The sequence below is a fragment of the Nicotiana attenuata genome, unplaced genomic scaffold, assembly GCF_001879085.1.
Source record: "Nicotiana attenuata strain UT unplaced genomic scaffold, NIATTr2, whole genome shotgun sequence".
NCBI lineage: Eukaryota > Viridiplantae > Streptophyta > Magnoliopsida > Solanales > Solanaceae > Nicotiana > Nicotiana attenuata.
In genome coordinates this window covers 6,292-74,023 of record NW_017672087.1, presented here as the reverse complement: position 1 = coordinate 74,023, position 67,732 = coordinate 6,292, and the positions used below count along the sequence as shown (strand labels likewise).

The 67,732-nt window shown below is 40.3% G+C and overlaps 1 protein-coding gene and 1 long non-coding RNA gene across 2 annotated transcripts; one reads left to right on the top strand and one right to left on the bottom strand.

Moving 5' to 3' along the window:
* Window positions 1–24,881: 24,881 nt before the first annotated feature.
* Window positions 24,882–28,406, bottom strand: LOC109211729 (50S ribosomal protein L18-like). The gene is made up of 2 exons (XM_019375299.1): window positions 28,276–28,406; window positions 24,882–25,461 (listed from the first exon to the last, which is right to left on the bottom strand). Exon 2 carries the CDS (start codon window positions 25,457–25,459, stop codon window positions 25,103–25,105), a length of 357 nt encoding a protein of 118 aa, XP_019230844.1. The 5' UTR covers window positions 25,460–25,461; window positions 28,276–28,406; the 3' UTR covers window positions 24,882–25,102.
* On the top strand, window positions 25,468–26,527 carry LOC109211730. Its single transcript, XR_002065761.1, has 2 exons — window positions 25,468–25,600; window positions 26,058–26,527. It is a non-coding gene; the product is annotated as an uncharacterized LOC109211730 (long non-coding RNA).
* Window positions 28,407–67,732: the final 39,326 nt, after the last annotated feature.

The window sequence follows — 67,732 nt, the reverse complement described above, 5'->3', positions numbered from 1 at the left end:
TAACAAGTTTTGAAACAATACTAGAAAAATCCCCAAAAAAAAAAAGTTTCAACCTCTGAAAATTTCCCAAAACCTTCCAGCTTTACAATTTTCCCAAAAAATCCATCTCTACAAATCTGAGTCTCAAATTTGAATTTCAAAAATCAAAGAAGTTCAAATCTGAAGTCTAGTTCTGGAAACCTTCTTCTAGATCTGAATTTCTGCCCAAAAAAATCCAAAAACAAATGAAAAAAATACAGTAAAAATCCAAAACATTGTTCCATTACACTGTTTGAAATTAACTTTGAGTTCTATGCATTGTCTCTCATCTCTTCTAGTTGCTGAAGGTTTCAAAGAATTCCTAGTTCAATTTTGAGTAAATTTGAGGTCAAACAAGTGTATTTTGAGTTGTTTTGTTGCCGTTGATTCCTGTTACTCCCTCCTGGATGTTGTGATGTTGATTTGGCCCTGAAATTGGTTTGGTTTGCTGCTGATTTAAGCTGCTGATTGTTGTCTAATATTGTGTGACTTACTCCTTTTTTCTCTGTTCATTCAAATCCAGGTACATGTCTCAAAGTCCTCTTGATGTAGCCTTTGGAATAAAATAAAGCTTTGCCTCCTGATACATTTTTCATTTGATTGTTGTATGTTTATAGCTGAATAGGTATTAGTGATATATGTTTCATCTAGTGTAAGTTAGGCTTGCTTTGGACTTATATTCATATGAACATTGTTGTGTATTAATCAGGACTGGTTGGGATTTGTTTTGTAATTAAATTGGACGGACTAGGACTGCTTGTAGACTGTTAAGTTTGTCATGAGTTGATTCCATGTGTAGAGCGTTAGACTGTTGAACTTATGGTCTGTTATTAGCCTTGATAATTCCATGTGTAGTTAATCTTTAGGCACTCGAACTGTTAAGAATAATTAGCATAATGTCAGCTACAGCGTGCTAAGTCAAATCTGCTATCATATTGGAGTCAATTTCAAAATGGCACGTTTCACAATATATGCATTTGAGATACATCCTAGTAAAATCATTGTTCATTTGTAGGCATCAACGCAAGTGTAAATGCTTATAGTCTCAGTACACTGGTTACATGTTCACCCTAGGATAAACGTGAATGTTAAATAAACGAACTGAAAGTCTATTGAACAATTAGAGATGATTGTAGCACTATCAACATTAAGTCTAGGCCCTGGCCTCTAATCAATACTAAATTAGATTAAACTCTGTCCTTGGGCCGGCGTAACACTGTGTTCCTAATGGGCTGTGAAAGTTCACGGTTGGACATTGATGAAGCCCAGCTACTGGACAACTTCACATTGTAGGCCTGGGCCAAATTTCTCAAAGCCCAAAAGCGCTGGAAGCTAAAAATCTATTAAAATTACATTAGGAATCTGGGGGATTAATTTGCAATATAAATTTAGGTTTTCGAGTTAGGTAGCGGGTTCAAATTAAGAGGGTCCACCCTTTTGTTTGAATTCGGACTTGAACTCGAGGCCCGAATTTATAAATGCAAATTAATTAGGCCCTTTTAGAGACAAAAGAAAAATAGAAAATCTTAGTTTGCTTTAGGTTGGCCTTTAAATAACTAAACGAGGTGCGCCCTGCCAAACAAAACACACAAATTGCGGAGCCCTCGATAAATGGTTATATTAAAATACTTAGAATCCGGGATGGGCCGTTTAGCGAATTTCACGGCTTTCCCCGAAGATAATAAGACGTTAGTCACTTTAGGCACGTTTTTTAATAATTTTACCTTCTTAAATACGGGTGTGCATTTCATGCAACCCAAATCCAAATCCCAAAACGTTGAATAAGAATGTGTCGAGGATCCGGGTGCATTTCATGTGACGCGATCCGAAAACACGTTTTTAAACGACTGTTCACTTTCTTAAAAATTAACTAAAAAGCGGTAAATAATCTTAAAATTGCACTATAGGTTGGAGCATGCAAAAAGTTAGATTTTTAGCCATTTATAATAATTTAAGCGACCGTGCTAGAACCACGGGATCCGGGGGTGCCTAACACCTTCCCTCGGGTCAACAGAATTCCTTATTCAGAATTTCTGGTTCGCAGACTCCAATTGGGAAGTCGAAATTTTCCTCGATTTGGGATTTAAATTAAATCGGTGACTTGGGACACCAAAAGCCAATCCTATCCCAAGTGGCGACTCTAAATCAAATAAATTATCTCATTTCGAATAATGTCACTTAAAATGGAAAAACTCCCTTATACATTATCCTCCGGGGTAGATGTGCAAAAAAGGAGGTGTGACAATGGTTTTTAATTCCGTGAGCTGGGAGTTTTTCACATAAAACTCCATTGTGCCATTTACTTACTGCTGTGTGTGTGCGTTATATGAGAACTAATAGAAAACTTAATTCTCTATATAATTTGGTGGATTCTTAGTTTCTATAAAATAAAAATAAAACGACTGAAATTATATGTCATTTGGGTGAAAAGAGATAAAAGGAGTTACAAAGTGAATGTTGATAAATATATGTATGATACTTTCTAATGTTTCCCCTCTCCAGTGGATCCTACATTCAAATAATTCAGTAGTGTATCACATAATCACAGATCTTAAAGGAATTATTTACTAATTGCTTTTTATAATTTTTGGAATACTAACGGATTTGATGGGGCCAACAGTTTTCTTTTAATTGCAACTTCTTTTTTTGGATTGTGTTGTTTAACAAGTGCAATATTAATCTTCAATCTTTCTGTCAGTGAGGGTTTAATTTACGGTCAAACCTTTCTATAACAGTTTTGTTTATTTCGAATATTTTTGGAAGCTATAGCGAAGTGTTGTTATAGAGAACATATATTATAACATAACATAAATATCGGTTTTGAAAAAGCTTGGCTTTTATAATGAAGTATTGTTATATAGGGATACTGTTATAGAGAGATCCGACCATATATCTTTTTAACTCTAAAATGAAAGTCATTGACCGTCTAGCATACTTCAAAGGTTCATTCAAAAATTAAGAGCGGCAAAGGCTTTTAAGAAGAGTATTTTCCTCTTGTATCGAGCCCTAGGTGATCCAAATTTGGATTTGAATGCATAAAGATTTTAACAAAACTGCATGAAGTAAAAAGTATTAATCCTTCCATCCCAATTTATGTGAAGATGGTCGGATTTCGAGAGTAAAACGAATAATTCTTTGACTGTAATTTTTTTCATACACCTATTTAAACAATATAAATTAATAATTACTGTGACTTATATCACTTTTTATGCACCCAGATATATAAATTTTATTTCATAAAACTAAAAAATTTAATATTCAAATGTAAGGTCAAATTTAAGAAATTTATATTTCGAAAAGCAAAAAATGTTACGGACAAGGAAGTACATAATGTAAAAGTTTAACAAAAGCGCTCTCGCTTGTCAATTCCCTACATTGTTTAGGTGACCAACTGATCCTTTAATAATTGATTGTACAGCCAATAGACCGTTAAGGACAGCAATGAGTCACCGGCCCATCTTTATGGATCTTTTTTTTTTCTTTTCTTGCAATTTGACTAGATTCTCATTATCAAAGAAGGGATTTTTTCTTATCTATACCATATATGAAACCTTATTATAAAAAATGTGCATAATTTCTAAATTACCCGCCCAGTCCACATTATTTCTACAGTTTTTGTACCAATCATTAAAAGCTAATTAATAGCAGTTGTATCTTCCTATTTATGCGAGCTAAATTTTAGGAGAAGAATATTCTGAACAGATTTGGCGTGAATATTCTGAACAGATTTAGGAGAAGAATATTGAAACGGAAAGGAGATTGCTGTTTTTCATCTTCATCTGTTCTTCCATATATTTTCCACCATTGATAGCCATTAAAAAGCTTGAAAGCTTTGAATTCAAATTTGGGTTCTCAAAAATCATTATTTGTTTGGATTGGGTGTTGTTGTAAATAATTCGGAATATGTTTAGGAGTTTATATCTCAATTTTGAGGGGTTTTGGTGAAGATTAGACTTGGTTTTGACTGAATTTCAGATTGAAACTCGAAGAAGAAGAAGAAGAAGAAGAAGACATATTTCCAGAAATTGTAGATAAATTGTAGTTAAATTGTAGAATTGTAGATAAATTGTAGATAAAATGTAGATAATTGTAGATAAATTGTAGATTGGGAAGACTAGAACTTCTACAAATCTTCTACAATTATGTCAAAAATGCCAATTATGCTACTATTGAAATGGGAATTGGAATATTAAAATTCAATGTATTCATTTTGTAGATATCTTGTAGATAAATTGTAGATTATTTGTATTCTGATTGTAGATGCATTATTTTCTGTTTTCACAAATCCAAAACGACTAAAGCTTCTACAAAATCTTCTGCGAAAAACAGTCTACACTTTATCTACAATTTTTCTAATTTTTCTACAATTTATCTACAATTTCTGGAAATATGTCTTCTTCTTCTTCTTCTTCTTCGAGTTTCAATCGACTGTGTTAACCAGTAACCTTCAGCCACTGCCCAAAAAAAAACAAAAAAAAGAGGTCAATGAAAATAACGATACATTGATGTTTTGTACGTGTAAATAGAGAATTGGTAAATAAGAACTAATCTGAAGATACGGTCGCTAAGTTAAGATTTTTGGGGAAGTAAATGAGAACTAATCTGAAGATTATTGATGCTACTGTCCATCTCCAAAACGGGGGGGGGGGGGTTGTGAGAGACGGGTAAAGATAAATGTGGGAAGATACGGTCCTAAATTAGCGCCTAATATAAATGCACCCTTAATTATATCCCTAATTTGAAATATGGTATATAAATGGTAATTTGGTATGCTGAAATGTAATTAACACAAACCTTAAACATTGAGGGTAATAATGTTTCATATATGGTATAGGAAGGTAAAAAGGCAATTTACTCGCTTTGGGATCTGAGTCGCATCGGAGTATTATTTTATGGATAAAATACTCTCAGAGCTGTATAGGCCAAAATTTGCCTTAAGGAAATTTGGCATAAAGCGGCACTAAGGAAAGGATCGGTCGAGGTTGACCAGGAAGCAGTGAGATTCGTGGTCGGGCTGTCAACAACAACCGAGGTCGAGCACCAAGAACAGAGCAATAACGGCTAGTTTTTATAATAGGATAATAATTGATATTCTCTGGACTTGTACTATTAAGGCTTGTTAGGGATGTGACTCATATAAATAGAAAAAGAAATAATAGTGTAGGGGAGATAATATTAACTTGACAAGAACACTTTTTGAGAAGAAGATTTTCTCTCTCTAGCAAAGATACAAACTTTACCTTTTCATCAAGATTCTTGCTCACATTATTCCTACTTTTTCATCATATCCGAGAATAGTTTAAACATTCTAGAATTTGTCTGTCAGAAGAAAAAATCATCCACCTCATTAATAATTGGATGAATCATTCTCCTTATCTACGTAAGTGCCATTTATTGCTATTTGCTGCTTGATATTCCTCAATTATTGCTCACATCTTTTGGAATATTAAATGTGCATCATTTTTAGTTTCCCAACTTTATCTTATGTTATCCATGCTATCAAGTTCTAAATCTAGAGATATTATCATTAACTAAGGTTAACCCCTCGTTACATCAAACTTAATAGTTTAACCGAAAGTTTATATTTTTTGATCAAACAATTTGGCGCCGTATGTTGGGATATCCTAGTTATATTTTTAGTTTCCTCTAGATCTACAACTAGCACGGATTGCTAACTAAAAAAACCAACAACAAAATTCCTTTCCCTTGTACGCACAGATCTGATATGACAGGTAACGGAGAAGAAAGAACGAGGGTAATGGGCGACCTCAGAAACAACCTCTTGAACACCATCAATGAGGTTTCTGAAACAGAAGGTGAGGATATAACGCCTAATGCCTCTCCAAGGCGAGGCGAGTCACCTCATCCTCACGGCAGTATCGCAACATCTTGCGGTAAAGGAGCTTCCACGTCCATGATGGAAGAGACGCCACCATCAGTAAAAAAAACACCTCGAAGCTTAGCTAACTGCACGCTAACCAGCATCCTCCACAAGCTCGCTCAAGATACAGTTATAGAAAATGCAAGGACTTGCGTTACACCAACAACGGTCGAGCAGCATGGCCCGTTCCCTCCTCCATGATAGGTATTACTTAAAACACCGTTAATAGTGCGGGTGACGACACCCTCATGGCCATTTTGAAAAAGATGGAGGAAATGGAGAACGAGAACAAAGCGCTTCGGGACAAAATGAGAGAACACCAAGAAAAGGTCGATAAAATACCAGGTGCCCCAAAGCTCTTGCCAAAAAGAGATGCTATTCGGTTTGTCGAGCAACCATACAGTGATGAAGCCGCGCCACATGCCATACCAAATACCTTCAAAATGTCGCCCTACCTGAAAATATGTGATGGTACAATCGATCTCGAGGACCATGTAATTCACTATGTCTCCGCCGTGAAAGGAAATGACCTCGCCAAGGAACAAGTATCCTCCATTTTGTTGAAAAAATTCGGCGAGACCCTCACTAGAGGAGCATTGACTTGGTACTCGTAGTTGCCTGCGCGTTCCATTGAAACATTCGAAGAAATGGCTGACAAGTTCGTAACGGCCCATGCGGGTGCCAAAAAGGAAGAGGTAAGAGTGAACGACATATTTGCTATCAAACAATCACCAGGAGAAGGATTGAGGGAATTCCTCGCCCGATTCAACCAAGTAAGAATGACCTTACCAAACGTATCGAAAGGAATGGCCGTTGTAGCTTTCGAGAACGGGCTAAACAGAAATGGGTCAAGGGCGACAAGAAAGTTGTTAAGTTGGCTTATGAAGTATCCCCGAACTACTTGGGATGAAATACATAACGCATATTGTGCCGAGGTTAGAGCAGACGACGACGAGCTCAATGGGCCGACCCACCGATTGACCTCGGTGCAAGCCGAGTCCAGGAAAGATCGAAGAAATGATACCAGAAGGGACCTCGTAGCTCCACGACCCAATCGGGAATGACATCTACCATATGTCAGAAGCGTCATTGCACCCTCTTCGCGCTACGAAGAGGGCCTACACAGACCAAGGATAGGGACTCACCGAAACGAGGGAGGTATGCCCCCTTTGTTATTCGCTCACAATTTTTTTGTGTCACCTTCATAAATAGTCTACGCATTGGAGAAGCTCGGACCGAAGGTAAAGTGGCCACAAAAGATGAGGTCAGATTCAAGCACTAAAAAGTCAGACGCCCTTTGCGAGTTCCACCAAGAACGAGGGCACAAAACCTAGGACTACATCGCCCTACGACAGGAGGTCGTAAATATGCTTCGACAAGGACACCTCAAAGAATTACTGGGCGATCGGGGAAAGACCAACTTTGCCAGAGGACGCAAATAGAATCAGGTAGCGCTGAAACCACCCTCACCAACCTGCACAATCCAAATGATCATTGGTGGCGGTGGTGACGCTTCTATCAACAGCGTAAAGTTCACCACAACCCATAAGCTCAAACGGTCGATCACTTACGAACGATATGACGAACTCGTAGAAAGTATCATCTTCGATAAGTCAGATACCCACGATTTGGTTTTCCCTTACTATGATGCCCTTGTTATCTCTTTACGAATTTTAGATACAAATGTGAGATGCATTATGGTAGACGACGGGAGCGGCATGTGCATTATCCACCCTCGGGTACTTGCACAAATGAAACTCGAGGATAAGATAGTGTCGCGTTGCATCACACTAACGGGTTTTAACAATTCAATTGATCAAAAATCTGGAGAAATCACACTCCCGTCCTGGCCGGCGGTGTCACTCTGGAACCACATTCCTTATCATTGACCAGGACACGTCATACAATGCCATAATAGGGCGACCATAGATACACGCCATGAGATCCATCCCCTCCAACTTGTACCAAGTCATCAAATTTCCAACTCCATGGACATATTCAACATACGAGGAGAACAACGCATATCTCGAGAATGCTACCGCATTGCCCTGGATTGCACTGTCACTCAACAAATAAAGGGCAAAGCGAAGAGGCAAGAAATAAACAGGATCAAGGTTGATCTGTGATGAGAGAGAAGACATCATCAGAGACCCTGACACGGTAGAAGCCGCGGAATCGACCATAGATGACCTCGATCCTATTCAACTAGATGGCAACGACCACAACAAGAAAGCTTACATCGATTGCAAGCTTCAAGAACCAAGTAAATTCCATCAATTCTTAACTACTAACGCAGACTTGTTTGCTTTTAGCCATGCAAATATGTCAGGCATCCCGAAGGAAATCGCTACACATAAGTTGAACGTCGACCCTTTCTACCCCCCGGTGAGATAGGTCAGGTGTAAGTTCAACTCCGCGATAAACGATGCAATACGCGAGGTGGTCAAAATATTATTGGAAAATGGCTCCGCCAGGGAGTCAAAATACCTACAATGGGTCGCCAATGTGGTCATGGTAAAAAAGAAAAATGGGAAGTGGCCAATATGCGTAGACTTTACAGATTTAAATAAAGCATGCCCCAAAGATTCATTCCCTTTACCTCATATTGAACAACTGATTGACGCAACGGCCGGGCACAAAATTTTGAGTTTTTTGGACGCCTACTTAGGCTACAATCAGATCCCATGGAAGAGGAGGATCAGGAAAAAACCACTTTCATCACCCACCAGGGGACGTACTGCTACAGAGTCATGCTTTTCGGACTAAAAAACGAGGGGAAACGTACCAAAGGTTAGTAACAAAAATGTTCAAGGACCAACTCGGCAAGACGATGAATGTCTACATAGACAACATGCTGGTCAAGTCCAAAAGGAAAGAAGATCACATCGACCACTTGAGAGAAACCTTTAACATACTCAGGAAATACGGAATGAAACTGAACCCCGAAAAATGTGCATTTAATGTGGCTTCAGGAAAATTCTTGGGTTTCCTAGTATCACAGCGAGGCATAAAAGTCAACCCCGACCAAATTAAAGCCATCAAACGGATACCAGAGCACATAACCATAAAAAAAGGTTCAGAGGTTGATTGGCCGTATCACTGACCTTTCAAGGTTCATCTCGCGATCATCTGATAGGTGCCATAAATTCTTCGGCGCACTCATAAAGGACAACGACCTCCAATGGACCTCCGAGTGTGCCATAGCCCTGAAGGAGTTAAAGGTTTACTTGTTATCGCCACCATTGCTTTCAAAACAAGAACCCTGGGAGCGCCTCCTCGTCTACCTTGCTGTATCCGAAGTAGCTGTGAGCGCAGTCCTGGTCCAAGAAAATATAGGTACGTAATCTTCCATATATTACAATAGCAAAACATTAGTCGACGCCGAGACGTGGTACCCCTACCTTGAAAAATTGGCCCTGGCCTTGGTCGTAGATTCACAAAAGCTTAGACCCTACTTCCAATGCAACCCCATCTCGGTAGTCACGACTTTTCCCTTAAGAAGTATTTGCATAAACCCGAGGTATCAGGCAGGTTGGCCAAATGGGCTATAGAATTAAGCGAGCATGATATCATATATCAACCGCGAACAACGATAAAGTCACAAGTCCTTGCCAACTTCGTCACCGACTTCAACGCAAAAATAATGCATGAAGTCAAAAAAGAAGCTGCCCATGCTTCTCCCCAAACATAGGACCTCTGGATTTTATACACCGACGGTGCTTCTAACGCATCAGGTTCCGGACTGGGACTCGTACTCGAAGTCCCGACAGCTGAAGTGATTCGCCAATCCATAAGGTTCCCGGACATGAATAACAACGAGGCCGAGTATGAAGCCGTAATTGTAGGGTTAAGGCTAGCACTCAAGTACGGGGCGAGACGAGTAAGACTACGCTGCGATTCTCAACTTGTCATCAACCAAGTCATAAGAACTTTACAGATCAAATAGCAAAGGTTACAAAAATACCAGGCCGAGATCCGTAAGCTGCTGCCCGAGTTTGGCGAATATCAGCTAGACCAGATCCCCCGAGCACAGAACACCGAGGTGGCCGGCCTCGCCAAATTAGCAGCGACCAGCTAAAACGTTACAACCGGAGAAAGAAACATGGTCACCCTCCTCCACTCATCTATAGATCAAATCGAGGTAAGAACAATAAACCTAACTTGGGACTCGCGCAACCGCATTGTTACATATTTGTAGGATAGCGTACTACCAGATGATAAAAAAGAAGCCAAAAAACTTCAAATGCAGGCAGCTAGGAACAACATCATTTATAACGACCTATACAAGAGGACGTATGCCGTCCCCTTGGCAAAATGCTTAGGCACAAATCAGACGCGGCGCATCCTTGAAGAATTCATGAAGGCCATTGCGGAGCTTATTCCGGCAATCGATCTCTAGTCAGATGCCTCATACGGGTAGGTTACTACTGGCCCACCATGAAAAAAAAATGGTAGCAGACTTCATGAAAAAATGTGACCTGTGCCAAAAGTACGCCCCAATGATCCACCAAGCCGGCGAACACCTCCACTCAGTCATTTCCCCTTGGCCATTCATTAAGTGGGGAATGGACATCGTGGGCCCCCTCCCTGTGGGGCGAGGTAACGTATGATATATTTTGGTTTTGACTAACTATATTTCTAAATGTGTAGAAGCAGGAGCATTTGCCCAAATACGCGAACAGGAAGTGATCGCCTTTATATGGAAAAACATCGTATGTCATTTCGGCCTCCCAAAAGAAATCAGTTGCAACAACAGACCTCAATTTACAGGAAAAATGGTCGCCAAATTTTTTGAAAAGTGGCATATCAAAAGCATACTCTCAACACCGTATCACCCCGCGGGTAACGGACAAGCAGAATCCTCCAACAAGTCAATACTGAACATCATGAAGAAAAACTCGAAGACGCCAAGGGGTTATGGCCAGATATCGGAGGTACTTTGGGCCTACCGAACAACGCCAAAGACGAGCACAGGAGAGACGCCTTACTCATTAATCTATGGGACTGATGCTGTCGGTCGAGGTCCAAGAGCCCAGTCTGAGCTACTCCCGTGATAGCGGGCGGGGGAACGACGAAAGCAGAAGGCAGGAGCTCGATGAAGCCGAAGAACGAAGGGATATGGACTACATAAGGATGACCACCCAAAACAACAGGCAAAACGTTATTACAACAAAAAGGAAAAGGTCAGACCACTCAAAGTCGGGGACTACGTGCTCAAAGCTAAAACGCAAGCGAGCAAAGACCCACGGGAAAGCAAACTGGGAACGAATTGTGACCGCCTATACAGATTCACGGCAATAGCAAACAAAGGGTCATTCTAACTAGAAACAATAGAAGGAAAACTCTACCAAACAACTGGAATGTCACCTACCTCAAGTACTTCAACTTTTAAGAAAAAATGTCCTCCAAGTTGTACTCTTTTTTCCCTCACTTGAGTTTTGTCCCAATCGAGTTTTCTCAAGGAGGTTTTTAACGAGGAGACAAGGGGGAACTTCAAGTTGAAGTGCGAACGAACTGAGACATAGGACGGCTAAGTTCATTGCTCAACCTCTCGATATACTTCTCCAGGCCAACCAATGAAGGGACTAGATAAATTTGAACTAGAATGCCAACCAACCCTAGATAGACTAGGACTGGAATGCCAGCCCGGAAAATATGTAAATTTCTCCAAGTGTATGAACGAAGCACAATCGCATGATGTTCGCCCATATTTTTGCCAAACGCATAGCCAAAACAACGTTGCATCAATACCTATTCGGCCCTCGGCCACAACTAAATATAGGTTATATTCGACCCCGTTCGAATTAACACCTATCCAGCCCTGCCCATAACTAAATAGGTTATATTCGACCTCGTTTGAATTAGCACCTATTCTACCCTCAACAATAACTAAATATAGGTCATATTTGACCTCGTTCGAATTAACACCTATTCGGCCCCCGTCCATATCTTAATACGGGTTACATTCGACCTCGTTCGAATTGACACCTATTCAGCCTTCGGCCATAACTAAATATAGGTTATATTCAACCTCATTCAAATTAACACCTATTCAGCCCTTGGCCACAACTTAATACGGGTTACCTTCGACCTCGTTCGAATTAAAACCTATTCGGCCCTCGGCCATAACTAAATATAGGTTATATTCAACCTCGTTCGAATTAACACCTACCCGGCCTCGGCAATAGCTAAATATAGGTTACTTTCGACCTCATTCGAATTAACTTTGGCCCTCGGCCATGATCAAACCTAAGTTTGATTCAACTACGTTCAACCTACTTGAACTAAGTTTTTATGGCTAAGGCGACCAAGCAACAAACAAAAAAAGAGAGGCATACAAACTCGAACAGAAGGAAAAGAATCAGGTACGAGCAACACAACTGGCATTTCATACTTAGAATATTCTTTTTACAAAGGCTAGAAAAGATGCCCACAAAAAATATATACACAAGTCTACAAACAAAAAGAAGGAAAAACAACTAATCTCCGCCACCACCATCGCAATCAGGATACTCATCCTCATACAGGCATCATGTTCAATCCTATCCACGCCCACATCCTCTTCGTCATCACCAGCCTCCGGTATAGCGGGATCATAACCGCAAGCAATTCGAGCTGTACGTGCCTTAACACGAGCATCCTCGAAGTCGGCCTCCGAAACTGTCCCCGCCTCCATCAGCTCTCTAATATATCAAGTTTGGCCTCGGCGTGGATCCACTTCTAATATAGATCCACGAAATATTAGGAAAAGCAGAAGTGCGAGAGACGACGGCTGAGCCAATAACTGTGCCTTCTCGGCCTTAAGAGAAACAACTTGATTACCAAGGCCTGAAACCTCTTTTTCCAGCTCCCCTATTCGCTCATCAAGACACTCCTCCTTGAGCCTGGCCATCTCCAAAGCACTCTCTCGCTTAGAACGAAGAACGCGGACCACGTCTCTAAAGCCACCATTTTTCTCGCAGCCCCCAACTGGGCCAACTCCGCCTTCTCTAAGTCTGTTGTTTTCTCAGCAACCTCACCATTCCGAGAATTCGCCTTGATTGGACACTCCTCGAGCTCAGCCCACAATGAGACCACTTGGGCTTGAAGATCGGCACATTGAGCCTCGACTCCCTTGCTCACCTCGAGCTCTTCTTCTTTATCCCTCAATGCCCCCTTGAGGACGCTGCATTTTCCAATGACCCTCACCAACTCGTCATCTTTCTCTTTCAGCTCATCTCGCAGAGCCTTGAAGTTGCCACCCTCACCAAACCGCTTACAGATCTCGTGGTGCTTGTTGTGGTACTCACGATACTTCCGCTCCATCTTCTAAAAAATGGCCTTGCGCCTCTCCTCACGATAAGCGCTCTTGATTTCCAAAATCACTATCTAGAAAAGAAAACCAAGGGAAAACAGCAAGTAAGAATGAAGTACAAAGCACGAAATTTGAAAGGAAGGTCGAAAAGCTTACCCTAAGGGTGAGGCCGGCTATACTCCTTGATAGGGTAGCATCGTCCAGTTCCTCGAGAGTTCTACCCTCCACGTTGGATCAAAGCGGACCTAAGGAAGTGATCACGTTCTCTGTGCAAACTTGTAAGTCCCGATCCATGTGGGTCGCAATGGTCCTCCAGGACCCTTCCAATCTCACTCCAACTCGGGTAAACCCCTCGCTCATCATCTGCACCTCGTCGGCATCAAGATCGGAGCCCTCTTCATAGCCGTCCTCAACAACACCCTTATCTCTTCCATTGGTAGACAAAGAAGGAACGTAAATTGGCCGCGAGAACGATGGCTCATCTCGTCGCACAGCACCCGGAAATTCCACAGATTGACCCCAGTTCCGGCTTCGGCATCGTGAAGGGGTACTCCTTCTACGGTATCCGTTGATGGCGTAAACGGCAAATCAGTGACATCTTTAAGCACGATGGTCACCGGCTCGCGATCACCCTTTACTGAATCCACGGCTTGGACAGTCCCGTTGCCGACATCCACCGATCTCCTTTTATGAGAAATCAAACCCTCCTCGCTTGGATATGACTCTTCTTCTTCATTTATTAAGTGATGCAAGGGGGAAATCGGGAGCTCTATTGCTGATGCAATCGACGATCGAGCCGACCTAGTCGCAGTAGAAGGCCGAACGGAAGCAGATAACCGGGCAAGCCTGGCCATAGTCACAATAGGAACGGACTCCGAAGAAGTATTTTTCCTCTTACGAAATGCAGGAGGAGAAAGGTCCTCAAACTAAAAAAGGGAGGTTAAAAGATTCACTTCCTACATAATGTTATAACAAGCAAGCGGCCACAAAGTCAAAATAGTTAAGTAAAAATAGATGAACTCACTGACCGAGGAAGACGCCGGCTCGAATTTCTTGAGAAAGGCCGGCCACTCTCGAATCCCCACCGTGTGAGGCAGAACCTAGCTAACCTAGTCATGAATGTCCCCGACCAAAGGAGGGGGCTCAGTCTCGGTTACACGAAGAAGGAACGAAATGTCAAAACAAGACTAAAACTGGCAAAACAAACGCTTGATAAAAGAAAAAGAGGGATACTTATGGGCATTATTCCAAGCCTCAGGGAACCCTCTCACGTTGGCCACCACGTCCTCAGTTTTGACGAAGAAGTAGTTGAGCCAAAGCTGACAATTTGCCTTATCGTCTATCTTCACCACTAAACACTTGCTTCCTTCGGTGGCGAAGGTGCAACATCGTCCCCCTATGAAAGCTAGGGGCAAAGAGATCTATAGATTCCTTGCCGACTTCGTCGCCAACTTCAGCGCAAAAATAATGCTCGAAGTCGAAAAAGAAGCCTCCCACGCTTCTCCCCAAACACAAGATCTATGGATTTTGTACACCGATGGCGCTTCTAACGCGCCAAGGTCCAGACTAGGCCTCGTACTCGAAGTCCCAAGAGGAGAAGTGATTCGCCAGTCCAGAAGGTGCCCGGACATGACTAACAACGAGGCGGAGTATGAGGCCGTGATTACAGGATAAGGCTAGCACTCAAGTACGGGGCAAGATGCGTAAGACTATAGCTGCGATTCTCAGCTCGTAGTCAACCAAGTCACAGGGACTTTTCAGATCAAAGAGCAAAGGTTACAAAAGTACCAAGCCGAGATCTGTAAGTCGCTACCCGAGTTTGATGAGTGTCAGCTCGACCAGATTCCCAGAGCATAAAACATCGAAGCGGACGGCCTCGCCTAATTAGTAGCAGCCACCAAAAGCATTATAACCGGAGAAAGAAACATGGTCACCCTCCTTCACTCATCGATAGATCAATCGAAGTAAGGACCATAAACCTAACTTGGGACTGGAGCAACCCTATTGTCACATATTTGCAGGATGGCATACTCCCATATGATAAAAATGAAGCCAAGAAACTTCAAATAGAAGCCAGGTACAACATCACTCATAACGACCTATACAAAAGGAAGGCCATTGTGGAGCTCATTTTGGCAATCGAGCTCTGTTCAGATGTCTCATACGGGAAGGTTACTATTGGCCCACCATGAAAAAAGAGGCTGCAGATTTCGTGAAAAAATGCGAGCAATGCAAAAAATACGCCCTAATGATCCACCGAGCCGGCGAGCACCTCCAATCTGTTAGTTCCCCTTGGCCGTTCATCAAGTGGGGGATGCACATTGTTGGCCCCCTCCCTGCGGGGCGAGGTAATGTACGATTTCTTTTGGTTTTAACTGACTATTTTTCTAAATGGGTAGAAGCAGGAGCATTCACCCAAATACGCGAACAGGATGTGATCGCCTTTATATGGAAAAACATCGTATGCCCCTTCAGCCTCCCCAAAGAGATCAACTGACACAACGGACCCCAATTTACAGGAAAAAGGGTCGCTGGATTTTTGAGAAGTGACATATCAAAAGAATACTCTCAACACCGTATTACCCCGCGGGTAATGGGTAAGCGGAATCCTCCAACAAATCAATGCTGAACATCATGAAGAAATCTCGAGGATGCTAAGGGACTATGGCCGGAGTTACTACCAGAAGTACTTTAGGCCTACCGAACAACACCAAAGACGAGTACAGGAGAGATGCCATACTCATTAGTCTATGGGACTGATGCGGTAATACTGGTGGAAGTCGGAGATCCCAGTCTGAGATACTCCAACGAGAGCGGGCCGAGGAACGATGAAAGCAGAAGGCAAAAGCTCGATGAAGTCGAGGAACAAAGAGATATGGCTTCCATAAGGATGATCGCCCAAAAACAACAGGTAGAACGTTATTACAACAAAAAGTCAAAGGTCAGACCACTCAAAGTCAGGGACTACGTGCTCAAAGCTAAAACACAAGCAAGGAAAGACCCGCGAGAAGGCAAACTGGGAACAAATTGGGACGGCCCATACAAAATCATGGCAACAGCAAACAAAGGGTTATTCCAACTAGAAATGATGGAAGGAAAACTACTACCAAACAACTGGAATGTCACCCACCTCAAATACTTCAACTTTTACGAAAAAGCATTCACCAAGTTGTACTTATTTTTCCACACTTGAGTTTTGTCCCAATTGGGTTTTCTCAAGGAGGTTTTTAACGAGGCGACAAGGGGGACACTTCAAGATGAAGTACGATGGACGGAGGCATAGGACGACCAGTTCATTGCTCAACCTCTCAATATACCTCTCTAGGTTGACCACTGAAGGAACTAGATAGATTGGGATTGGAATGCCAGCCCGAAAAACATGTAAATTTCTCCAAGTGTATGAACAAAGCACAAATGCATGAAGTGCACCCATAATTTTGTCAAAGCAACGTTGCCTCAATACCTATTCGGCCCTCAGCCATAATTAAAGATTACATTCGACCTCGCTAGAATTAACTAAGTATAGGTTACATTCGACCTCGTCGAACTAACACTTATTCAGTCCTCGGCAATAATTAAAATCTACATTTGACCTCGTTCGAATTAACTAAAAGCTTACATTCGACCTCGCTCGAATTAACTAAGTATAGCTTACGTTCGACCTCGTTTGAACTAATACCTATTCGGCCGTCGGCCTTAATCAAAAGTTGCATTCGACCTCGTTCGAATTAACTAAAAAGGTTTCATTCGATCTCGCTCGAAGTAACTAAGTATAGGTTACATTCGACGTCGTTCGAACTAACACCTATTCGACCCTCGACCATAATTAAAAGTAACATTTGACCTCATTCGAATTAACAAAAAAGGTTACATTCGACCTCGTTAGAATTAACTAAGTAAAGGTTACATTCGACCTCGTTCGAATTAACTAAAAAGGTTTGGACCTCGTTCGAATTAACTAAAAGGTTACATTCGACCTTGCTCGAATTAACACCTATTCGACCCTCGGCCATAATTAAATAAAGGTTACATTCGACCTCATTCGAATTAACTAAGGTTAATTCGGCCTCGTTCAAATTAACTAAGGTTACATTCGACCTCCTTCGAATTGACTAAGTAAAGGTTACATTCGACCTCGTTCGAATTTACACCTACCTGGCCCTCCGACATGATCAAAACTAAGTTTCATCTCGACCTCATTTAACATACTTGAACCAAGTTTTTACGACAGAGGCGACCAAACAGCAAAAGTAAAGAAAGACGCATACAAACCCGAACAGAAGGAAAAGAGTAAGGTACAAGCAACAGAACAAGCATTTCATACTTGGAAAATTCTTTTTACAAAGGCTACAACAAATGCTCACAAAAATATGTACACAAAGTCTACAAACAAAAAGAAGGAAAAACAACTAATCATCGCCTAACCCAGCAGAGCCATCCGCCTCTCCGCCATTGCCATCGCCATCGGGATATTCATCCTCATACCAGGTGTCCTCTTCAATTCGATCCACGCCCACATCCTCCTCTTAATCACTAACCTCCAGTGTAGCGGGGTCATAGACACAAGCAACACGAGTGGTACATGCCTTAGCACAAGCGTTCTTGAAGTCGGCCTCAGAAACTTTCCCCATCCCTATCAGATCTCTAAATATATCCAGTTGGGCCTCGGCGTGGATCCACTTCTCATACAGATTCCGTGGAACATCAGGAAAAGAAGAAGTACGAGAAGAGGACGGCTGAGCCAATAATTGGGCCTTCTCGACCTCGAGAGCAGCAACTCGATCATTAAGGCCTGAAGCCTCTTTTTCCAGCTCCCCTATCCGCTCATCAAGCAACTCCTCTCTGAGCTTGGACATCTCCAGATTACTCTCCCGCTTAGAACGAAGAACGCGGATTACGGCCTCCAAAGCCTCCGCTTTCCTCGAAGCCCCCAACTGAGCCAATTTCACCTTCTCCCACTCCGCTGCCTTCTTAGCGACCTCGCCCCTCACACTGTCCACTTTGACTTGACACTCTTCGAGCTCGGCATGCAACGATACCACTTGGAATTAAAGGTCGGCACGTTGGACCTCGACCCCTTTGCTTACCTCGAGCTCCTCTTCTTTATCCCTTCACGCTCCCTCGAGGACGCTGCACTTTCTGATGTCTCTTACCAACTCGTTATCCTTCTCATTCCGTTCAGCTCGGAGAGCCTGGAAATTGCCGCTCTCACCAAACCGATCTCGCGGTACTTGTTACGGTACTCGCGATACTTCCGCTCCATCTTTTGAAAAATAGCATTGCGCCTAGCCTCTCCCAGGGAACTCTCAATCTCCAAAACCAAATTCTAAAAAAAAAAAAAGAGAAAACAGAAAATGAGAACGAATCAAAAAGCGTTGAACTTGAAAAATGAAGGTCAAGAAACTTACCTTGAGCGCGAGGCCGGCTATACTCCTCGACAAGGTAGCGTCATCCAATTTCTCAAGAGTTTTACCCTCCACATCGGAGCAGACGGGATCACGTTCTCCATGTTCACTAGCAAGTCTCGATCCATAGGGATCGCAATGGTCCGCGTGAACCCCTCCAATCTCATCTCAACACGGGTAAACCCCTCCCTCATCATTCTCACCTCATCTGCATCGAGGTCGGAGCCCGTCTCGCAACCATCCTCGGTGACTCCCTTCTCTCTTTCATCGATCGACGAAGCAAGAACATCGGCCGGTCACGAGGATGAAGGCTCATCCCGCCATGAAGCATCAGAAACTCTCACGGACAGCCCTCCAGCTCCAATCTCGGCATCATATAAAGATACACCCTCTACGGCAACTCGTATGTCAACTCATCATCATAAAGCACCACGGTCGCCGTTTCATGATCGCCCCTTACTGAATTTACGACACGAACGGTCACATCGCCGAAGTCCACCGATCTCCTTTTACGAGAAATCAAGCCCTCATCGCTCGATGATGACTCCTTTTCCTCGTCTATTAGATGACGCAAGGGAGAAGTTGGAAATGCCGCTGCAGATGCGGTCGATGACCGAATGGACCTAACCGCAGCAAAAGGGGGAATAGATGCAGTCGGCAATCGGGTAGGCCTGGCCACAGTCATGGCGGGAGCTGACTCCGAAGCGGTCTTCCTCTTACAAAATGCAGGGGGAGGAGCCCTCGGTTTTCTCGAAGGACGAACTGAAAGGAAGAGAGAAAAAAAGAATTCACTTCGTGAATGCTATAACAAGAAAGTGGCCAAAAAGACAAGTGTTTTAAGTAAAAACAGACGCACTCACAGGTCGTGGAAGACGACGACCCAATTTCTTGAGAAAGGCCGGTCACTCGCGGATGCCCACCGTGTTAGGCAGAACCTGGCTAACTCAGTCATGAATATCCTCGACCAAACGAGGAGGCTCAGTCTCGGCTGCACGAAGAAAGAACGAAATATCAAAACACGGCTAAAACTGGCAAAGCAAACGCTTGATAAAAAGGAGGAACAGAAAGAGAGAGAAATACTTACGGGCATAATTCCATGCCTCAGGGAATCCTTCCCCGTTGTCCACCACGTCCTTAGTTTTGACATAGAAGTAGTTGAATCGAAACTGACGATTTGCCTTATCATCCATCTTCACCACCAAACACTTTCTCCCTCGGTGGAGAAGATGCAACATCGTCCCCCTATGGAAATTGGGGGCGAAGAGATGCATAAAAAATGACGAAGTGACACCCCTACCCTGGCTAATTTTGCATATTTCGTGAGCATGCGGATAAGCTTGTAGATACATGGAGAAAGTTGGGTCGGGCAAATGCCGTAATAGCGGAAAAATTCCTCCGCCAGTGAGAGAATAGGGAAAGAGTGCCCGACGTAGAAAGGGTACGCGTAGAAAGCGCAATACCCAGGACGATGTATTTGTACCGCATCGCGTTCAGCTGGAATTAAATCGATGTGGGCAGGATTTTTGAACTTTGGCCTAAACTCAGCGATTTCAGCCTCTTTCATCAACGACTCGGAGATCTCAGGGTCGTCCTCGGGCACCTTCAAAAAATCGGATCTAACCTTTTCACTACGAGGGATTATCTCCTCAACCGTAGGAAAATTCTCATCTTCGATGGCAACAAGAACACTATCATAATGGGGAGGCATATGCACCGCCAAAGGAACAGGATCGCTTGCCCTCCAAGAACTAAAAGATATGTTAACCATTTTTTTTATATAGAAAGAATGTAAGTGCAGAAAAGTCGTGAGCAGACTGTATCAGCGGAATCAGGGAGAGCAAATATATGGTAGTGAGGCAAAGAGAGCAAAACCTCTATATGAAGAATGAAGAAGAAGACACAGAGATTTGATGCTAAGAGTTCAAAACGTAGATAAATGGTTTCATATCCCTATTTATAAGAGTTCAAGCACCGGGATCGAGAAACCAAACCATCATTACCCAGCGCAGGTATCGAAATGGCAGAGGCATGGGAAACGATGCAAGGCAGCTGGAAAACGTGTAATAATGACGCATGATGTCATGACGTCACTTTGAATCAGTGTGACTTTAGGTTGCAGCTCACGAAAGGCCACATTACCATCTCGTCTGAGGTGTCACTAGTTGACCTGCTTGCCTAAGCTTCTCAACCACAACTAATAGAGTTCGCTCATCGAGGTCGTCCATGGTCGACCTCAATAAGCGGACGGAATAACCGTATAGGCCAAAATCTGCCCTAAGGGAGTTTAGCATAAAATGACATTAAGGAAAAAGATGCAGTCGAGGTCAACCAGGAAATAGTGGAATTCGTGGCCGGGCAGTTAACAATGGTCGAGGTCGAGCACCAAGGACAGAATACTAACGACTAGTTTTTGTAATAAGATATTAAAGAGGATATTCTATTGAATATTCTCTGCACTTGTACTATTAGGGTTGATTAGGGATATATCTCATATAAATAGAAAGAGAAACGATAGTGTAGGGCATGTAACATTGACTTGATAAGAACACTTTTTAGAAGAAGATTCTCATATAGCAAAGATACAAATTTTACCTTTTGCAATATTTTTGCACACGTTATCCCATATCTTTTCATCAGATCTGAGAATAGTTCGAATATCCGAGGATTTGTCTGTCATTCATCATTGTCAGAAGGAACAATCATCCACCTCATTCATTTTTGGGTGAATCGGTCCCCCTATTTACATTAATGCCATTTATTGCTATTGATTGCTTGATATCCCTTCATTATTGCTCACATCTTTTGGAATATTAAATGTGCATTACTTTCGATTTTCCACCGGTTTTATCTTACAATATCCATGCTGTCAAGTTCCAAATCTAGAAATATTATCATTAACTAGGTTTAACCCCTCATTACATAAAATTAAATAGTTTAACCGAAAGTTTATATTTTTTGGTCAAACAATCACCTCTTCCGAAACGCCACTACTCGACTTGCTCGTCCAAACTTCCCAACCACGACAAACAGGGTCTGCTCATCAAGGTCGTCCGGGGTCGGCTCAATAAGCGGAGGGACTAACTATATAGGCCAAAATCTGCCCTAAGGAATTTTGGCGTAAAGTGGCACTAAGGAAAGAATTAGTCGAGGTCGACCAGTAAGCAGTGAGATTCCTAGCCGGGCTGTCAACAACGACCGAGGTCGAGCACCAATTGTAAAGTGAATATTCTATAGAATATTCTCTGCACTTGTACTATTAGGGCTCGTTAGGGATGTGACTCATATAAATAGAAAAAGAGACAATAGTGTAGAAGAGATAATATTCACGGGACAAGAACACTTTTTGAGAAGAAGATTCTCTCTCTCTCTAGCAAAGATACAAACTTCACCTTTTCAGCAAGATTCTTGCTCACATTATTCCATACTTTTCCATCAGATTCGAGAATAGTTCAAACATTCTAGGGTTTGTCTGTCATTCATCATTGTCAGAAGGAAGAATCATCCACCTCATTCATTATTTGGTGAATTATTCTCCTTATCTACATGAATGTCATTTATTGTTGTTTATTGCTTGATATTCCTATATTATTGCTCACATCTTTTGGAATATTAAATGTGCATCACTTTCAGTTCCCCACCGACTTTATCTTACGCTGTCCATGCTATCAAGTTCAAAATCTAGATATATTGTCATTAACAAAGTTTAATCCCTCATTACATAAAACTTAATAGTTTAACCGAAAGTATATATTTTTTGGTCAAACAAAAGCGAGTTCATTTACAGAGCTCAAACTTACGACCTATGAATAAGGATAAAGAAGTACTTATTACGTTTCAAAAGAAACCCAAATAAATATATTCTTAGGGGAAATAACTGAAGGGGAATCAGAACTAAAAAAAAAAATTGGGAAAAAAGTTATTGAGAAAATCGTAAATGGGTAATATTCCACGACCCACCAACAAATTTATAGTTATAGTGAGTAGTGACTCATCTATACCTTGCGAATGCTGTGGCCAATTAAACATTATTGCTGTCAATGAACTCCTTGTATCAGGAAATAAAGAAAACCCATAAGTTCCAATTGTATTCGGGGGGGAAAAAATCAAAAATAGCGTAATTTACAATTAGTAATTAAAATAGTCACAGTTTAAAAAATTATCGAAATTTAGTAATTTTTTCATGTGAAGATAAATTTTGGGCAAAACACCCTTAAAATCCCAAAAAATTCCAAATTTTTTACATATGAGATTCCAGCATACTGTGCTGGAATGTCATACCGTGCTGAATTCCAACATAATATGCTGAAAGTTTATACGTAGGAGCTTTATAATCCAACATATTTTATGCTGAAACTTTTCGTGTTTCAGCTAAGGTTTTGTCCAGATTTTTTCTCCACATAAAATAATGACTATTTTTCAATGACATTATAGATGCTGGCTAATTTCAATTACCAATCCGAAAACTAGCTGGCGCATATTATTTTCACATTTTATTGGGGTTTTGACATAGTTACCCACCAAAACAAAACTATTTACCCTTGTCTACCCATTTGTTTTTCTACTCATAAACTAATTACATTTCCTACCCATAGTAGTTTTTGTGGGGAATTTTTGCTTTATTTTCCAATTCTTTTTTATTTCTATGCTTCTTTTCTTTTCTTTTTTCTTTTTTTCTCCTTTTCTTTTTTCTCGATTTCTTCTTATTTTTTTCTTTTTTCCTTTTCTAATTTCATTTAACTTCTTTTTTTATATTCTTTTTCTCTTCATAATCTAATTCCATTTACTGTTTTCTCTATTTTTTATTATTCTTTTTTGTATACTATTACTAAAGAATAACCAAATTGGTACCAATTAAGTGTAGCTAATACAACCAAAAAATATTAACTAACATATGATACCAGTATAGTATATAGCTATACCAACAGTGTATATAATTGTATGCAAAGAGTTAAAAAAATTAATTCATTAAAAAAAATTAATTCAATTATTAAACTGAAATAATATCAGTTGTCAATAAAAATTTCAAAAAATTCTAAAAGGATCTAATTGTAAGATTATACCGTTACGTTATATATCATACTATAATATTTTATTTTATTTTTTGCATTTTCAATTTGCCCCTCACGCTGGGTAAAAGCTTAAAGCAAATTAAAAGGGAAAAGGCAAGTGAATTTACGTGTAATAAATATACTATTATAGTATATTGTATATTATTACAGCATACTGTTACAGTATATTGCATATTATTACAGTATACTATAACAATATAATATATACTATAATAGTATACTGTTGTAGTATAACTATATACTCCTATAGTACATTGTATATTGTAGCGCTATAATGTTAGGTAACTGTGTTCTTCTTCAATTATTACAACATATCGTTGAAGTATATTGTAAACTATAATAGTATACTGTTGCAGTATAGCTATATACTCCTACAACATATTGTATACCGTAGTGGTATACTGTAGCTGTAATCTTCTTCGATTTTCAACTGAAAATTTCGATCTCAAATCAGCTCCAAATAATATGAACTTCCAAAAGGTACTATAAGCAATATTTAGCAACACCCACTTTGAATCAAACAAGAAATCTTCAATTAAAAATTTTAAATTCAAGGGCCAAGGCAAGAGCAAGAATAGGGAAAGAACAATAGAAAAAAAGTGGAGCAGAATTGAAACTAGCCAGAGGTCAACTTTTCAGATAATCAGATCTTATTTCCTTTGAAGAATGATATAAGGGAAAATGGAAGAGTTTGTCCAAGTCTTCTTCATGGACGCGAACTTTATCCTATCATTGACATCTGGGTGTGTCAAAAGGAAGAGTTTGTGTGCAAGAACTAGCTGGGGTTGTTGTGTTCCTTCTTCCGCATCCATGGCTACCTTTTTCTTTGCTATTGCTTGATTTTTTTTTTGTTTCACTGTATTTCTGATTCTTTCTTGTGGAAGAGTTTATACAAAGTTAATAACCGGGTAAATAGTTTTGGGCGCATGGATAAGAGTAGTAAATAGTTTGGGCCTGGACATTAAAAGGTAAATAGTTTGAAATTGATGGGTATAAAGTAAAATTTTCTCCATTTTATTCTCTAATCCCATTAAATTGAAGCATATTACCGTCACGAATGATGTACAGCATTGAGACATTCTTAATATTACTGACAAATTTTATTTGATTCCCTCAAAACTTAAAGTCAAGAAAATTATCAATTGCTTAATTAAAGCATCTTCCAATCACTATCCTTAAGTAGGCGGTTTGAAAGCCTAATAAGTTATTATACGTTGATCAAAGTATCATGTGAATTGTGATAATGTTGCAAAATGTGACATCTTATACATTGCAAACCACACATTGCTCCAGTTGCAAGAAGTGAGACGAGAAATTGTCCAAATAGCGCTTAACTAGGAAAATGGATTTGCAAAGCCAATAGACAAATAAATTCTTTGCCTTGGGGAGGAAATCCGGCAGGACATGAAACGAGGAAACGGTCATGTGCTCCAAATCAAACCAATTCTATGCCGGCTTCTTTCACTGAATCAATAACTGCTTTGACCTTTCCATGGTATCTTTGCTCTCTCTTAAAGAAAACAGATATGGCAGGAATACCTTTAGCCTGCAACCGCTCTCCCAATAACTTACCTATTTTTGCAGCTGCAGCCACATCTCTAGTATTTTCTTTTGCTTCTACCATGGCAAGCCTTAAGCCTTTCTCTTGTGTGCTTGCAGAAGTAGACACTGTTGCAGTTGGCGTGTGAACTACTTGAGCGTTTACATACTTGTTTGTGAAGTGCATCCTCAGCACATATGGTTTGAGATACTTCGTCACTCTGTCTGGTCTAATTGGCGGAGGAATCACCATTTCTGCTTTTAAGGAAACAAAGACATCAATGGAGTGTCAATAAGGAGGTTAACTGAAATATCATAAGATCTCAGATAGAGCTCAACATTCAGGGAGTACTTCTCTTCTTCAAGAAATGAAATTTTGTATCTCATTCTAAAGGTAATTATTACTAATTGTAACAGATAGCTAAAAGAGAGTACAAAAGCCACATTTTTATGAGATAGCTTCAAGTCAAGTACTGGATTTACAACTCAAAGATCATTTAAGACTTGCTTTCATCCTTCACTTTCGTAGACCAAGGCAAATTCTTTTTAGCTAGACTCCAGCGAGCTTCATTTATAATTTGAACCAATGCTCAGTAGTTGAAATGCGAACAATGTCATCAGAGAAGTTAGGTTAAAGAAAAAAACCCTTGATGTCCAGAGAATGAGTAAAAAATATTTGGAGACACTTTTGACATCGTTGGTCAATTTGTATATCTACTACTAGGCAGTGTAATTTTCTCCAAAATTTTGATGCTCCGTTTAAACTCATTGGGAAGTACTTAAACTTGTTTGAAAGTAATGTCTCATTTCACATTAAGAGAGGCATTGTTCAATTTATTGCCTTTTTACAGTTATATGGGCAACAACAGGACAAAAGAAGATGGGTTTGATAACAAGGGAAGTGCGGACAGAAAGCAGCAGGCGGGGAGCAGTAAGCTTGTTTGCAAAGGTTCAGACTGGGCAAGGTTCTGCAGACAGGATTAGATAGACCATTGAAAGTTTGTTGAGGTGCAAGGCCCTGGGGCAACGTTGGGACGTGATGAAGGATAAAGCAGGGCAATTGTTTGCATAAAGGGGAAAGTCGTTTTTTCTCTTTTGACTCTTCTTTCTGTTTGCCTACATATGCTATGAGGAAATAACCTAAAATAATAATTCTGACACCCAAAAGAAACAATACAAGAGATCTGTGCGTCATTTCAAGCACACTTGTCTCTATCTTTTGTCTCTTTGGTGTAATTTAAAAGCTGTAAATGACTTGGAGAGCGAAAAAGAGTTCTTTCGCTCCTCGATCCCTACTAAATGTTGCAATTTTGTATACCAACACTCTCTTGGTGCTAACAAATAACATAATGAACCTTACTTTCCTCTAAAATCAAGAATTAAAATATAAAACAAACAAAAATATAACACTTCTTTGCCCTAAAAGTGTCTTTAAATGAGAAGGCCACAACCAAACACTAAACGAACTTATTTCCAAATTTTATACTAGGATAACCCCCTAACCAAACAGACCCTGAAAGTTGAGATTACAAAACATTAAGATTGGAACAGGTATATGCGTAGATAGAAGGGCGTGCATGAATTTCTTCTTTTCCATCCTAATGATTTAATGACATCTAGGAAAAAGGTAAAGCTATTCAACTAATTTGGATCAAAGTCTAGTAAATCAAACCCTTCAGAGTAAGCATTCACTAATAAAGCGATCCAAGTGGTATTTGACGGGTCTGGATTCCCTCCAGTAGTAAATGCTCCAGTAATGCTCAATACCCATAGCCACGTGTTCCTACAAAAATTTTAACGGAATTGCATATCTTCTCCTCCAACCATGTAACACTCTTTTTCTCTCCCCAAACAAAGAACATATACAGAGAACCAAACATATGCTCACTTGTTCAGCCAACAAACTGTACATTGTTCCATTTTCATCTCTAGCTTGAAATAGGAATTCATTTTGCTTTTTCCAGAGAGCAATTTAGTTGAAACATACCCAATCCTTTTGCTTCTTTTCGTTTCCAAGTTCCCTACACCTTATTTCCTTTAAAACAACCTCTTGGAAATGTTCATGACAGTATGGAGTAAATGTTGTAGAGGAAAACAGTTACAGGAAGATGAACACAAGATCTTTTCTTCTCTGCTACACTACTCATATTTAAAGTTTTCATTCAATTTTATTTTCCACAAGCTTTGTTTACCCATTTCGAAATCTCTTGTGTTCAAAGAAAGAATAACAGATTTGGAATTCTCTAGTGAATCTGTTTCGAATTTGGCAGCGAAAGCTTTTCATTATGTTGGGGTACTGTGCGGCTATTCTTTGTTTGGGGAGAGAAAGAGAATGTTACATGGGTGGAGGAGAAGAGATCAATCTTGGCCATAAAAATTTCTAGGAGCATTCACTGCTGGTATTTGACACTAGCTACATGTCAATTAGTGCAGGTTGTAAGTAATCATTTTAACTAGTTTCTCTAGAGAATATTATGGAGTTACTGAATCAGGACCTGATCTCGCAATCTCTGTAAACATCATGTGCTTCTTGTTAATTAGATGTGACAATATTTTTTTATAAGGTAAAATAGATTTGACGAGTTTGATAGCAATGTCAATGTAAAATACTACAGCTGACAAAAATAATCTGGTAAATATTAAACCTTTATACACATACAAAGTTTCTGCAAATCAACACATTCTACTGGAAACACAGTATAAGATGGACAAACATATCAGCTAGTAACCAAATAATTATCAAAAAAAAAGGCCAAGAAACTAATGGCAGAAGTTGCAAAAATCATCAGTCTCACTCGGAAATAGGGAAAGTTAGTCTGCAAATCGAGATGAAATATGCAACTACGGTTATAAAGATTAAGTAGTATATACACAAACGGACCACGACAGATATACACGCTAATCCTACGCCGAACCACCTTCTCAAGACTTCCCTGACCTCCACTAAAGCAACTCAGTACCACGCAGTCATACAACACCATGATACCACCAGAAACCACAACAGTCGAAACCCCACATAGAGACAGGTTAAAAGAGAGAGAGAAAAAGAGACGGCAGAAAGGGACTAACTGGAGAAGTTGCCGACGGTGTTGGATGACGGAATAGCGGCGACCAGTCTGAGCCGAGGGTTTCTGGAAGGATTGGGAATTTGAGATTTGCTCGTCCAGTTGTCCTTTCTTTCTAACAGCTTGTTTGGATGGTTGTTAACTATTGTATCGTATTGTATTGTTTTCACCGAATAATTGTTTTGATTGTTTAGTTAAAATTGGTTGTATTGTATTGTTAAATCCATTGTTCCGGAACAATGGAAAGTCTATTTTTTGAAACAACCGATTTGGTGTGGTGGAATCGTTTCCTATTTTTCTTTCTAATTATGCCCTAACTTATTACTTTATAATTCTATTTTACCCTTTACCTTTTTATTTTAAATAATAGCAAAGTCTCTTTCTCACATAATTTTGTAATAGAATTCTACATGAAGTCTAATAACCGATATAAATTCTCAAGACGACATCCCAAATATAACCTAGTATATAATAACCTACATACGTGAAAAACTCATTTTGTTCTTCTGCCGCTTCTCTATACTCTTCAGGTAAATATTTTGTTTTACTTTTGTCTGAATGGAGTCTACTTAATATTTTTTTTAAAATTTTTATTATTATGATCTAATTATAAATATAGTGTACTTATTATTATTTTTAATATTATTAACTTGTTCAACTAATTTCGATAGAATTTGCATGAATTTAATTGCTTAATTTATATATAAGACATAATTAGTGATTAGTTAGTAGAAAGTGGTTTTCTTAAATAATTTTTATGTGTAATTTTTGATAAATTAAATATTTAAAATAATTGAGGGTATTGTAGTAAACTTATCAGTTAAAGTACAGTACGATACAGTCAAACCAAACAGCAAAATGTTATTTAACAACAACGAACAATACAATCTATCCAAACATTGTATTCATAAAACGATACGATACAATACAATACAGTACAATATGATACATTATAAAACGATGGGGAACAGTGATCCAAACAAAGTGTAAGAGATGGATCGCGGGTTGTTGAGTTTTAAAGAACTATCGTGCATTTTTCGCTTTTTTGGAAATCGCCGCAAGGCTGTCTTGTTGAGACCGTGTGTGGGGCTTAGTTATGTAAGGTTTAAAGTTATTGACCAAAGTATATATAGCGGTCTTTTTAAAAGACGCTATACTTTAACGACCGTTTGGCCAGTCAAGTATAGCATCTTTTAAAAAGACGCTATATGTATAGCGTTCTTTACTAAAACGATATACATATTAAGTGGGCCCACAAATAGTTTTTCTGTGTGTAACTGACATAACAATAATTCAACTGGGTATAGCATTTTTTAAAAGACGCTATACCTCAAATAATTGAACCTCGGACTGGTTTTTGGCTTATTTAAATAGGCGAAGGATTTTGTAAAAATCCATTCATAAACATCTTCAAGTGCTCTGAAATTTTTCTTTGTTAAGTTGTTTTGCATTTTGTCATAACGTCTGAAGAGCGAAAAATTAGGGTTTCATTATATTGGGGAGTGAGGTTGTGGTGGCGAATAACTCAGTAAGCTATAGTTTATCTCCACAGTGTCATGTTAAGTTGTCACTTACAATGGAGTACGATAGATTGGTATTATAGTTATGTAATAAAATGAGTGTGAGCAAACGTTTGGTGAATCTTAAAATAACCGGAAGATATCCGTATTATGTGACTCCGCAAGGGGTTGCTTGTTATGCTAAGTTTAACAACGAAGACGATGAAACTCTGAGAGATTTTTTGGGGACTCCGGATGAATACAGGGAATTTATTGTGATAAAACTGTTGGAAATGTACGCCAAGACTAAAGACGTTCGCAATAATGAGGTTGCGCAAAGTAAGGAAATCCCTCAATCATCGGGTGGTTATTTTGAAGCAGTTTTAGCCGAACAGGTTCCGACTTAAAGAGTTTGGTTAGATCTAAACTTATCTCCACATGCGAATGAGGAGCGAGGAAATAATTTTTCCCCTAGTATAAATAATCCACAAGCCGAGTGGTAAGCTTCAATTTTCCTTTGTGTTACGATGTATATTTTTGTGTATTGTATTTGTATTAACACTCATATATTCCACAGGGGGTACCGACCAGATATGAATTTTACAAGTTATGAACCAACAGCCTGTTGGAATATGCCTAGTTTTGGTGTGTTGGATCATGGTGGTCCATCCGAGAGTCAGCATCAACAAGATAATGTGCATCATGGGATATCAACACATTATGATTTGTAAGTGAATATATAAAGTTATATGTATTGTTTGGACCAATTTTAGTAAATCATTATTTCTTTGGTTGTGCAGTGAAAACGAGCAACTTGATGGTCCTGCCCTCACTCAATTGCTCGAAGATGACGTATTTACTCGGGATCTGGCAGATGCGCAGAGTCAGGAAGATAATGGTGATTATGACAACAATGTCGATGAGTCTGGAGATGACACACCCTTCCCTGACGAGGGTGATGATGAGGAGGAAGAGAATGTCGAACCTGATTTGACGAGGGAGCATGCTCCACCTCCCGTTAGACCAAGAGTGTACGAGTCCCACGTGTCGTTTCATTCAAGGCATATTTCCTACCTTGATCATTTGCCAAGTACGCCAGATGTGGATGCCCTCACAAGGGATATTGATGAAATTCGGACAGCAATGTGGGATGAATCTAGACCAACGGTGGTGTCAAAGAAAATGTTTTTTTCTTATAAGGCGCGCCTAAGCAGGGTGGTGAAAATGTACAGCGTAAAAGAGTGCCGTGAGATGACGATATGGGAGTCATCTCCAGATGTATACAAGGTTTTTTGCCGTAGATGGCTTACGGGTTGTAATTGAATGCTGTGTGCGATAAAGAAGAAAATAAATATGTGGAAAGTGGGTAAATACATTGGCACCCACAATTATAAAATGGAAAAATTCGATGGGAATCACTTCAAATTGGATGTTGACTTGATTTCTCTTGTCTTGATTCCACACATTGAAGCGTCCATAAGGTACAAGATCAAAGAGTGTATTACATCCGTCCACCAGGAATATGAGTGTACTATTACCAAAAGAAAGGCATATCTCGAGCGCAAACGTGCATTTGAAATTGTTTATGGTGACTGGGATAAGTCATTTGCATCTCTACCCCGGTACATGGCCGCATTGCAACACTTTAACCCCGGGGCTATTGTTGAATGGAAGCTTGAGCGGAGTGCGGGAATACCAGAATATATATTCAGATACGTGTTATGGGCATTTAAACCAGCAATCGATGGTTTTGTGCATTGCTGGCCGGTAATATCCATAGAAGGTACTCATGTCTATGGAAAGTATGATATTAAGTTGTTGATCTTCATTGCAGTAGATGCCAATGGACAAATATTTCCCCTAGATTTTGCCATCTGTGCCAATGAAAGCCAAGAGACGTGGACGCTATTTTTGAACCACTTGAAGGAGCACGTTGTTAAATAACGTTCAGATATTTGTCTAATATCAGATCGGCATGGCGGTATATTAAGTTCTATAGAGCATTTACCTGAATGGCGGGAACCATATGCATACCACTGTTACTGTGTGAGGCACCTGAAGGCCAATTTCCAGAAGAAATATCCCAACAAGAAGTTGTATGATTTAATGTGGCTGGCTGCAACTGATCACCAGGAGTGCAAATTCAGGAGGCGCATGGAATCGATCAGGCAGGAAGATGAAAGAGCCTATCATTGGTTGATGCGACATGAGCTTCACAAGTGGACATTGCATGCGGATGGTGGCAGACGATGAGAAACCCTGACTACAAATGTGTTACAGTCTTCCAACGGGTTATTGAAGTCTGCACGTGGATTGCATGTCACTGCCATGGTGCGGATGTCATTCAAACAGACGGCGGAGAGGTTTGTTGAAAGGCATAGAGGTGCATCGGAATCGGAGAGGGGTGTTGAATTTATGCCAATACCAATGAAAAGATTTGAGAAATACAGGAGGCGAGCACATTAGCATTCATTTCTACAGTATTGCAATGAGTGAAATATTTTTGAAGTTCGCACCGCTATCCATCAAAATCGGGGGAATAATATTCACACCGTAAATGAAGCCAGCAGGTTGTGTTCTTGTGGGAAATGGTCCATCTACCACATGTCGTGCTCACATGCCATCAAGTTCTTTCAACATACAGGTTTAGGGCCAACCAACTATGTTGATAAGCAATACAGTGTTGCTGCATACTTAAACACATATAGTGGCAGTTGCCGCCAGTCGGTCCTGAGCATTATTGGCCGCCGGAACCATTTTAAATGGTGTGTAACAAGGACTATTTGCATAAGCTACAAGTGCAAAAACGAACGCGTATAAGGAACCAAATGGATGTTGGTGATATCGTTTATGCACATAAATGTGGCATATGCTCGCAAATAGGACACGACCGTTGTAAATGTCCTTCAGCTGGTTTGGGTGGCGATGGTAATCCAACTCCTGGTGGAAGTTCATCTAATGTGCCCAACTATCAAGGATATACGTACTATTTTTGTTTCCGTAATGTATTTGTAATAAGTGTATGTACTTGTTTATCTTGCAGAATGTATGAAAGAAAATTATGTTTCCATTGCTGTTATATCTTTTTTATATTTAACATTAATACTTCAGTACAACAATTTAACATAAACCTATTTAAACAAAAAAAACAATTGTCATTCGCCATTATCATCGCTGTCTGGCACTATTTCATTGTCACTGTCTTCAACTTCTTCGTCTACATCGTGTATGTACCCTTCGGGACCGAGGGCATCGTAATCTAGACCCTAGTTGACACGCATTTCTTGTATTTCATCTCTATCATCAAGAAGACCACTTGCCTGATTTCTACAATAATAGGGACACCTACGTCCAACGTCTGTGGTAGAAACTTAGGTAGTCCCTCCCACTCGACAATTGTTGGGAAAACAGGATAATCATTGTCTCTATGCAATTTATCATTTTCTAATAAATCCAAGTACTGATCATCCGTTCCTCTCAAGAAGTTAAGATCATCCATTGCATGATGAACAACAAGTGCCTTTTCCATCTCTAGAATCTCCTTCATCAGATGCCTAATCACTTCCGGTTCATCTTTGTGTGTGTTTGTTTGGAAGGCTGCAAACAGTGCTTGTGGCACAACAAGCCCATGCCAGCGACACAGTACTTCGTAATCACACCGTTTCGCCCCAAATTCGCATACCTTCAGGCTTTGTAGAATGTGCTTCGCCTTAATAATGTGCCCTGCGACTTTGAGATCAGTGTGTATATTGATAGGCTGATTTTCCAAGGTACGGAGAACACCATACCACTTGTCATCAGTCAAGTCAGTGTAGCAACCTAGCATAATTTTTTCAAGGTAGGGTTCGATAGTGTTAAGACGTGATCCATGGGGATCTGTTAAAATACCTTCACCCTTTTGCCTCTTTTTGAACCACTTGTCAAATGTTAGTGGTATTTTTTTAATGGATGTTGTAATATTTATTCAAAAGGTCTTTGAAATACATATGACTTGGTTCAGTTTAAGAAGCTTTCTTATACCCGAAATAATCATTAGCACGCGAAGCATAGTGTCACGACCCTGAACCCAGACCCGGTCGTGATGGCGCCTCTCGTGAAGACAAGGCCAGCCGACACATTTTCAATCCAGTTTTTAAGCAATTCAACAATAAGCATTTCGTCTAAAACATGATATAAGCTCAGAAGTAACAATGACAATACAAAACAATTCACGGAATATAACCCAACTCAGCCCGATACCGGGGTGTCACTAGTCATGAGCATCTACTAAGTCCAAATACAACTGACAAAGTCTGAAATGTACTCAGTACAATCTAATAGGATGAAGAGAGAGAAAGCAGTGCTGCGAACACCGGCAGCTACCTTGCTAAACTCTGACGACTATGCCTCCGATCAATCAATACCCGCTACCGGGTCCAGAAAATACCTGAATCTGCACACAAGATGCAGGGAGTAAAATGAGTACTGCCAACTCAGTGAGTAATAATCTAACTAAAGTCTGAATGGTAAGAAATCACGAAAAGAGCATCAACATGCTGTATAGAAGCAGTTTCAAAAACCAGTAAGAAAGCAATGAAGCTGTAAAATCCTTTAAAAATCTTAGCTCAGTTTAAACTCTTTTGAAAATGACTTTTTCAACAGTTGCGCAAATGAATGCAGAACAACTAGTGCAGATAAACACAGAAATCCGCCCCTCGGGCACAAATACACAATTAAGCAAGTAAATGATAGGCAAATAAGAAAGATAAGCACATAAGGTTCGCCCCTCGGGCACAATGTCAACAAATCCGCCCCTCGGGCAATATCTCAGAACAGTACCAGCCCCTCGGGCAATCACATAGAACAGTATCAGCCCCTCGGCCAATCACATCAAACAATACCAGCCCCTCGGGCTATATCTTACATCACACTGGGCACCCGCGCTCACTGAAGGTGTGCAGACTCCTGGAGGGGCCCCTTACGGCCCAAGCGCAATAACAAGCCATCTCGTGGCACCAAATCTAGGCCCTCGGCCTTATATCAATCAATCCACCTCGTGGCGTACATATCTCAGTCCCTCGGCCTCAAATCAGTATCAGTGTATCACCGCTGCGGCGTGCAGCCCGACCCAAAAGATATCCTCACAACACAGGCCTTCGTCCTTACTCAGTCAAAAATCACATAAGCCTCTCGGGCAACAGTAAAACAGTGTTTCTCAGCCCAAAACATCATTTGAGTATTAAAACTGAGTGAACATGGCTGAGTTTTGAAAACAGTGGAAAATAACATGACTGAGTTCAAGTAATAAGTCAAAACAGTGAGAAAATATCAACAAACCCCCCCCCCCCTCCGAAGGGTTCAAATAGTTGGCACGAAGCCCAAATATGGCATGCAACCCAATTAATGATGATAACAAATAGATTTCAGTCAAATACGCGATAAAATCATCAATCAGGACGGACCAAGTCACAGTCCCCAATAGTGCACGACCCCACGCTCGTCATCAAGCGTGTGCCTCACCTCAATATAGCACTACGATGTGCAATCTGGGGTTTCAAAACCTCAGAACATCATTTACAATCATTACTCACCTCGAACCAGCTAAATCCCTAGCTCGCGACGCCTTTGCCCTTCGAATTGGCCTCCACGTGGGTCGAAACTATCCAAAATCAGAACGAATACGTCACAATATGCTAAGGGAACAAGACCCAAGCGAAAACAATCAAAAAATACCAAAAATCCCGAAATTAGCAAAACCCGAGCCCCGGGCCCACTTCTCGAAACACAGAAATTTTTACATCAATAGATTCCTTATCTCCCCACAAGTTCATACATATCGAAAGTGTTCAAATCCGACCCCATATGGTCCTTCAAATCCCAATTCAAAAGTCCAATTTCTCAAGCCCTAGTTCTTCAATTTTTGGCTTAGTTTTCATGGTTTTATAGGTGGAATTCACATAATAATCGAGTTTTTAGTCCACGAATCTTACCTCCCAACGATTACCCTTGAATCCCTCTTCAATATCATTCAAAAAACCTCCAAAAACGAGCAGCTATGGGTGAAAATAGACCCACATTCGCGAACAAGACGATTTTAAAAACATTCTGCCCAGGTCTGACTTTCCTTATTCGCGAATGCGGTCAAACTCTCGCGTTCGCGAAGCACAAACTTACGTTGACCACTTTTTCCTCTATACGAACGCGTAAAACCCATCGCGAACGCGATGCTTCCACCATTTAAACCTTCGCAAACGCGCTCACACCTACGCGAACGCGATAAACAAATGACCTTGAACCCATCTGACCCAACTTCCTCTACGCGATCGCGAGCGCCTTCTCGCCAACGCGATGCACAGCTTCGCAACCCTTCGTGAACGCGGCACCTGCCACGCGAAAGCGAAGGCCAAACTTTCACCTCCCTCAGCAGACTCTTTGCAAACGCGAGGGTCCTCTCGCGAACGCGAAGACCAAAATGTCTGCAACTGCTGGAACTCAAAATCTACAATTTTCTGAACTCTCAAATGAACCGATTGACCACCTGAAACTCACCCGAGGCCCCCGGGACCTCAACCAAAGACACCAACACATCCTAAAACCTTATTCAAACTTGTTCCAATCATCAAAACACCTCAAACAACATCAAATCACCCAAAACACATCGGATTCAAGCCTAAATTTCTAAAATCTTCCGAAATACGCTTTTGATCACAAACTCAACCAAACCACGTCTGAATGACCTGAAATTTTGCACACACATCCCAAATCACATAACGAAGCTACTGCAACTCTCGGAATTCCATTCCGACCCTTATATCAAAATCTCGCCTACCTACCGGAAATCGCCAAAATATCAACTTCGCCAAAGCGGGCGGAGCGCTCGTTATCCTGACTTTTAATTCAATCCTAAATCTACTCCGGACCTCCAAAACCCATTCCGATCACACTCCTAAGTCATAAATCACCTCCCGAAGCTAACCGAACCATCGGAACTCACATCCGAGCCCTCTAACACATAAGTCAACATCCGGTTGACTTTTCCAACTTAAGCCTTCCTAAAAGAGACTAAGTGTCTCAAACTTCACCAAAACAAATTCGAATTCAATCCGACCAACCCGATACCACAAAACACGGGTAACGAAGCATAAAGAAGTAGAAATGGGGGAAAACAAAGCGGTAACTCAAGAGACAACTGGCCGGGTCATCACACATAGCGCGGTTACATACCACGTTATGTGTATTATCTTGTTGACCTAATAAAGCTGCCGTTCTGCAAAAGCTATTATCTGGAAATGCTGTATTGTACCGTAAAAGGAATCATTAGCACGCGAACCATAGTGCAGTTACATACCACGTTATGGGTATTGTCTTGTCAACTTGATAAAGCTACCGTTCTGCAAAAGCTGCTCGCCTGGAAAAGCTGCATTGTACCCGAAAGAATCTTTAACACGCGAAGCATAGCGCGGTTAAATACTACGTTATGTGTGTTGCCTTGCCTATAAATAACTAGTGCATTTTAGTTATTATCTGCACTTAACCAAAACAAATAGCAATACTTTCCACAAAAGCAAGGTTTTTTTTCATTAACACATGTCTGGACGCAATGACCAATCAATGTGCTATTGTGGCAAACGTTCTATGATGAACTCATGTTGGTCCGATGGTCATGTTGGGCGCAGATACTGGATGTGTGTAAACAGGTTTGGAGGTAATGACGGAAATTATTGCGATTTTCAGGAATGGTATGATGAACCCATTGAGCAGGAATGCTACAAAAAATCTTTGCAGTATATTTGGAATATGAACTGTGAATACCGACACCGTGAGTCTGAAATGAAACGAGAAATTGCGGCATTGCAGGAGAAACTAAAAGAGAGGGAAGAAGAAAAAAATAAGCTGGAAGAGAAATTTAAGTGGTTGGAGCAGAGAATACTAGGCGGTAGTGACTAAACAATGACATGTATGTGTTGAGTGTAGTATTTTATCTTTATGTTTTCCGTGTCTTGTATTTTCATTAGTTGTACTGAATTTAAATTATGTTAAGTTGCTATGTTTCTGTTTGTGTTTGTTTTGTAGTATTAAAATAACGAAGAACGGGAGAAATAAAAACATAATGCACATATAATGTAAACAATAAAAATAGTTTTCATTATTTACCGAATGTTATATGTACATAAAATACAAAAAAAATCAATGTGTCGCACATCCTGTATGCTTTAATGCAGCCGTTGGCCTGAGGCGCATCCCATCCCGCCCGGCTACACTATCAGGATCATCCTCATCACGACGCCTCTTTGTCGGAGGATGAGCTGCAACATGATCGTCAATAAGGCTGGCAGGCTCGGTAGAAGGGGTCGTCGGTGCAGTAGTAACCTACAGAATAATGACATATTTTAGTATATGAAATATGTAATAATAATGTAGGGGTTGATTGCATAAAAATAATTAAAATGTCTTACCATGGTCGCAGCGGGATCCTGAATATACTCATCCGTCTCAGGCATGTGAGTGTCGCACCTAGTGGCCTACGCGATTGGCGAGGATGATGGCTTCAAAAAAGATTTGCTTTAGATATTTATGACTAATCAATGAGATGAACACAAAACTTAAATAATAGTAATACAAACTAACCAAATCCTGTGGAAGATCCTCAGCATCCCTCGGCGATGAGCCATAACTAAGTTGGTGCCCACTATGCACATCTCGTACCGGACGAGTATCAGCAACTGTCGATGCCTCTGGATGGTCAGCAAACAATGCATCCTAGTCATGTGAGGTAAAGGTCGTGCCCGCAATCGACAATGGAGCTGACGGGGTCACCTGCGAAGTCCCTGGAGTAAGCCCAAAGCTAAATGATGGGATATCGCTAGGATCAGGGTGGTCACTCGGCTGATCAACTCCAACATCCTCAACATGTGCCTTAACGCCCCCTTGCAGGGGACCACCTCCTCACCAACCCCCACGACCTCGTGGGATACCCCTAACTCGTAGGACACCCCTACCTTGTGGCACACCCCCCCTCGTGGCACACCCCTGCCACGTTGACCACGTTCAGGCTGCACTGCTGGCCCGCGATGGTACTGCTCTGGCGCCATATAATCAGCCTCGTGTGCTAAGCGGTCACTATTTCGGGCTCGCTACAATGTCCTGGCAGCCAAATCTGTAACCTGCCGGCCATAGTCGTGCAAAGCGGCCGCTACCTCGCCGGTATGCTGTTGCATCTGCAGTCCCAGCTGGTGGAACATATGTAGTCCAATAACCTGCACAAGATGTAAAATATTAATTGCGAAACGGTAATGTTAACATTATAACTAAGTATTCATTAAATGGTAATGTTACCAAATAACATACCAGCGCCTCATGCCTCCCGACGTATGGAACGAACCGAACGCCAGCGCGATGAACGAGATTCCCGATGATAAGTCGGGTAATGTTGCGGGACCAGTCGATATACGCATGCTCACCATCCATAAGATGGGCTGGAGGGGGTGGTGGAATCAGGTCGCGCCGCAGGTCCCTAGTCTCGATCTACACCTCTAGTCATGCCTCATATGCCTGGTTAACCTTCGAATGATCATCCCGTTGGTAATGTATCCTACCCAAGCGGGCGGTGGAGGTACATGCTGTGGTCGACCAAACAGGCGAAGGACTCGCTCAGCGGCATGATGCTCGAGAATATCGAGACATATCAACGGGACGGAAGAGCTCCACATAAGTCGCCCGGTCGAGGAATAATCGGGCAAACTAGCTATTACCGCGTCGCTGTATGGCGATAAACTATCACGTAAAAATAGGAACCGTGAGTATACGCAACACATATAAATCCAGGCCAAATAAACTTAAGCATAGAATTACCTGCGCGTCCTCTAGCAAATAGAACAAATCTCTGCAATACGGGAGATTATGTTGCGCCTCGTACTCACGTCCGTATCCCCGCCTCTCAACCCACCTCCTAGCCAAAGGGAGAAACGGTGGAGGTGGTGCATCTTGAGCTATGGGTGGTAGAGGTGGCTGAAACTGCAGGAACCGCTCCCAAGCCCAAACCTAATATACAATTTGAACGTAAAATTTAAGGTATATTTTTATGATGTATGTTATAATGAAGAGAGTATTTGACTTTGTTTTCACCTGCAGCAGCGGCATAAATCCTGCAACGTCTCGCTGGGTGCCCATACATGCCCAACACATCTACCGGTACAAGTAACCAAGAATAGCAGCACCCCAGCTATACTGAGGTAAATCATCTAGCTGCTCAAGATGATGAAAAAATCTCAAGCTGACTAGGTTTCCCGAAGTGTTCGGGAGCTGTACGCCTCCAAACATAAGCAGCAACAACGACCTCGTGTACCGGTTAATATGAACCTACGGTGTATCATAAGCAATGTCATCATGCATGGTCTCCAAATACTGCCGGATGGGCGTCAATGAAATACGACTAGCCCCAACCAATACACCCTTATCCTCTGGCCGGAAACCGGTGAGCCGCTGCAAAGTCTCCAGGTACTGAGCGCCCGTATAATCTCTCATGCCTTGCAGAAAAGCAACATCAAGTCCATCAACCGGAAGCCCATAAAGGACCCCACGTACTGCAGCGTGATGGTGGCCTCGCCAATGGGCAAATGGAATGTGTGCGTCTCTTGTCGCCACTGCTCTATCAAAGCCACGAGCAACGACCAATCCAGTTGCAGCTAGTCGATCTCAATGATCCTATAAAAACCCGTATCCTGCAGGAGTCTGACTACACGGGGATGGAGCTGGCGTTCCTTAAGAAAGCCCCAGACATCGTCTATTCTTCTAGAACGTAAAGTCTGGGCTAATAACTCCCCCTCCCATATGTAGGAAAACCTATGCTCGGCATATAGCTGTAGTAGCTCTAGGGAGGCAGGTCCCGGATGCAAAGGCGGAACCTCCATGACGACTACTGTAAATTGAACAAAATTAATTACATTATTTTTCTTTTCAACTGCTTAAATATATTTCAATACCTTGAATATCAAATTTTATTCGATATTTTTACTATATTGTTAATTAGGTTGATACATTTTCAATATTATAATTTTATATTTTATATGTTACTTTAATATGTCAGTTTTATTATTTTATATGTTACTTTTATTATTTTATATGTTTTTTAGTTATTCACCTATTTTTTACTATACATGATTTAATTGCTAAATATTCACATTTTGGTTCCGGACACAATATTTGAGGCCCAGTAGCACCAATGTTAGTTGTTTTATTTAATATGTTAGTTTTATTATTTAATATGTTTGTTTGTTTGTTATTGACTTATTTTTTACTATGCTAAAATTAAATAATTAATTTTTATAACTATACAAGATTTAATTATTAAATAATCACATTTTGGTTCCGGACACAATATTTGAGGCTCAGTAGCACCAATGTATCCTGAATTCTTATGTTCTTATGTTTGTTGACTATAATTGGAGATAATTTGTGTTTGAATATCAGCTTTTTGACATATTTCTGGGAATAAGAGATACTTCAATGATTCATTCCTATAAATACAAGGTTACTACGCTAAAGGGCACTACGTTTTACTACGCTAAAAGGTCACTACATGTCACGACCCTAAAAGCGATCCGGTCGTGATGGCGCCTATCGTGAAACTAGGCTAGCCGACACAAATGCCAAATCAAACTAGTATTTCATAAAAGATATTTTTAAGCTATTAATTGATAATATCTCATAACATGGGTCGATATAACAAGTGCGGAAAAAAAATAACACAAGCCCGACATCGGGATGTCATAAGTCACGAGCATCTACTAAGGTCTGTCTAAGTACAATAAAGACTATCATAGTTTGGAAATAAAGATACTAAAAACAGTCTGAGGAAGATTAGGAGGAGAAGTGCAAGGCTGCGAACGCCATGCAGCTACCTTGCCGACTCCGAAAAACCTGCTGGATGAACAATCAGCGCTCGCTATCGCGACCAGCAACTCCTGGATCTACACACAAGGTGCAGGAAGTAATGTGAGTACGCTACCTCAGTAAGTAATAAGAGTAAATAAAAACTGAGCAGTAAGAAATCAGATAATTCCACGTCATAGCACTACAACAAATATAGTACATTTCCAAAACAATATAAAAATCAATTATCTCATAAAAATCCAATTTCAGTAAAAATTCTTTGAAAAAGATATCTTTCTAATAGTTTCAATAGAGAATCAATAAAGTTTAGGGTAAAAATGATGAAAGTCACAAATAGCCCCTCGGGCAAGTCATGTATCATAAACCGTCCCTCGGGCATAATATCAACAAAAACAGCCCCTCGGGCAACCTCACAATTACTCATAATCCGCCCCTCAGACACAACATGAATCAAGAACAGCCCCTCGGGCAACATCATATCACTCACTCTGGGTACCCGCGCTCACTGGGGGTGTATAGACTCCGGAGGGGCTCCTACAACCCAAGCGCTATCACAAGCCATCTCGTGGCATAATAAATTAGGCCCTCGGCCTCTCATATATCACAAAATAGTACAACATGCTGCGGCGCGCAGCCCGATCCCATGATATCCTCACAACACAAGCCCTCGGCCTTACTCAGTCAGAAACCTGTCAAGCCACTCGGGCTAACAGTAAAACAGGGTGCTCAGTCCAAAATATCATTTATGCATAAAATCAGAGTAAATAAGACTGAGTTATGAAATCAGTAAAACATAGCATGATTGAGTACAGTTATTAAATCAAAACAGTGGGGAATTTCAGTAAAGAAAGCCCCTAAGGGTCCACACAGTTGGCACGAGGTCCAAATATGGCATTCGGCCCAAAACATGGTAAAACTTTCTACATATGATAGTATCAAGAAGTTTCAGTCAAATATGCTACTTAATAGTTGCTACAGGACGGACCGAGTCACAATCCCCAACAGTGCACGCCCCTCACGCTTATCATCTAGCGTGTGCGTCACCTCAAAATAGTACAATGATGTGAATCCGGGGTTTCATACCCTCAGGACAACATTTACAATCATTACTTACTTCAAACCTGACCAACTCTAACCCGCGATGCCTTTGCCTCTCGACTCGGCCTTCAAATGCTCCAAATCTAACCAAAATTAGTATACTATCATCAATATACGCTAAAGGAATGAATTCCACATGAAAATAATCAAATTAAACCAAAAATCCCGAATCGGACTCAAACCCGACCCCCGAGCCCACGTCTCAGAACCCAACAAAAATTACAAAACTAGAAACTCCTTTCACTCTCGAGTCTATACATATCAAGACCACCAAAATTGGACCCCAAATGGCCCCTTAAATCCCTAATCAAAGCTCTCCAAAACTCAAGCTCTAACCTTCAACTTCACCATAAATTCCCCACACATTTCATGATTAGGTAGTGGAAGAATCATCACAAACACCAAATACAAAGCCCAAGTAAATTACCTCACTGAAACCCCTCGATTCTCCTTTGAAATCACGGCTTGGAGCTCCAAAATCGCACAAAAATGGTGAAAGAATGACTGAAATTCGCGAAGGTGCCTTTTTATACATTCTGCCTAGCACTTTCGCACCTACGGCCCAATTCACGCACCTGCGGTCCAAACGCGACATTTGCGCATTTCACTTAAGTCTCCAGTTTCCACACCTGCGCCCCAGGCCTCGCACATGCGGGCTCGCAGGTGCGGTCAAAACCTCCGCTCCTACGACAAACACCGCATCTGCGGTTTCTTCCCGCGTCTGCGATCATCGCACTTGCGGTCCCCACTCTGCAGGTGCGGAAACAATAGAAGCAGCATATTCAGCAACATCAACTCAAATCCAAACACTCCGTCAACCCCCCAAATTCATCTCGAGGCCCTCGGGACCTCAACCAAACATGCCAACAAGTCATATACCATTATTCAAACTCGTTCCATCCTTCGGAACACTCAAAACAACATCAAAACACCAAATCACCCTCGGATTCAAGCCTAAACCTATCAAACTTCCGAATTACGCAAATGATGCAAAAACCTATCAAACCTCATCCGAATGACCTGAAATTTTGCACACAAGTCAAAAATGACACAACGTACCTACTCCAATTTCCGAAATTCCAATCCGGCCCTGATATTTTGTTTAACAACTAATAACAATTTCTCTATTTTACGAATTTTTTTAGCACACTAATACTATAGTCCGGATAAAAAAAACAAATTACTTAAATCGCAAAACAATCACAAAATAACATAGAGCACATAAAAAATAACTAATATGCATTTTTTATACAAGTTTTAACAAAAACTAAGTCGGAATACCTCGATATAAGGTTTTTAGAAAGTCGAAGATTTTGTGATTTGGAGCCGATACAAGCAACAATGTCCGAGATAATGCCTAAACTAGCACGTGGGACCGAGAATCTTTACTTTTTGTAGGACGGGTGGGCTCTACTCAAGCTTTTTTGGTTTAAAAATGGAGNGATTTCTGAGATTCTGTTTTGGGGAGGATGGAGACCGTTTTTTATAATATATATATATAGCGTCTTTTCAAAAGACGCTATACTTAACTAGCCAAACGGCCGTTAAAGTATAGCGTCTTTTAAAAAGACTCTATATATATTTTGGTCACTAAGTTTTTTTCCACATATTTTTGTTCTTTGAGTCCAAAAGAACCACATTTTGGTTTCCGGAAGCAAATCATGTGATTCAATAATTAGCACTGTTGATTTCTAAAATTATTTAATAAATAAATAATTAAAGTTCTTTTCATCTATAGGAATATGAATATTCTGAATAAGTATTTATTAATTGAGCTATCATGAGAATGAATATCATTTGAATATTTTTCCTGAAAATGGATAACCAAAAACTATATCTTTATTTGCTAGATTTTCATGTCTTAGTTCTATGTCTCAAAATTATAATACACTTATTATTTTGCTATTTAAAAACAATTTTGCATTTATTCATGAAGAGTGATATTTTAAATTATAGTATTGATAAATTTATTGAGTATTTACTTTTAGGGAGGTATAATATACAGTTTGATAATATTTTTTTAAGAAATTAAATTATAATTTTTAACTATTTGAAAGTTAATATGCTATAGTTGATTTATATTTCATGTTAGCTTTAATAATATGGCATTAGCTATACTTGTAAAATATAATAGATATTTTATTTTTCTATGAGTTTCTTTAATTTTTTTTAGTTTTCTTGACCTTTTAATGTATTTTTTATATTTTTGTGTTACATGCTACATTATTAATATATAAATTAAAAAAAGATAAAGATCTGTGAGGCTTACGCCCCATGTCTCGAGGCTTACGATTCTCCCAATCAAGTAAACGTCTCGCCTCACGCATCACGCCTTCGCTTTTTAAAACATAGATAGATTGGCGAGTAATTAGTGGTGTTCAAAATGGACTTATTGATATCAGGTTATCGGATTAACGGTTGGTACACGGATTGAGTTTAATTAACGGTTTTGTCACGACCCAAAATCCACTAAGAGTCGTGATGGCGCCGGACACCACTTTCAGGCAAGCCAACCATAATTACTTAATTAAATTCTCGTCTTAGGACTTATTTAAAATCATTCCTTTTATACATTAAACAATAATTAACGAAATCCTCTGAAATAAGGTGAAGTCCTTAGCAGACTTAATATTGAACAATCTCATAACCATCCCAGAACCCGGTGTCACAAGCTATCTCTAAGAAACAATATAATACAACAACTGTCCGGAATACAGATAGAACAGAAGGTAAATATGAAAATCTGAAAGAGACTCTGCCAGCTGCGGGTCGTCTCGAGAAGTACAGCTCACCTAAGTCTCCGTATCAATCATGCTGCTACGTCCAGTAAGCCGCTAGAGATGCATATGCTTGTGCAACAAAAATGCACAACAAGTGTAGCATGAGTACGAAAACAATGTGTACTCACTAAGTATCCTGCCTAATCTCGAAGAAGTAGAGACGAGAGGTCGACTTCGACACTTACTAGCGGTCCAATAATGATACATCAATAATATCTTATACAAATATGATTATAATTCAATAGAGTGAAACATGTAAGCAAGTCTTCATATTTATGTGAAATTTCCCAAAGTTTCCTTTCTCATCATTTATACATATATTCTCAAGCCGGGAAGAAACAATATCAACTTCAATAAATTTCAAGGCAAGCATTACAAGCATGCGCAAATCATGCCGAGGACGTACGGCCCGATCCAACAATATTTAAACTGTGCATTGCCAGAGGGTCGAATGACGCGAACCATAGATGCATCTATTACCCCGCTCGCGAATCATACATGTGACGCGGTCAAATATATATAAACAATCACCCTGCTCGCAAATCATGCATACGACGCAGGTACACATGGAAACACATATTCAAACAGTCAATCAGGACTTTTGTCACGGAAACAATTGTTCCAAGAGGTGTAATTTCTCTTTTTACAAGTCATGAATATAAAGTTTAACTCTTTCAGAAAATCATTTGCCAATTCGATATGATTTAAGCAATTTAAACTATCCATAAGGTTGCATCTATTACAAGTAAACATGCTTTTGGGTCCTAGACTACCCGGACATAAGCATAATAGTAGCTACGCACGGACTCTCGTCACCTCGTGCGTACGTAGCCCCCACAATTAGCAGCACATATCCAATTAATTCACCTATCGGGACAATTCCCTCTTACAAGGTTAGAAAGGAGACTCACTCGCTTCGAAGTTCCATAACCGGCAATTCACGCCCTTTCGAAGACTCGAATCGATGCAAAATGCTCCAACACTAGCCAATAATTATGTAAACCCAATAATATGAGATCAACTACTCATTATAATCCAAATTATAACAATTCCTAATCCCGATCAAAAGTTTGACAAAAATGCCCTCGGGCCCACATGCCCGGATTCCGAAATTTTTCGAAGATAAACTTTACCCATAACCTCACGAACTCAAATATGAAATAAATTCTCAATTCCATTACCAAAATCGTGGTCAAAATCCATGAATCCTAACTATCTAGGTTTTCCTCAAACCCCCAACTTTCTACCAATTTACATGCTAAAATCCATACATTATCAATGTATTTAACTCAAGATAGGTAGGGTTAGCTTACCTTGTTGTTAATGATGAAAAACCCCCACTTGAAGCTCTCCAAATCGCCCACACCAACTGAAAATGGGAGAAAAATGACCATCTCCCGATTTTAAAAGAACACACTGCTCCAGCATTTCCGCACCTGCGGAAATTTCCATCGCAGGTGCGGTCTCAGCCAACTCGCTCAAGTCCGCTTCTGCGGAGCCAGGACCGCTTCTGCGGTCTCGCTTCTGCGGAAGGTTCGTCGCACCTGCGCCCCCAGCCAAGCCCCGCCATTTTCCGCTTCTGCGACACAAGGGCCGCTTCTGCGGCTCCGCACCTGCGGCCCAAGTCTCGCAGGTACGGTTACACCAGCAACTAGCAACCTCAGTTCTTCCTCCAAATTCCAAATCGATCCGTTAACCACCCGGAATCCACCCGAGGCCCCCAGGACCCAACCAATCATGCCAATCGAGGCCTCAAATCACATCAAACAACGCCGAATTCACGAATCACACCCCAATCCGGACTTTATGAACTTAGAACTTCAAACTTCTACATTCGATGCCAAAACCTATCAAATCACGTCTGATTGACCCTAAATTTTGCACACAAGTCATATTTGACATTACGAACCTGCTCCAACTTCCGGAATCAGAATCCTACCCCAATATCAAAAAGTCCACTTCCGGTCAAACTTCTCAAAAACCTTCAAATTTCTATCTTTAGCCAAATGACTCCAAAATGACCCACGAACCTCCGAATTCACTTCCGATCGCGCTCCCAACACCAGAATCACCATACGGAGCTATTCCCATACTCGGAATCCCAAATGGACATTGATAACACTAAAATGCACTTCAACCCAAACTTATGAAATTCCTCCAAAATGCTAACTTCCACAATAGGTGCCGAAACATTCCTGGGTCTTCCGAAACCCGATCCGGACATACGCCCAAGTCCGAAATCATCACACAAACCTGCTGGAACCTTCAGATCCTGATTCCGAGGTCGTTTACTCAGAAATCAAATCTTAGTCAATTCTTTCAACTTAAAGCTTCCGAAATGAGAATTCTCTTTCCAAACCAACCCCGAACTTCCCGAAATTCAATTCCGACCATGCGCAAAAGCCGTAGTACCTGAAATGAAGCTGTTCATGGCCCCCAAACTGATGAACGACGCGCTAGAGCTCCAAACGATCGGTCGGGTCATTACATTCTCTCCCACTTAAACATGCGTTCGTCCTCGAACGTGCTAAGAATCGCACTGGTGTTGTCTGAAATCACAGTTAAACATCTTGTGCACCTACCCGTGCTACCACAACAGTGTTGAGCACATTAGCTCGAGCAAATCTTAAGATATTCTCTTTTATTCACACGAATGAGCCTTAGAGCCCCGTTTCGACATCCGTAATTCTCTGCCAGGCCTGCTTCCAATATAAGAACACCGCAAAAATCACCACATGACGCACCAATACCAGATTGCATACTTTGCTGAATTCACACTCTGCACCACGTCCTTCTCAGGACCATAATGGCATTCTCTGACCATAATAACCAACTTTCCCCGAATATGATGCCCATAATGCACCTCATGATAAATTTAAGTCTTGTTCCAACTCTTGCAATACTGCCACGACGGAAGAGACATGAAGAACTCATAACCAACAGCCGGGTCATCAACTCATTGAGGCTACACTCCTGACAAGAACTTTACCTTATTCTGAACCCAAATAATGATCTTAGCTCTTTAATATACTTCATACAGTCCGATTGCACTGATCTTAGATCCAATAAATGTATCTTACTCAGTACGAACTGCTCAGGCAACAAGCCATCCCAGACATGACCAAAAGTTGCATATGACGCCACAATGTGCCAATAGGCTACCAACTCGAACGTGATACATAAGAAGGACGAGTTCTGAAAGGAACTACTCCACTCACGCAGCTAATATAAACTCACCTCCGAAAATGGAAACAAAACACGCAGAATAGAATATAAGGGACTGTAATTATCATCACACTGTTGCAGCGTGCAACCCGATCCAAACAACATAACCATGGCGGCGTGCCACCCAATCCACACATAAAATTCACATAAAGAGATTCACACCGAGCTAAATTGCTCATTACAACAAAATACTCAATATCGGTCGCCGGCACGCTAAGTGCATAATACCATCCCTGAGGGGACATATAGCGCCATAAGCTAACAAACTCAAGCACAACTGAGGTACGATATATGTTCTGAAACTAAAGAGCCATACTGCTCACATAATACCATCGCTACGAGGGACCTCAACACATAATAAATTACCAAGCCGTTGCGCAACTCACACGGCACAATATAGCATTACATGAAATAGCCGACGACGAATTAACATCCAACGTCCAAATACTCCTCCATAAGGAGAGCTATGCTGAAATGAACACATTCGGCCTGATATAGAGCCAATATTCATATTTAAATCCATCCACAGACCTCAAGCCGATTCTGATCGTACCGAACTAGGCCAATAGTCCTTTCTGGGTCCATAATAACCCCTTCTTCCCATAACACACAAGAATAACCATCATAACCGAAGAAATCCTCCATGGTCCACAACCCAATAAAGCGAGTGCCCTCTAGGCATAAATTCTCAAATTAACCATATCACCACAATCTTCATACTTGGTTTCCTTCTCCAATCAATCAAGTGACTACATGCCACACTTATACAATCTTCCCGTGGGGCTCGCTCCCACGATCCTTCCGCAACAGATATCAAGCCTGCACATGCATGCCACCAGCCGCACTAACGCTGAAAAGCAATCAAGAATCCATAACCAGGATGCAAAGCCTCTTCCACAAAACACCGGTCCCAGGTGACGCTGAAGACAATACCAGCTTACTCTAATCATTCAAACCCCTTTTTATGCTCATCCGAGCTCGTGACATCCTTGTCAACACCAGACCGCAACCTTGATCCCCACTTTTATGTTTCATACCGCTCACTGCACCTTAACAAGCCAACATACGATAGTACAAGACTTTCATCACAACTCCTGAACCTCTAACATGGAAAACACTTCCTCACATGAAAGCTTTTTTACTTAACTCATTCCAAGAGAACCATAGCAACACACGAGTGAATTCTCACAACTGTAGAAGATGCAGATCTCCAAGTAGTGGCCTAAGCCATCATAGCCCTTTCCGGGACCTGCCTACATATAGCAAACCATAATACTAGAATACTTCATCCAACACATAATTCGCTCAACCCGAGTGGCCTTGCAACATGAGACCATGATGTCTCAAATCCCACGGACCACCTCATACCTTCCTTGTGCGCATATTCGCATCTCGACTGGTACATCCATCCTGATAATTCCTCTACGAATCCGAAGTCTTTTTCTCCTTTTCCTCCCAATGCTACACTGCAAGTCAAAACATCATAGAACATTCTGAGCCTCTTACCATAAGCTGCTTCACAAGCCCGATTCCTAAACACATTGCGGGCTCGAATCCTTAGCACTGCATTTCTAACCTTTGAGTTCACTAGGACCGTTATTGAGAGTCACCCACTCTGACATGGTCCCGAATGTAATCAACTGCAAGGCTCCGCTAGCCCATGACCATTCTCTCAAAGAAGCACCCGTCCGAATCACTTCCCTTGCAACTCACTTCTACGCGAAGCATAATTCCTGAGTCTTCCCAAAGTCTGAGCATGAATCGATGATGCCAATTATAGAACACATTCTTCAATTCCTTTGCATCGAATTACTAATGTCGATCTCTTTCCTTAGCCGAAACAACTTGCCAATACGCCGATAACCTGAAACCTCACAATAAGATAATCATACAGCCCCATCGTAGACGGTGGGACTCTACCACTTAGCTTGAAGCCACCACTACGCAACTCCGGAATCTCACAAGATTCTTTCTTCATTGTTGACATGATCTAGCACAACCATCCCGCCAAGCTCCTCGAAATCTTTCTGTAAACCATTTATGAATACTCTGAATCATTAATCACATTCACATGTCCGACCTCCTTACCACATAGCCAGTAGGATTCTTCGCAAAAGCTTCGCCAACCACGCGACCGCTGATCTGCTCATAGGAGATAACCCACCTGAGCCCGTGTTCATTCACCCGCTGCACGAGTCCATTCACTCGTCGTGATCATCAACTAAATGTGCGACAATATCTTCCAATTTCAAAGTTATGTTGTATCCTCCTTCATATCAAGTAGCTCCTTTCTGTCATATCAAATCTCTCGCCGAATAATAGCCGATACTTCCAATTTAGTCTGTAGACCCAGCCGCTGAATCCACATACTACTCTGCCACTCTCCCACTTTGTGCAGACTCACTTCTTTAAAAAACTACTCGACCTCCACTTCTTACACCTGGCCTTCTAGAAGTTTAACCACCGCATGACACTTCCCACACGTCCTTCCTCATCCTTTGCTGCTCTGCTGATGCCTTAGATCAAAATCTATCTCGGTAGCACTTGAACCAATAGACTGCTACTAACTTTTAAACCTTTCAGAAGATCATCTTTCTTGAGCCGTCAGCATTAGAAATACACATTCAATCCGCACTCCGCGATCTCTGACAACCGCTTCTTCCAATACTATCTTACATTATCCTGCCCCAAGGGTGAATTGTAGAAGGTCTTAACACCGCCGAACTTAGTACATTGAACAAGGACAACGGCACCTCATCACAGATGAAAATTCCACCACGCTCGCAAATGTCAAGCCTCGTTACTCCATCAACCCAAATCTAAACATTCTTAGCCCAATTGCCTTTCCCCGCCGGGAATTAAATATCAAAGCTCTAAATTATGCACTGAGTAAACCTCCCTTCAAGTCATTCACTGCCCCGACACGTAGGCAAGCATCCTACCATCACATCAATGCCGCGCGACAACCGTTCATAAGCATCATGGCAACTTGTGCCTAGCCTCAAAGCTCTCAAAAGTGCAGCAACTGAGCTGAAACGAAAACATATTCCTTCCACAAGGTGACGACAATAACTCAAACAACCACGTAGTGAGAAACAACCCGAATCGCATTTATAGTACCACTACAATTGCTCACTCACTGATTCATGACCAACGCTTCGCGTCGCGTAAGATTGAATGGAATGGAAATGAAGGCATAAGCCTCAAAGGGAATCAAACCGCACGATGAGGAATCAAGAAGGGAAGTGCTCCTAACAGCCCTGTAGCCTCTCAAAGATAAGTACAAACGTCTTCGTACCGATCCGCGAGACTCTACTAGACTTGCTCATGACTCGTGAGACCTAAGGGAACCTAGTGCTCTGATACCATGTTGTCACGACCCAAAATCCACTAAGGGTCGTGATGGCGCCGGACACCACTGTCAGGCAAACCAACCATAATTACTTAATTAAATTCTCGTCTTAGGACTTATTTAAAATCATTCCTTTTATACATTAAACAATAATTAACGAAATCCTCTGAAATAAGGTGAAGTCCTTACCAGACTTAATATTGAACAATCTCATAACCATCCCAGAACCCGGTGTCACAAGTACACGAGCTATCTCTAAGAAACAATATAATACAACAACTGTCCGGAATACAGATAGAACATAAGGTAAATATGGAAATCTGAAAGAGACTCTGCCACCTGCGGGTCGTCTCGAGAAGTACAGCTCACCTAAGTCTCCGTATCAATCATGCTGCTACGTCCAGTAAGCCACTAGAGATGCATATGCCCGTGCAACAAAAATGCACACCAAGTGTAGCATGAGTACGAAAACAACGTGTACTCAGTAAGTATCCCGCCTAATCTCGATGAAGTTGACGAGAGGTCGATTTCGACACTTACTAGCGGTCCAATAATGATACATCAATAATATCTTATACAAATATGATTATAATTCAATAGAGTGAAACATGTAAGCAAGTCTCATATTTATGTGAAATTTCCCAAAGTTTCCTTTCTCATCATTTATACATATATTCTCAAGCCGGGAAGAAACAATATCAACTTCAATAAATTTTAAGGCAAGCATTACAAGCATGCGCAAATCATGCCGAGGACGTACGGCCCGATCCAACAATATTTAAACTGTGCACTGCCAGAGGGTCGAATGACGCGAACCATAGATGCATCTATTACCCCGCTCGCGAATCATACATGTGACGCGGTCAAATATATATAAACAATCACCCTGCTCGCAAATCATGCATACGGCGCAGGTACACATGGAAACACATATTCAAACAGTCAATCAGGACTTTTGTCACGGAAACAATTGTTCCAAGAGGTGTAATTTCTCTTTTTACAAGTCATGAATATAAAGTTTAACTCTTTCAGAAAATCATTTGCCAATTCGATATGATTTAAGCAATTTAAACTATCCATAAGGTTGCATCTATTACAAGTAAACATGCTTTTGGGTCCTAGACTACCCGGACATAAGCATAATAGTAGCTACGCACGGACTCTCGTCGCCTCGTGCGTACGTAGCCCCCACAATTAGCAGCACATATCCAATTAATTCACCTATCGGGACAATTTCCTCTTACAAGGTTAGAAAGGAGACTCACCTCGCTCCGAAGTTCCATAACAGGCAATTCGCGCCTTTTCGAAGACTCGAATCGATGCAAATTGCTCCAACACTAGCCAATAATTATGTAAACCCATTAATATGAGATCACCTACTCATTATAATCCAATTTATAACAATTCCTAAACCCGATCGAAAGTTTGACAAAAACGCCCTCGGGCCCACGTGCCCGGATTCCGAAATTTTTTGAAGATAAACTTTATCCATAACCTCACAAACTCAAATATGAAATAAATTCTCAATTCCATTACCAAAATCGTGTTCAAAATCCATGAATCCTAAATATCTAGGTTTTCCTCAAACCCCCAAATTTCTACCAATTTACATGCTAAAATCCATCCATAATCAATGTATTTAACTCAAGATAGGTGGGGTTAGCTTACCTTGTTGTTGATGATAAAAAACCCCCACTTGAAGCTCTCCAAATCGCCCACACCAACTGAAAATGGGAGAAAATGACCATCTCCCGATTTTTAAAAGAATACTGCCTCCAGCATTTCCGCACCTGCGGTGCACCAGCCGCACCTGCGGCTCCGCACCTGTGGAAATTTCCATCGCAGGTGCAGTCTCAGCCAACTCGCTCAAGTCCGCTTCTGCGGAGCCAGGACCACTTCTGCGGTCTCGCTTCTGCAAAAGGTTCGTCGTACCTGCGCCCCCAGCCAAGCCCCGCCATTTTCCGCTTCTGCGACACAAGGGCCGCTTCTGCGGCTCCGCACCTGTGGCCCAAGTCTCGCAGGTGCGGTTACACCAGCAACCAGCAACCTCAGTTCTTCCTCTAAATTCCAAATCGATCCGTTAACCACCCGGAATCCACCCGAGGCCCCCGGGACCCCAACCAATCATGCCAACCAGTCCCAAAACATAATGCGGACCTGCTCGGGGCCTCAAATCACACATCAAACAACGCCGAATTCATGAATCACACCCCAATCCGGACTTTATGAACTTAGAACTTTAAACTTCTACATTCGATGCCAAAACCTATCAAATCACGTCTGATTGACCCCAAATTTTGCACACAAGTAATATTTGACATTACGAACCTGCTCCATCTTCCGGAATCGGAATTCGACCCCGATATCAAAAAGTCCACTTCCGGTCAAACTTCTCAAAAATCTTCAAATTTCTATCTTTAGCCAAATGACTCCAAAATGACCCACGGACCTCCGAATTCACTTCCGATCGCGCTCCCAACACCAGAATCACCATACGAAGCTATTTCCAGACTCACAAACGGACATTTATAACACTGAAATGCACTTCACCCAAACTTATGAAATTTCTCCAAAATGCTAACTTCCACAATAGATGCCGAAACGTTCCCGGGTCTTCCGAAACCCGATCCGGACATACGCCCAAGTCCGAAATCATCACATGAACCTGATGGAACCTTCAGATCCCGATTCCGAGGTCGTTTACTTAGAAATCAAATCTTAGTCAATTCTTTCAACTTAAAGCTTCCAAAATGATAATTCTCTTTCCAATCCAACCCCGAACTTCCCGGAATTCAATTCCGACAATGCGCACAAGCCGTAATACCTGAAATGAAGCTGTTCATGGCTCCCAAACTGCTGAACAACGCGCTAGAGCTCCAAACGACCGGTCGGGTCGTTACTGGTTTATCATTTGGAGACAGATTATTCAATTTTTTATCGGCTAAACTGTTTATCAGTTAAGAATTATTATAGTTATATTTTTACCGTTATGTATATAATGAAATACAATGTTTATGCCACATGTGAGCCTGCTTTATGGCGATTTGACAGATAACAAAAAGAAGACAACTCAAGATCAGAGCATTGACAGCTTGAGCTTCTAGATATCTCGCTTTGTGTTGGAGAGTAGAGATGTTGCTTATTGTCTATCTTAATTCTCATTTTGCCATAAACTAGTTTATAGCATTTTAAAGAGTGGAGATACAACTATATGATTGGAGAGTGGAATCAGTTGAATTAAAATAAAATTGTGGTAGAAGATTGAAGAATACAATCTCAGCCATAACTAGTTTTCTGAGTTCAACTTGTTACCTTAATTTTGCATTGCCAATAACTTTTGAGTCTTTTGGATTTGCTACAAATGAAAATGGTATTATTGTGGCTTTCCTTATCTGTATACTTTTAGTTTTTACAAAATTTCAGGAGTTAATGATAAAGCATTATATATATATATATATATATATATATATCTAAACTACCCCTATTATTTATTAAATAGTTTCTATTTATCCTCCGTCCATCTATCAGTCCAAGAATTAATATTATATTATTTTTATTAATAAAAATACATATTCGTTTAACGGCAGACCAAGCGGTCTTCAAATTAATACATTGGCATATTTTTACTGGGCCACGTGGCGCTCTTGTCCCAAAAACCAAATTGGGTTTAATTTTAAACCATTAACCAAATCCGATCCATTAACTGGATCCACCAGTCTCCCCCACAAATTTCTACTTTTCTTCCATCAAGTCCTTTTTCTTCTATTTTCTCTTCCAGCAATTTCTCTCTTTCTTACATTTTGAATCACATGCTTAAACTGACAAGATAGTGTTTAACAATGATGTTTGAAAACGAGGGATTTTTATGTGATAGTCTTTGTTGGAGTTTTCTTTGTTATTTTAGGGGGGAAAAATGAGATGAGGAGTGGGGAGTGGTTTTATTTTGTGTCTCACACAACTTACAATAGTTGTGTGAGGCCTCTTTTTATCTCACATATTTGTGGACCCATATCTTACACATCTGGGTCCATAAAATTCTGGGACCACACAGTTGTTATATGATGGACCAAAACATTGTGAAAATCTGTTGAAAACGAAATACAACAAAATATTGTTAATGGTTTCAGGCATATGATCAAGGTAAAAACTTGCTCATACCCGACGTTTACATCAAACTACACTAATTTACCATGATTGAATTATAAATTAAGTTAAGAATGTGTATCAAGTAGCTAAAGTTGCACAGTACGGCAGTACTAAAAGTCATTTATATGAACCTCATATTGCACAAGTACATAAAAAAAAGTATAAAAACATAACCAATGTCCAATGCCATGAAGAATGTCCTACTGCATATCTCAATGCGTTAATAAAGTTATAGTTTTAACTACCAAAAGAAATAGAAATTGTGATGTTGGTAAACAGATTTATCATATTTCCAACAAAACTCTAAGAGAATGGGAGCAAAATAGAAAAGTTGAACAAAATCAATTGATTTAAGCATATAACCGAAGACCCTGGGTGCATCAGTTTGCAAATATGATAACAGTTACCACCATACATGTGAAAATCCAGCACCATGCATGCAGTGGCGAAGCCAGAAATTTTCCTTAGGGTGTTCAAACTTGAAAGAAGTAAAAAAATTCCATGACAAAGGGTGTTCAATATATGTTATATACGTCTAAAACCTAATATTTTACCTATATACGCAGTGTAATTTTCCGACGAAGGATGGTCAATTGACCACCATTACCATAGTGTAGCTTCGCCCATGCATGCATGTGATAATCCAGCAGGAAAATGTCCAAGCGAACAGAGAAGCCACCGTACCATACCCACCACATGGTGCAATTAGAAAAACTCCTTCATAAGTTCCAGCAAAAATATTATATTGCACTTTCTAACTTGACGATTACATCTTGTTTCTCATTTCTTTTTTGTTTTACTGGCCAATACAAAAGAGCCTAAAGATAGGTGAAGGTAAGATTTCTCTCAACCTTCTTATTGAAGCATAAAAAATAGAAAATCAAGTTTGTTCCACAATACAGTAAAAGTGAGAAAATTAAACCAAAAAACCAGCAATATCATGGTACCAGAAGCTGAACGTAGGTACGAAAATTAGTGACAGGGCAAAATTAACTTGATAAAAATTCTTCTTTTTAGTAAACCCACGGAAAAAACTCAGAACTCTAACAAAATATTACTTTCGCTAGACAATTTCTTAGAATGCATTGTTTCAAAATGAAACCAAACTTGGTAAAGTATATGAATATAACTGGAAAATATTTGCTTGATGATTAGAAAAGCCATAAAGAACATTAAAAAAAGAAGAAGAAAAAATCACTAAAAGAACAACAATCCAGTCCATATCTAAAAACTTTCTAAAGTTGCAATTCCGATACAACAATCCACTCATATCCAAAAAAACAATTCAAGTTTGCAAGTCCGATACAACAATCCATCCATATCCACCCCTTCCCCCTTTTTTAGTGACAGTGGTGTCATTTTCGAACCCCTTAATTTATCACAATCTACAAGCAGCCCCTACTCTATATACATCTATTTGTGACTTATTTTGCTATGTAGATTCATGTCTGCTATAGGATAGTGTTCTTCAAAATGAGTTCTCCTAAATACCACTGCTTCTTTTTGCAATTTACAAAAATAATGAATGACCACATGCATGTGAAGAATCATTAACAAATAAACCAAACTCACAAAAATTCTGAGAATAGCTTCATCGAATCCAGTAAAATCTCAAAGTAATACCCCACTGCACCCATCTCGGAATTTCCTAAATGTCCCTTTTAGGGGATGCCTTCATTTGAGAAGAGTTGGTACTGAAATTCGAAGTAAATGAAGAACTGGAGGAAAAAAAAAATCATAATTTTTAGATGAAGAAGAGAATGTGAGATCTAATTTTAATGATGAAAATAATATATTTGCTCTTTGTATAGGAACTCTTGGATAGCATGCAAGATTGGAGAAATCAATCGCAATGATCAAGAATCGTATGGATTGGTATACAAGATTGACGGAATCAATCAGAGGACATCAAGAAAACGAGGCGCGATTAAAGGAAGAAAATGATACTGACGGAATCTTTCAAGGCTAAACTAAAGGAATCAAATAAATCAAGTATATTGAAAATCCTGCCGAATATTCAATCAAGCGTATAAATATGGGAGAATCAAGATTCTGGGCACACGCACAAAGGAAAATCTTTACAGCCTCTCATCCGAAAGAGCCATTGTGGAATAGCCTTATTCTTGGAAAGAATCAATCTCTTTTCAAGGATCAAATCTCTTGGGTTGGCAAATCTTTCCAAAATTCAAGCCTCTCTCAAAGTATTTAAACTTGTAATCTCTCCTTAGCACACATACTTTGATCGAACCAAACACCCTCTCTTTGTTCTACTGCAAACAAACATTGTAGCTCTATTAAGATCTGTTGTGTAACAAGCTAGAGAAGAAGAGAGAACAACACTGGTGAGGCATTGTATCAAAAGAGACGAGTGATATAGGAACTAAGCTATTGGTGTAGATCACACCATTCTCTGTGTACTCGAGGAAACTCATTCACTAAAAAGAACTCCCTTGCAACCCAAGGGGACTGGACTAGGATTCACATTGAATCCGAACCAGCCTAAAAATTCTGGTGTCTTTAATTTCTGCATTTAATTTCAGCATCTTAAATTCTGTTGTTACTGCAGTCAACTTATTACATCTAGTCGACTAATTGAAAAACTAGTCAACTAATAGTAATTAAGTTTAAAAATAAATAATTCACCCCCTCTTGTACTTTCAATTGGTATCAGAGCAAGGCTCACATTTTTCTTTTGCTTAACAGCTTGTGAGAAAAGATCATGGCAAATCAAGTTATTGTAGGAGCACTCTTCCAGGAAGGAACTTCGCAAGTAAGGCCACCATACTTCAATGGACAACATTTCTCCCACGGAAAGTGCGTATGGAGATATATGCAAAAGCATATGACGTTAAAGTTTGAAGAGTCATCAAAAAGGGAAATTATCCTCTGCCAGCTGCCACTCAACCACTTGCTGATCCTGAAGATATAGACTCATATACAAACGAGCAAATGGCAGTGGTACAAGTCAACAATAAGGCGATAAACTTGCTTTATAATTCTATAACACCTAAAGTCAAGGCTCTTCCCTCTCTTGATGGCGAATCTTGACTGACTGACACTAGGAACCGATTCGGAGAAAGAAGAAGCATGGCATGAGATAGGCATCGGATCAAAAAGTGGTGAAGAGTATGAGAAAATCTCTAGCTGTGACACAGCTAAATAGATGTGGGATAAGCTTGAGGTTACATACGAAGGAACCAGCTAGGTAAAGGAAACACATATCAACATGTTGGTTCATGATTACGAACTCTTCCAAATGAAAGAAGGAGAGTCTATTGAAGAGATATTTGCCAGATTCAGCAAAATAATTAGCGATCTAAAAGCCTTCGGCAAACCATATTCAAGTGGTGATCAAGTTAGAAAGATTCTCAGAAGCCTACCAACTACTTGGCAGACCAAAGTAGTCACACTTGAATCTCAGGATCTAAATAAGTTATCTTATGATGAACTACGAGGAGAACTCATAGCTTTTGAGAAGACACATCTTAAGAAAACTAATCAAGAAGAAAAAAAAGAAAACAGTCGCATTCAAGGCCACAACTGAAATAGCTGAAAATGATATCGATGATGATCCTGAAGCCCTTCAAGAAGAAATTGCTATGATGTCAAGAAACATGGATGGTTTAATGAGAGATTCAGGAATACGAGAAGAGGAAGGATTCCACCTAGGCGATCTAGGCAATACAACGAACAGGATAAGAATGATGGAAAGTGCTACGAGTGTGGAAGATTTGGACACATTCAAGCTGAGTGCCCAGATCTTAAAAGGAAAATTTCTAGAGGCTTTAACAAGAACTAATCATTTGGAAGTTGGAGTGATGAAGACAGTTCAAAACACAAAGAGATAGCAAATCTTTGCTTCATGACGATTCTGGGAAACGAGATGAATAAATCTTCAGGATGCTGGACAGACGAGGACACTTCAGATGACGAATGCAAAGATAACAATGAGAACTGTTTCATGGCACGAGGTGAAACAAGCGAGATAAGATCTTATAACCGTGAAAGATGCAATGAATTGCAGGATATTCTTGATCTAACTTTGAAATAGTCTCCAAAAATGATGAATGAGCTTAAGAGACTCAATAAAGAAGTAAAAGACTGGAGGCTCAAACATGAAGTATGTGAAATTGAAAAAGAAGTACTTCAAGAAGAGTTTGAGGAATTGCAAATGCAACTCAATGGCATGCGCAGATCCACCAGTCATAGTTCTATCAGGTCAAACCAGGCGACTTATAAGAAAGACCAGTCAGAACAAAGTCCACGAGTACTAACACTAATGAAAGACCTGAAAATGGGTTAGGAGTTACGTGTCACTACTGCAATAAAAGTGGACATAAATATTCTTTTTTGTCGCTTTCGTAAGTCAAATATTTCAGGATGGATTTGGAAACCCAAAAAGAATCCTGAACCTAGTAGTACTAACCTACCGGGACCCAAGCAAGCTTGGGTACCTAAAAGAAAGTAATCACTATGTTTTGCAGGAACACCACAAGAGAAACCGCAAAGGAAAAAGATATTTAGACAATGCGTGTTCCAGTCACATGACAGGCGATAAAAACCTGTTCAAGGAAGTTACAAAAATAGATGGAGGAAGCGTTAAGTTTGGAGATGACTCAAAAGGAAAGATAATCGGTACTGGAACAATTCCCTTCAATAACAACTGCGATATTACTAAAGTTTATCTCGTCGATGGACTTAACTACAATCTCCTGAGTATAAGTCAGCTATGCGACTCAGGGTATGAGGTAAATTTTAAGAAAACAGGCTGTGCTATTGAAGATGAGACAGGTAAACTAATCCTCCCAGGTAAAAGGTATGGAAATATTTATATTTTTGATGGTTTTGAAAATATAGATGGTCATATCTGTTTAACATCTATATCTGATGATCCTTGGTTATGGCATAGGAAACTTGGTCATGCAAAATTATCCAAGCATGAGTTGGTTATTGGTCTTCCCAAACTGAATTTTTCTAGAACTTATATTTGTGATTCCTGTCAAATAGGAAAACAAACCAGAAACTCCTTCAAAAATAAAGATATTGTATCTACTTCTAAACCTTTGCAATTGCTTCACATGGATTTATTTGGGCCTACTAGAACTGGCAGTATAGGAGGAAAAAGATATGATTTTGTTATTGTTGATGATTACTCACGTTTCACTTGGGTGATTGTCTTATCTCATAAAGATGACACACTGAAAATTTTTGAGATCTTCTGTAAGAAAGTTGAAAGAGAAAAGGGGTATCTGATTGCAACAATCCAGAGTCATCATGGAGGAGAATTTGAAAGTAGAGCATTTGAAGACTTCTGTAATGATCAGGGATACACTCATAATTTCTCTGCACCACGATCACCTCAACAAAATGGAGTTGTCGAAAGGAAAAACAGAACCCTCCAAGATATGGCAAGAACCATGTTACTAGAACATTCACTGCCAAATTATTTCAGGGCAGAAAGTGTATGTGCAACATGTCATATTCTCAATTGATGTCTCATAAGGCCCATTCTGAAGAAGAACTCCTTGTGAATTATGGAAAGGTAAACGTCCTAATATCAGTTACTTTCATCCCTTCGGAAGTAAGTATTTTATTCACAATAATGGTAAGGACAATCTTGGAAAATTCGATCCAAGAAGTGATGAAGGTATTTTTCTGGGATACTCTTTAAATAGTAGATCCTTTAGAGTCTATAATAAACGCACATTATGTGTGGAAGAATCTTTGCATGTTATATTTGATGAAAATAACCCCTTGGCCGAGAAAGGAATTACTACAGGTGATGAAGATCAAGCTCAAGAAATTCAAGAGACAAGCAAATCTCAAAAGTCGACTGATGAATCAGATGCTACGAGAGAGTCAACTAATGAAATGAGCAACAGTATACTAGAACATCCGAAGGAGTCAACTACTCATATGGTTTCTCCAAATGAATGGAGAAGTGAACTTGAATATCCTCAAGAATTCATCATAGGGGACCTAAATGAAGGAATGAAAACCAGGGGAACTCTCAAAAAGAAAGCAAACATAGCATTAATCTCTCAGGTTGAGCCAAAGAAGATAGAGGAAGCTCTAAAAGACTCAAGTTGGATACAAGCGATGCAGGAAGAGTTAGATCAATTTGGCAAAAATCAAGTATGGAAACTGATACCCAAACCTGAAAATGTGTCTGTAATTGGAACAAAGTGGGTTTTCAGAAGCAAATTGAATGAGGATGGAAAGGTTGTAAGGAACAAAGCCAGATTAGTTGCTCAAGGATATTCACAACAGGAACAGGAGTCGACTTATGATGAAACTTTTGCTCCAGCAGCTCGACTGGAGTCTATACGAATCCTTCTGGCATATGCATCGTTTAAGGGATTCAGGCTATTTCAAATGGACGTGAAAAGTGCCTTGCTGAATGGATTTATTGAAGAAGAAGTGTACGTGAAGTAACCTCCTGGGTTTGTAGATTTAAAGTTTCCCTACCATGTATATAAGCTAACCAAAGCATTGTATGGACTTAAGCAAGCTCCACGAGCATGGTATGATAGACTCAGTTCATTTCTTATTGATCATGGTTTTACAAGAGGTAAAGTAGACACTACTCTATTTATTAAAAGATCATCAGAAGGTAATCTCATATTCAGATATGTTGATGATATTATATTTGGTAGTGCTAACCCTCTTATATGCAAGGAATTTTCAAATATTATGCAAAGTGAATTCGAAATGAGCATGATGGGAGAGCTAACGTTCTTCCTTGGACTTCAAATCCAACAATCTGAAGAAGGAACATTTATATGTCAGACCAAATATACAAAGGAATTGATCCAAAATTTTGGCATGAGCAATGCTAAAGCCATTGGCACACCAATGATTCCTTCAACGAGTCTCGACAAAGATGAACAGGGAATCCCTGCTGATGAAACTAAGTATCGTGGAATGATTGGCTCACTTCTTTATCTGACTGCCAGTCGACCGGATATTATGTTCAGTGTCTGTAAATGTGCCAGATTTTAGTCAGCTCCTAAGAAATCACTTCTGACTGCAGTAAAAAGAATTATTCGATATCTTATTGAAACTGTTTCTCATGGACTATGGTATCCTCGCTCTAACTCTTTTAATTTAGAAGGTTTTTTAGATGCTGACCTTGCGGGCGATAAGGAAGATAGAAAAAGCACAAGCGGAACATGTCAATTACTTGGTAAGGCATTGATATCCTGGAACAGTAAAAAACAAGCATCAGTTGCATTATCTACTACTGAAGCTGAATACATCGCTATTGGACAATGTTGTGCTCAATTATTGTGGATGTCCCATCAACTTGGTGACTATGAACTTTCTTTTAAACCTATACCAATTTTTTGTGATAATTCTAGTGCTATATGTCTCTCTAAAAAACCTGTACATCATTCTAGGGCAAAGCATATAGACATCAAGCATCACTTCATCAGAGATCATGTCCTTAAGGGAAATATAGAAATATCTTTTGTTGGAACAACCGATCAATTAGCGGATATTTTTACCAAGCCTTTGTTAGAAGAGAGATTTTGTTCACTAAGAAAATTACTTGGTATTATTTGCATTAATAGTTAAAATTAGGACCTATGTGCCTTTATTTAATTTTGTATGTAAAATATTCCATATCTTTTTCTTACTCATTAATTACGCCTCCGTTTCCCCTCCCTTTTCCTCTCTTTTCACATCAGTCGCAGAGTTCAAAGAAGGAAAATCAATCGTCGCGTCTGATCAACTGACGCCTTTTCTTTTTCTGTACTCAACCGTCAGGAATCCTCTTTTTATGTTGAACTCTCTTTTCAATCTCCATCGTCTCAATCGCCTAAAAACCCTTCTCCAAAACCCTTCTCAACCAACAACCTTCTTCAATGGCTAAACAATCCAAAAATCCCTCTGCCTCCACTAGAAAGAGCACCCGCTCCAGGGCAAAACTCCCTTCTTAGCTGCCTGAACAAGTGGACCTAGGGTCCGATCATTCTGAGCGGTTTGCCTCCTCTCAGGCGGCCTCCTCTGATCATTCTCAACCTTTAGGAGAAAAAGCCTTGGGAAAAAGACCCATGGAAGAACCCCCTGTCTCCTCCACTCCAAAGAAATCAAAAATCGACCTTTCCAGTTCTCTTGAGTCGGAACTCAATTTCTGGGATTCTCCAAATAGGGACTTCTTTCTTGGCCTCAAAAGACAAGCCTATTGCTCATGGGAGGGTAGTCGACCTTGATGACATGGAAGCCCTAAATTGTAAGGTAAAGGACCTTTTTGTTTATCAAGGGTGGTCGAAGTTCTTCTCTGTTCCTCCGCCTAAAGTCTATGAACCCCTAGTGAGAATGTTCTATGCTAATCTTCGTTCTAGTAGGTCTGATAAGTTGGAGTCCTTAGTGTTAGGAAAGCGTATTGTTCTTGACTGTGCCATGTTTGATTCGATTATTTAGTGCAAGTGTTCTGGTTTCCCTATGCTCTTTAAAAATTACCTGGCCCGATGATTTTGAAATTTCCTTTGATCAAGCCAAAAAATGTATTGCTGAGTGTCCTTCTGAATCCCTTTCAAACCAGCTAGGCCCTAGTGATGTTAGTTTCGAAACTCGTGTCCTAGCCCACATTGTGGCAACCACTCTGCTTCCCCGTACTGGCTCTTTTTCCACCTTCTCTCTTCGAGATACTTTTCTGGTCTATTGCCTTGTGACTAAACTCAAAATTAAATTGTCCTCCTGGGTCATAAATTTCATGACTGAAAGTGCAGAAGATCCCACTAGTCTACCCTATGGAATGGCCATCACTCACATTCTGGAAGCTCACAATATTTCCATCTCTGCATATCCTTTTACCTCTGTTTCAAAATCGTATAACTCCAGAGCCTTTGCAAGTATGGGGTATGTGTTTTTGAAAGGTTTATGGGTCAAGAAACAAGAAGGAGATGTCAAGACTGCTCATACAGACTCCAAGCCAAAACCTTCTACTTCCCATCCTAGTAACAGTGATCCTGACCTTGCTGAGAAACTTAGTGTCATTGACAATCAGCTCTCTGCAATCAAAGATCTTCTCATTGCCACTCAGTCCATTGTTGGTACCATTCATGCTATCTCTAAAGAAACAGGGCCTGATGTCTCCAAGATACGGGTTGCGGTTCTCAGAGTAAGGGAAAACGTTGTCAAGGCATTCAAGGAGGTTCATGACAGGCTTGATGGAATGAGTGTCTCGGCCAATGCCAGCTTTGACCGACTGAAGGAGGCCATCTGCAATACTCTTACCTATTTTCTGCGTCGTTAATGTGGATAATTTTTTTTGTTTTTTTTTGGACTGTGTCGTTATGTTCTAACTCTGCCAGTACATTTTGCTATGAATCCTATTTATTCATTTCGCATTTTTTATTCCCTCTTTGCTGATGTCAAAAAGGGGGAGAAAGGATATATGTTGTGCAGGTACATAATAAGTCGACTATGGGTAAGTTAGCCTTGGCACTCCTTGAGGGGGAGTCACGGAACCTGAAGAAGTTGACTACATGCGCCTCAAAGTTAACTGCTCTTATTGAGGGGGAGTAGCGCCTCAAAGTCAACTGCTCCTGTTGAGGGGGAGCAAACTACAGGAAGTTAACTGCTGTTTATACATATATATTATTTTGTCATCATCAAAAAAGGGGAGATTATTAGATCTAATTTTAATGTTGAAAATAATATATTTGCTCTTTGTATAGGAACTCTTGGATAGCATTCAAGATTGGAGAAATCAATCAGCAATGATCAAGGGTCGTATGGATTGGTATACAAGATTGACGGAATCAATCAGAGGACATCAAGGAAACGAGACGCGATTAAAGGAAGAAAATGATACTAACAGAATCTTTCAAGTCTAAATCAAAGGAATCAAATAAATCAAGTATATTGAAGATCCTGCCGAATATTCAATCAAGCGTCTAAATATGGGAGAATCAAGATTCTGGGCTCACACACAAAGGAAAATCCTTGCAGCCTCTTGTCCGAAAGAGTCGTTGCGAAATAGCCTTATTCTTGGAAATCAATCTCTTTCCAATGATCAAATCTCTTGGATTGGCAAAATCTTTCCAAAATTCAAGCCTCTCTCAAAGTATTTAAACTTGTAACCTCTCCTTAGCACACATACTTTGATCGAACCAAACACCCTCTCTTTGTTCTAATGCAAACAAACATTGTAGCTCTATTAAGATCTATTGTGTAACAAGTTAGAGAAGAAAGAGAGAACAACACTGGTGAGGTATTGTATCAAAAGAGACGAGTGATATAGGAACTAAGCTATCGGTGTAGATCACACCATCCTCTATGTACTCGAAGAAACTCATTCACTGAGAAGAACTCCCTTGCAACCCAAGGGGACTGGACTAGGATTCACATTGAATCCGAACCAGTATAAAAATTCTGGTGTCTTTAATTCCTGCATTTAATTTAGCATCTTAAATTCTGTTGTTAATGCAGTCAACCGATTACATCTAGTCGACTAGTTGAAAAACTAGTCAACTAATAGCAATTAAGTTTAAAAATAAACAATCCCCCCCCCTCTTGTACTTTCAGAGAAGCTAAAAGAAAAACATGTAAAATAATAAAGAGAGACCAAGAAAAGAGAAAAAAAATAAAAAGAAAACTCAGCAAAAATGAAATTAATTACAGATAAGAACAAACTCACCCAAGATAACCGAAATGGAGAAAACAGATGAAGAAGAAACGGAGGAAAAGAAGAAACGAAAAACAGGGAGTTGCTTGCAACATTGAAAAGAAGAAGCCTAATATAACGTGGGTCTAGCTACAATTGACACCTGTAAAGTTAAAAGAGCTAAAACGTCAGTGCAATTTACAATTGAAATATTATGTAATTACAAGTCCCTTCGTCGTACTGAAGAACCTTTACTTATTATATAGTTAAAAGTGGAGAAAAAGGGAGAGTGAGAGAGGAAAACGAGTTGCCCACTGGAAAAAAATTGCTGGAAAACTTTTTCGACGAACAACCAACTAAGATATTTCTGGCCTGATACAATGATGAATTTTCTTTTTGCTTCTTTTGTTTCATTATTTAGACATGGTACTTGGAAAGAAAGATGAAAAATAATGATTATAAGAAGGTAAAAGGGGTAGTGGAACTCGCAATTTTCGGTCAACTTTCAGATCACACTTTTTGTCTGCAAATGAAATAAAAAGAAGAGTCTGAGGAAGAAAAGAAAACTATTGATCATCGGAATTATTTTTCGGCCAAACCTGCAGGCAGTGACTTTCATTAATTTTTTTGCAGATCTGGCGACTTCTATCTGGTGACTTCTATACAATTCTCAAAGAGAGAACCAAAAAAAAAAGTAGAGAGGAGAGGTGGTGAGATAGTGGAGCCTCGGTGGCCTAGTGGAGGATTTTCATCGGCGACCGTAAGAAAAGAGAAGAGATAGGGTAAAAAATGACTTAGGCTAGAAGAATTGTTGACCCGAATAACAAGAATGCCACGCGGCCGGGGGTATTCGGCATGGGCGGAGAGAGCATCTG

Excerpts from the sequence above, each read along its gene's own strand:
- LOC109211729 (XM_019375299.1), bottom strand. The coding sequence starts at position 25,459 with ATGGTGATTCCTCCGCCAATTAGACCAGACAGAGTGACGAAGTATCTC.